The following is a 72089-nucleotide window of genomic DNA, read 5'->3' as shown; positions in this document are numbered from 1 at the left end:
TATTGATATTTCTCCCTCCAATTTTCACACCTCCTTCATCTTGGTCCAATCCCACTTTCCATATGATATGTTCTACGTATAGATTAAACAAATAGGGTGGCCTACAAATTCTATCAATAAATACTGCTTCCGCACCACCATTAGATAACCTTTAGCTAATAATTTTTTAAAAAATACCAACAAAATTCCTAGTCATCTTTCTATAGTAATGATAGTAACACTTGCTAGGCACCCCAGGTGGGAAGAATGCTCTTGCGCTCAAGTTCTACTTGCAGGCTCCTCATGGGCATCTGCCTGAGCACAATGAGAACAGGCTACTGGACTAGATACACCTTTGGCCTGATTCAGCAGGGCTCTTCTTGTGTTCTTAACATAGCACAGATTCCTAACTGAGTTTGGAATCCTCCTGGGTAATAATCAGAGTTTGGAAAAGTTACTTTTTTGAACTACAACTCCCATCAGCCCAATCCACTGGCCATGCTGGCTGGGGCTGATGGGAGCTGTAGTTCGAAAAAGTAACTTTTCCAAGCTCTGGTAATAATAATTGGTAGCGTTAAGAACTAGGGGGTAGCATAAGAACTCTGAGCCACTCAGAGTGTGTCTCCCATATGGGTGTAGTAATGAGGTGCTAAAATAGGTGCACCAATGAAGTAGCTAATGCACAGTTATGCTGCCAAGAGATCCTGAAAGTCCCCTTAACTAGGTATTTTAAGGTGGTGTCAATGGGTTAACACTCAAGCTGCCACAGAGATCCAGTTCATGTGGCCTTTGGGACAAACTGTGCTTCTGAGAATCTGGCCTCATCTGCACTATACATTTAAAGCAGTATTATGCCGCTTTAAACAGTCATGGCTTCCCCCAAAGAATGCTGGGCACTGTTGTTTGTTAAGGGTGCTGAGAACTGTCAGGAGGCTCCATTTCCCCTCACAGAGGTGCAGTTCTCAGAATGGTTTGACAATCAGTCTTTCTTCCCAGGGGACTCTGGCAACTGTAGTTCTGTGAGGGGAACAGGAGTCTCCCAACAACTCTCAGCACCCTTATCAAACTACAATTTCCAGGATTCTTTGTGGGAAGCCATGGCTGTTTAAAGTGCTATAATGCTGCTTTCAATATATTGTGCAGATGGGGCCTCGAAATGGAATCGCTATATGGCCTAACAGCAGTTTGCATAGTGGGAACTTCACAATATTCTGTGGTTGAGAGACAGAGGTTGAGAGAGAGTTGCCCTTGTTGTGGTCTGGGGTTAGCAGAGGGAAATTACTGTTTGAAAATGGAAATGGACTGCCTTCAAGTTGATCCTGACTTATGGTGACACTACGAATAGGGACTTCATGGTAAGTGGTATTCAGAGGGGGTTTACCTTTGCCTTCCTCAGGGGCTAGTCCTCCCCAGCTGGCTAGGGCCTGCTCAGCTTGCCACAGCTGCACAAGCCAGCCCCTTCCTTGGAATAGACATGAAATTCCAGAAAACATTTTACAAAGACATGATTTCTTGAAAGCTGCTGCCTTTCATAGTTGTGAGGCAAGCTACAAATTACTGCACCCAGACAAAAATATAGAGGAAAGGAGTCGTTCTGAGTCACACGCTTGTCAGAGATGGGATTTTCCCTAAAGAGCATTTGCATTACTATGGCTGTTGCTCAGGTTCTTCAGGCTTTGCATATAGATATATAGTTATCTGTTTCAGTCAACTGGATATTTTTCATTGAATCGTATGGGAAGCACCACCCAACATAGACCTGAAGTCTCCCACCTCACCTCAGTAGGGTTTTTCCTTACCTTTATGGGGTTAATTGTTTTAGTTCAGATCAAGACAAGGTCAGCGACAGAGCATCTGATAGGAGAACCTAAAAGGCAAAAGAAATAGGGTGGCCACTTACGCATCACCAAAAAAAAGGAAAAACTAGAGAGAGAGGATAAATAAAGGGTAGAGATCGTTTTGCATATGCTAATTCAGTCATTCCCAAACATATTTCCCCATGGACCATTTGAAAATTACTGAGGGTCTTGGCGGACCACTTAATGATATTTCTGCTTGTTGTAGCCATTGTAATGTGCTGTGCTAGGTGCTGCATGAATTTTAATTGTACTTTTATTGCTTCTTTCTGTTTCATATCTTGTATTTTATTCAGAGCTTGTAAAAGTTACTTTTTTGAACTACAACTCCCATCAGCCCTAGCCAGCATGGCCACTGGATTGGGCTGATGGGAGTTGTAGTTCAAAAAAAGTAACTTTTACAAGCTCTGACTTTATTGTATTATGGTTTGAATTCCATAGCATGTGACATCCCCTGCCTTCAACCACAAATCCACGGACCACCTGAATGAAGCAGACCACAGTTTGGAAACCTGTGTGCTAATTGATACCTATAAGGTATCCAACTAATGTGTTCTGTCTGCACAAGGATTTATCATCCAATTGGGCCTTTGGCCTGATCCAGAAGTGCTTTCCTTTTGTTCTTATGTTATCTAGTAATAGCCTTGACAACAGCCCTTTAATTATACCTGATTCTGCGGGGGGGGGACTGAGGTTGAGATAAAGTGGCCACCCAAGTGAGTTCATGGCAGAAGTGAGATTCAAACCTGGGACTTCCTGATTCATAGTCTCTTAAGGATTGCTGTTTCTATCCAAAGCCATATTTGAATGGGAAGCTTCCTGCCAGACCTGTCTTGCCTTTTGCATATCCTCACCTGTCTTGTGCAATATCCACATCTCCTCAAGCCCGCTGCCAGGCCAGGCAACCATTGCAGCCGCTTCCTAATAAAGTGAGATGCCAGTGATAATCACCCTCGCCACAAAGTAATTCTCCCTTTACCACAAGGAAGGAATCATGTCCAAGCCCAAGATCTAGGGAAGAGAGTGAACAGCAGCCTGTCGCTTCTGCTGTAGGGACAGCAACAGCAAAAAACCTGAAAGCAAATCCCCATATCCACCTTTATTTTTACTTGTAGTCTGCCCTTCAAATGGCCCCAGGGTGGCTTACATAAAGCAACCGCGTGGGCTGGCTGCACAGAACATGCCCCCTGGACTTGTCAGGTTATAATTCAGTCCAGTCTGCATTGTTCTTTTGGTTTGGATGAATTACAGCTTTGGCTTTTATTGCCTGCCACCTGGTTTTTTCTCTCCTTTTTCTGCAGGATAGAAAGGATTTTTATCACTCTTTCAAAGGCCTGAAAGTATTAGAAGCATCTGACCTTTGTGAAGACAAGATGTTTCGATGAAATGCCAGCTCTTGGGAAACCCCTTCCTCATGGCCTTAGAGTAACAAGAAAATAAATATGTTTCTTTTTGAGCAAAAGGTAGGATGGATACTGGCCTGCACATGTGTATGCACACACACACACACGTCTGAGAGCTGCTTTTGCTTTCCTATGTGGTGTGTGAATATCACAACCACATACCAACCGCGTGGGGAAAGCAGTATCCTGGGAGAGAAAGGCCAATGTAATCCATCCTGCTGTTGCCAAAACAGGCATAAATATGTGGTTCAGAGGTAGGGGTGTGGGAGAAATTCGGTTCACTTTGCATTTTAATGTGAACCTACCTAATTTGCACTTCCTGAAACATTACAGGAACTGATAGGAAGCTATCCTTAGAAATTCACACTTCTCTGAATTTCACGACACAGTTGTCTAATAAAAAAGTGTACAAATGTTGTCCCTGTCTTCAAAAAGGGCAAAAAGGAGGAACCTGGGAACTGTAGACCAGTCAGCCTGACATTAATCCCTGGGAAAATTCTGGAGCAGATAATGAAGCCGTCAATCTGTAAGCACCTTGAAAACAATGCAGTGATTACTAGAAGCCAACATGGATTTATCAAGAACAAATCCTGCCAAACTAATCTTATCTCATTTTTTGATCGGGTAACCTCCCGTAGACTGTGGGCATGCTGCGGACATAATATATCTCGACTTCAGCGAAGCTTTTCACAAAGTGCCCCATTATATTCTGATTAGCAAGCTAGCTAAATGTGGACTGGATGGAACAACTATCAAGTGGATCCAAGTTGGCTACAGAATTGTACTCAAAGAGTGCTTATCAATGTTTCCTTCTCAAACTGGGGGGAGGTAATGAGCGGGGTACCACAGAGCTTGGTCCTGGGCCCAGTGCTCTTTAACATTTTTATTGGATGAGGAGGAGCAGGGAATGCTTATCAAATTTGCAGATGATACAAAATTGGGAAGGATAGCTAATATCCTGGAGAACAGAAATAAAATTCAAAGTGATCTTGATAGGATGGAACATTGGGCAGAAGACGGAATGAAATTTAATAGGGATAAATGCAAAGTTCTCGACCTAGGAAAAAGAAGCCAAAGGCACAGTTATAAGAAGGGGGATACTTAGCTCAGCAATACTATATGCAAGAAGGATCTTGGGATTGTTGTTGATCACAAGCTGCATATGAGCCAATAGTGCAATGTGCCTGCAAAAAAGGCAAATGCTATTTTAGGCTCCATTAACAGAAGTATAGTTTCCAAATCAGGTGAAATAGTAGTTCCCCTCTATTCAGAACTGGCTAGGTCTCATCCTGAGTATTGTGTCCAGTTCTGGATATTGTACATTAAGAAAGATGCAGACAAACTGGAACAGATTCAGAGAAAGGCAATGAGGATGTTCAGGGGACTGGAAACAAGGCCAATGAGGAGAGACTGGAAGAACTGGGCATGTTTAGCCTTCAGAAGAGAAGACTGAGGGGAGATATGGTCGCACTCTTCGAGTACTTGAAAGGTTGCCACACGGAGGAGGGCCAGGATCACTTCTCAATCATCCCAGAGTGCAGGATACGGAATAATGGGCCAAGTTACAGGAAGACAGATTTTGACTGAACATCAGGAAAGACTTTCTGTTAGAGCAGTACGACAGTGGAACCCATTACCTAGGGAGGCATTCAGGTGGACAGTCACCTGTCTGGTATGCTTTAAGTTGGATTCCTGCATTGAGCAGGGGATTGGACTCAATGGCCATATAGACGAGAGTGAAGGAACTGTCTTAGAGCAAGCACTCTGAAGATTACTCCAGTAATCTTTAAGGGGGGGGAGAAACTGCTTCAAAGAGTGCTACAAAAAACTTTAAGACAGTCTCCACACTCCCATCTGAGCATGAGTACATGGAGACAGTCTTAAAGCAAGTGCTCTTTGAAGCAATCTCCCCTCCCCCCCGTTGAAAGGTCGCTCCAGGGAAAATAGCCTTGGGGGCCAAATTGGACCATGGGCTGGAAGTTCCCTACCATTGCTCTAGAGCTTCCGAACTTTGTGTATTCCAGACTCTAGTGAACTGGAATGCATAAAATGTAGACTGGATTCCCTTAACATTACAATAGGCAACTGCTGAGTCAGGCCATATACCTCAATATTCCCTACACTGTCTGGCAGCAGCTCCACAGAGTTTCAGTCAGGAATTTGTCCCAGCCCTACCTGGAGATGCCAGAGACTGAACCTACCACTGAGCTACAGACCTTCCCTTACCATAGGAGAGGTGCTATTATGAAAACTCCTTTTTGTGTATGTGTTGAATGTCAACATGGACAAGCTCTGAGTGTAAGAAGCATGTGTTGTTATGAGAAACGTAGCGTAGCCCAGTGTCTAAAGCTTACAGGACTAGTTCAGTTTCCCGGATAAGAAACAGTCTCAGGCAGTCGAAAGTTTAAGAGTCTTTACTGACATAAAGTATTCCTTTCCAGCTTCTCCAGACTTCTACAACAACCCCCACACTTTGCTTTCGGTTTGCCAGCATTATATACATAACAGTGCTCTTGCCTGGCACATCTGCTGCCTCTGACCTTGGCACGTCTCAGTTGCTGGCTTAACCCAATAATAGCTGGATCATCACTGCCTTTATGGAATAACACAACTTGAGTGGTCAACAGCCCCCACCTTCCATAAAGACAGTCACATGTTATTTTACAAACTCAACAACATTTCATCCATTGCTAATACAGTGCATTTTTCCTTTACACTTCCAGCATTTACATTTACATTTCCAGGTTTTCAGGTTTCTTTTATTTACAGCACTTGAGGTTTCAAACATGTCATGTACAAAGTATCAGCATCCATTTCTTTGTCTGTGTATGAGTTCTGGCCTTTGACTTGGCCAACTCTAAACCAGTCAGGAGGCTTCCCTATATTAGCCCTTTCAGAGCGTCTTAAGGGTACGTGAGGCTCAGCTTCCCCTGTGCCACTACCATCCGAACTAGAACCTGGCAGTTCGTCTTCTTCTTTCACCTCCTGTGTTAGTGCATTTTGTGAACCATGTAATTCAACACTTTTGTTTTGTTCCCACTCTTGTTTCGAAACCTTTATGCTTCTGCTAAGCACAACTTGCCTTTGATCAGGAACCCACACTCTGTAATATGTGTTCTGAAAACAAAGCACATTTCCTCTCTGTGTCCTTGGGGCTAGCTTCCCTTGCCTTTTCCTTTAGGTACGTGCACCCAGCACCTTGCCCCAAACCTTGCAATGTGAGTCAACTTTGGCTTCTTTCCTGTAAGCTTCTCATAAGGTGACATACCGAGGGCTCTATGCAACAACCTGTTTTGAATATATGCAGCATACAGGATGCATTTTCTCCAAAACGCGTTTGTCAGTTCTGAATCACTCAGCATGGCTCTCGTAGCCTCTTGAAGTGACCTATTTTTCCTCTCTGCGGTCCCATTTTGAAACGGGGAAAATGGGGCAGTAAAGTTTTGCTCTATGCCTTTACTCTCCAGGTATTCTTGCAATGCTTTGCCTGTGAATTCACCCCCCTGATCAGAATGTATTCGCTTTACAGTGACACCATGTTGCACTTTCACTTTCTCAATAAACATACGCAGTTTCTTCTCTGCCTCGTCTTTTCTCTTAAGCAAATAAACAGTGCAATACCGTGTGTAATCATCCACTACAACCATAAAGTACTTCGCACCCCCTTTCGAACTCTGCAATGGTCCTGACAAGTCAATGTGTATCAACTGATATGGTGCGTCTGTAGTGCATTTTGCTTCTTTGTTTATAGATGCTACCGTGGCTTTGGCTTTGTTACATGCATCACAATCATAATGTTGCCCACACTCCTTCAGCTTCATATCCTCACAATGCTTTGGAGTTTTCATAATAGTGTCATAGTTTGCATGTCCTAGATTTCTGTGCCATTCATGTACACAGCTTTCATGTGTCTGTCTGTTTTCATTTAGTGTAGCACACCCTGCTAGTTTGCTTTGAATGACAAATAGAGCGTCTTTCAGGCATGCCTGCATACAGACCTCATTACTCTTTTGTACAGTACACTTCCCATTTGCAAATGTAACAGTGTAACCCATGTCATTCAATTTCTTAACAGACAATATGTTACATTCTAATTGTGGCACATATAATACATCAGTTATGATTGTGTTCAGCTTACATAACTTCATGGTTCCTCGACCCAAGACGTCCCGTCTTGATCCATCCACCAAAACAACAACTTCTTGCACGGATTTTAAAGTGTTAAATAAGTTTCTTTCTCTCACCAAACAATGGGTTGCTCCCGAATCCAGCACCCACTGAGTAATTTCAGATTTATGAGTCTCAGCACTCACTAAGTTCACGCTTGACTGCTTCCAGCCTCTTTCTCTCTGCTTGGCTGCACAGTCTCTCTGCAAATGTGTTGTCGCACCACAGGAATAACAGGCTTTAAGTCCATTAACTGTGTCTTTGAAGTTTGTCTTCTTACTTCCCTTTGGCTCCGTCCTTTCGGCCTCTCTTCTTCGTTCCCATTCCTGAAGAAGTTTGCCTGCCACATATTCCTCACTTAATCCAGCATCAGGCATCGCTTCCATAGACTTGACGAGAGAATTCCAGGTGTCATCCAGGGAAGACAGGATGATATACACTCTTTGAAGCTGAGAGTGTTCCACCCCTCTCTTCTGCAGTTCAGCAAACAGCCATCTAAATTCCATCAAATGTTCGGACATAGTGCTTTCCTCAGCCAGTCGCATTTGATAAAGTTTTCTCGCCAGAAATATTTTACTTCCCGCTGTCTGTCTTACATGAACCCCGTTCAAAACTGTCCACATGCACTTCGCTGTTGGCTCATTTTGAACATACAACAACTGAGAGTCAGATAATGCCAAAATGATATATGCCCTTGCCTTCTCATCTCTGCGTGTCCACGCAGGCTGCGGAGCTGCTGCTGGGGCTGCATCAATCACCTCCCAAAGCTCTTCTTTCGTTAAGAATGCTTGCATACGAAATCTCCAGCTGGCATAATTCTTTTCCATGAGCCGTTCCAGAGGCATACCGGGTGATAACGATACAGCCATTTTCAGCAACACGCTTCTGCACACCTCTCCAACACACGGCCACGTTCCCAAGCTTCCGTCTTGCTTGCTTCTGGACCACCTTGGCTAGAACTGGACCAGCACTGAGCCTTAGACTGGGCCGTAGGCTGGGCCCATAACCCCTGTTGTGATGAGAAACGTAGCGTAGCCCAGTGGCTAAAGCTTACAGGACTAGTTCAGTTTCCCAGATAAGAAACAGTCTCAGGCAGTCGAAAGTTTAAGAGTCTTTACTGACATAAAGTATTCCTTTGCAGCTTCTCCAGACTTCTACAACAACCCCCACACTTTGCTTTCGGTTTGCCAGCATTATATACATAACAGTGCTCTTGCCTGGCACATCTGCTGCCTCTGACCTTGGCACGTCTCAGTTGCTGGCTTAACCCAATAATAGCTGGATCATTACTGCCTTTATGGAATAACACAACTTGAGTGGTCAACAGCATGTTGGTTCAACAAGCCCCATCTCTGGGCTTGTGTCAGGCTATAATTAAATCCTGTTTCAAGGGAATCAAACAGGAGCAGTCTTTTTCTGTCTTAAGTTTGAAACCTCTCCTCCCGCGATGAATGACATCTTCAGCTTTCATTGTACACCATCTGCTTCTCTCTTTTTCTAATTAGACACTTTTTTCACTTGTTCAAAGTCCTGAATGCTTTAGCTGCACCAGATCTTTTTGAAGACAAATGCTTGATTGTAAAATCTGTACAGGAAGCCCTTCCACCCAATGCACACCTTCAGAGTAGCAAGATAAGGGCTGGTTAGGAAAAAAAGGAACATAGGAAGCAGGTGTCATTCGTCCATCTAGCTCAGTAGAGTCTACACTGACTGGCAGCAACTCTCCAGGCTTTTCCAAAGGGGACCTTCTGAGCCCTACCTAGAGATGCCGAGGATTGGACCTGGGACTTTGTTCACGTAAAGCAGATGCTCCACCACTGATGAGTCCCACTAGTTACTGTGTTGCCTTCTGCTGTTTAAGTAGAAAATCACCACAAGCAGAGTGAATGGTCAAACAATCTTTATTTCTGAAGAGGTCTAGAAGCCTGCACAGAACAGCAACCCACTTCTCAAGCTGGGCCACACCTCTGAGTCAGCTCTCCAGGAGCTGGCCTCCTGGGTCATAGCTGTTTCTCTTAAAGCGGCCACATGCCAGATATTTTGGCAATAATGCATACATTACAGTCACATAGAATGTTATTTTTATTTATTTATAAAGGTATTTGTAAACTACCAGCAGAAGATAAAAATATTTTGGAGGCGTACACCAAATCAAACCCAAAACCTGTCTTGTTAAAAACTCATAAAATCATGAAGGAGATAATCAAACAACTGACAATGGATGAAATAAATGCTCTCAAAAAGTCTTGAGGGAACAAAAACGTTATCAGGAGATGACAAAACAATGGAATTGTAGATGCCCATCAAATTTCAATAGAAAGTGTGTACCAAAGTGCTGGTGCCTCTGCATGAAAAGCCTTGGCTTATGTAGAAGCTAAGCACATGTAAGAGACTAGGGCTGCCAGGTCAGAAGCATCCCAAATCCTGAGATTTCAGGTGTGGGCCCTATTGATGTCATAGGGGGCATGGCCTAGTGGTGTCATGGGGTGTGTCCAAGTGATGTCATTAAGTATGATACATTAAGCATCAACCACAGTTGCTTGCAACATACCACACACAAAATTTCTCTGATTGGAAATTAAGACAGAAATCTTAGCTAAATGAGGGTGTTCCCAGGTCCAGCTGAAGTGACAGGATCATTCATTCTCACCTGCTTAGGCAGCCTGGGTAAGGAATATTTTATCTAGCCCACTTGCTTCTGGCAAGAAGGATTTAAGTGCCTTCAGGCCAGGCCAGTCACCAGAAGGCTATTGTAGGAAGAAGGGAGCCTAGTGTTGAGATGTTAGATGGGTACACTCAGGAGTAAAGATGGATGCCCCTGAAAGCTGCAGTTCTAAACACACATACTAAGGAGCTAAGCCCCATAGAACTCAACAGGATTTACTTCTGAGTAGATATGGTTAGGATTGTGCTATTGGTAAGGCTTGACTAGGGATTCTCTGCAAAGATATTGATATCCAAGCAGGGTTGGCAAACTCCCTGCCTGGAATGCCCTGCCTGCCTTTTAACATGGCTGCTTCAAACTTCTTTACAGACTTGACCCTTCACTTCAGAGAGAGGTTTGAGAAATGAGTAAGAGTGAAGAACATTCTCTACTCTTTCCTGCCTACCCTGTGGGCAGCTATAAACTCACTTTGACAGCCAACCCAATTCCATTGAGTTATAATTTACAGAGCGAAAACACACTTGAGTGGTCTATCTTCTCAGGGAGTAGCTTGGGAAGAACAGGAATTGAAGCCACACTTCTCAATATGTGAATTTTCTTTTACTACTATTGGGCAAAAAACAAACCATCATGCAAACACTGCTGTGATTTTTTGTTCTACATCTCGCGTATACAGAGAAAAAGGGTCTTTCACTATAGCTGACAGCTATAAACTTACTCAGTTTATTAGATTTTCAGACAAGCAGGAAAAGACAACAGTTTTCTGGCCTTGCAATGGGTTCTAGCTAATGCCTGGAGGTCAATTACAACCCTGACTTTACTTATTGGCTACAAACCTGAAAGGGCAGGGTTAGAGCAGCCAGCAAAGAGCTCATTTAACAGAAGTTGTGGGAGGGTGGCTGACATTTTGGTGTATATCTCTTGAACCAGACCATCTAAAATTTAATTTTTTTTAATGAAAGCTGAGAGTTCAGAGATTAGGATGACTCGCCCAGAGACCTGGAGAGGATCCCAAAAATCCAAAGTCTCCGGGCAAAAGCCAGAGACCTGGCAACCTTAAAGGGACCTGTGGGACAGTCAGGAGGGCTTCTCCAGAGGATCACAGCAATGTGGCAGGCGTAAAAGGGGCAGGCATAGAAGGGGCAAGGCAGTCCATTCAGATAACTGGGTTCTATGTGATTTGGGGCTTTGTATGCTAACAGTAATGTCTAGAACTTAGCTTGTTAATGTACTGCCAGCCCGTGATTACTCCAGCTGAAGGCCAGGCCTCAACATTCTGCACTAGCTGCAATTTCTGAACTAACCTCAAGGGTAGCCCCATGTAGAATGTATGGCAGTAGTCCAGTCTAGAGGTTACCAAATGCATTACAGCAGTCCAGCCTAGCGGTCACTGTGGCCTGCATCACTGGGCCAAGCTATCCCTGTCTGCCTGACTGGCATACAAAGCTGGAAGAAAGCACGTCTGGCCACTGTGCCCGCAGTCAGGAGGCTTGAACTAGGAGTCATCCCAAACGACATGCTTGCTTCTTTATGGAGCAAGTCAGTCAAGAAGAGCAACGGTTGAGAGTGCATGTGGACAGACACATACTAGGAAGCACCTTGTCCGTGTCCACAGGCTGCATTGACTGAAACTGATCTCAGGAAACTCTAGAAGGAATACTCGTCACCTCATCTGGAGGTGCTGTAATTTGCGATTGATGGATTTGGGGCCATGCCTGAACACCTTCTGGGAGCAGTGTAAGAGTCCTTAAGAAAGAAAGAAAGAAAGAAAGAAAGAAAGAAAGAAAGAAAGAAAGAAAGAAAGAAAGAAAGAAAGAAAGAAAAAGGTCTGTTAATATGACACTGGGGAAGTTTACACTCTATCTTCTCCAGCCATCCTGTGGGGGAAAACCCCAGTTCCCAGATGACATTGGATTAGGGTTGCCAGGTCCATGGCCTGAGACTGATCCTGTATCTTTAGGAGAAGAGAAAGTCAGCCAAGTGCAGGTGTTCTTACAACTCTGTAATGGGAAAAACCACAAAGTGAAATTCTCCCCTCCCCCTGCACAACTTTTAAAGATACAGAAGACCTCTTGGTTGCCAGGCCCAGCCTCCAAGAGGTCTTCTGTATCTTTAAAAGTTGTGGAGAGGGCAGGGAGAATTCCACCTTGTGGTTTTTCCCATTACAGAGTTGCAAGAACACCTGCACTGTGCTGAATTTCTCTTCTCCTAAAGATACAGGATCAGTCTCAGGCCAAGAACCTGGCAACCCTACATTGGATGAGTCAAATGGATACATAGCAGGGTTCAAAATTCTTACTGCATAAACAAAACAAGCTGACTCTGTCCAAGAGTGAGCAAAGATGCTTGGCTTCTTCAGAATGTTTTACTCCTAATTAGTATCTTTTTTTCATAGAGTTTGGAATTTCCACAGCTCTCCAAGTTTGTTGTTTTGGCTTTGCTTATAAAAAGAATGTGTCATTGTAGATCAAGCCTTTTGGCTTGTAAAAGCTTCCTTATTTGCACAATGCAGTTTCTGGGTGCTTCATGATACGCAACCTAAAAAAAGTCTTACAAACTCAGTTTTTGACAACTTTAATACCTCTTTAAATACTTACCCCCTATGGCTTCCTTTGCAGGGTTCAGTTAGTCAGTTAATTAGTTTAGTTGTTTAATTTCTTGTTAATATATCTGAAAAATAGAAAGGGACTCAGATTATCGACAGCAGTAAGTATAAAAGGATTTAGTATACTCCATTAGCTGTAAGCAATATATCCTGTTAAATTTCTTCTTTTGTTATTGTAATTGCTGTATCTTTAAAAGTTGTGCAGGGGAAAGGGAGAATTCCACCTTGTGGATTTTCCCATTACACTGTTGCAAGAACACCTGCACTTGGCTGACTTTCTCTTCTCCTAAAGATACAGGATCAGTCTCAGGCCCTGAACCTGGCAACCCTAGTGGTAGAACATCTGCTTTGTATGCAGAAGATCCCTGGTTCAATTCCCATAATCTCCAGGCCAAGCTGTGAATGCTTCTTGTCTGAAATCCTGGACAACTACTGCGAGTCAATGTAGACAATACTGAGATAGATGGACTCATAGTCTGACTCAGTATAAGGCGGCTTCCCATGTTTCAGTTTCCATTCCATAGTTTAACTGTGCACTGTATACGGAAGAACTTCCTTTTATGAACCTCCCCGCCCCTTGAGGTCATCTGATGACTTCCTTCTTGGGATTCCCTCTGCTACAGAAGTTCGTTTATCTAGGACCAGAGATAGGGCGTTTTCTGTCATCACCCCTAGACTCTGGAACGCTTTATCTTTGGAGATACGATCTGCCTCTTCGCTTTTTGCATTTCGCCGCCTGGTTAAGACGTTTTTATTTCGGGTTGCGTTTAAACTGAATACGGAATAAGATTTTTTAACTTGTTTTTGATAGTAAGTATAACTTTATTGACTGTAACTTACAGTATACTAATTATTTGTAGAGATTGTAAATTGCATTGTGTTTTGTTTTTCTATGTTTTTATTGTCAGATTGTTCGCCGCTCTGAGTTTCCAGGAAAATAGAGCGGGCTAGAAATGTTTTAAATAAATAAATAAATAAATTTTGTCTGTCCTGAATCTTCCAACATTCAGCTTCATTGGATAGCCTCAGTTTCTAGTATTATGAGAGAGGGCAAAAAAGTCGTCCCTCTCCTCTTTCTGCACACTATGCATGATTCCATACACCTCTGTATTGTCCCATTTACTCACCTTTTTTTTCCTATAAAAGCTTTGGAGATCTCTTTTAGGAACAAAGATTTCAGAGTCCAAGGAGGGAGAAATGATTTTACATTCCTGTTGCATACACAAAAGATTGCATGTTATGCCCTCTGTGACTTTCCTCTTTTAAAAATAGCTTAGGCTGCAATCCTAACCACATTTATACAGGATAAGCCTCACTGGATTCACTACCACTTACTTCTGAGAAGACATGGTGGGGATTGCACTGTTTTCTCTATGGCTAAGTCAGGGGTCACCAGTGTTTTTGACCAATGGGCACATCTGGAATTTTGAGACAGGATGGGTGCCAGTCACAAAATGGCCTCAGTGGCGATATGGTAGAACACAAAATGGCTGCTGCAGGGACATAGCATAATGGCTTCAATGTAGGAAAGGCTGAGCCAGTGCAAACAGAAACTGAACATGAAGAGCAAACAGTCTTTTATGCATTGTGGATTTTGAGGGAATATTTACTGAGACCTTTCATGGGCACCATACATAGGTAGTTCTGGTGGGCACACTGGTGCTCACAGATGCCATGTTGGTGATCCATGGGCTAGTGTATTTATATGGATTTCTTTTCAACCTGGCCGTCATCATGACTTCATATATGTTGGTTATTACTTAATTCTGAAGTGATAACCATCATAAGTTAATTAATCATGAAATATTTATTTGGGAGCATCGATGGCAAATTGAACTGGCCTAATGATGCAAGGGGACTTCTTTGGCTTTCTTCTTTAAGGGCATCATGATAGAATGGAAGTAATTTGTGCTTCTTCAGTTTAGGGCTGGTCAAGTCATCTGTTGATAAGTGTGTACACAATACACACTTGCCTGGGAGTAAGTCCCATTAAACCCAATGGGACTTACTTCTGAGTAGACAAGTACTGGATTGCAGGTTAGTCCTTGTATTACATGCATCAAATTTTACTTGCCTTAACCAGATTGATGCATCTTTGTACTATAAAGGCTCATATTTTTCTCTGTCTCCCCCCTGCTGCAAATTGGTACAGCTTCAGTCAGTCCTTATCTTGCCTATATCCTATACCCAATTTGATTTACCTGGGAGTAAGCGCCATTAAACATAAAGAGACTTACTTATGAGTAGACTTGTACTGTAAGTCAACTATACAATCATTTTTAACAAATGCCTGTTTGAAACTCTTTGCATTTGCCATGGGGAGGAGGATTTGCACAAAAGAGCTTCCAGGGAATATCTTCCTCACAGGAAAGGAAGGGGAGGAAAGAAATCTGGAAGCAACAGCTCTTTAGGTCCCTGGCTGCTTGCTGCTGCAACTTCTGCCTGCCCCTTGCTCACCCTGAAGCCATGGCTTTTGGCTCCCCTGGTAAGAGAGGAGAGGTGGGGAGGGAGGGAGGCAGAAGCCACCTCGAGCTTTGCACGACACACACACACACACACACACACACACACACACACACACACACACACACACACACACACACACACGTCGTCATCTCTCACCTCCGCAGCCAGTTCTTCATGTCCATTTTTCTGCTGTCTGCTTGCCCTCCGGCTCTTTTCTCCCTCCACTCCCGTCCAGTTTTAAACAATTGTTTTCTCCATTCTACCCCATCTCGCTCTCCACCTCCTCCCTCGTTGCCTCCTAAGCACCCATAGAGCACGAGGGAAGAGCGAGAGAGAATTTGCAAGGGTGGTGGAGGGGGTAAAATCTAAGATCAGCCTCTGAAGGGGGAAAATGGGACATGATTCTCCTATATTAATTTGCTCCTTTTGGTATTTTAATTTAAGTGGATGAATAAATGATCCTCCGTCAGGCAGCTGAATTAAATTCTGCAATAAACACAAGAGGCACCCTTCAAAGGCAGCTTTTCCTGTGATACGGTATCTCCTAACTTTGCACTGTTTCTATAGGGTAACTCTTATGTTTTTTCATGCTGGCTTAGACTTCACACACCAAGCAGTGCTTTGTGCTTATTGCCAGATCTACCATCCAGTGTTTTGCTACCATCAGGTTTGATATGGTTCCTGTTGAAGTCAAGGGCACTGTGATGGAATGGAATTAGTTTGTGCTTCTTCATTTGAGGGCTGGTCAAGTCTTCTTTTGGTTGTAGGCACACAACTTTCCTCTTCGTCAAATGTCTGTCTGTCAACATCCACATGATCTTCTTGCAGTTCTCATTTTTTTTAGCTCAGTGGTTTACACATGGTGTGTCTGTGTCATGACCATGAGGTCCAATTCCTTGTTTTCAGGCCATGGACTTAGAGGAAGAACCACAGAGTGAGAAGGAATTGCCTGCAGAGCTAGCTAAACTGGTCCCCCACTGCCCTGTGAACTCCAACTCGGGACAGGGGAAATTCATCTCAGTTTATATTCCAAGGCAAACCTACCTAAATGGACACTTCCTGAAACAATACATGAACTGAAATGCACCCATCCTTTGAAATCTGTGCTCCTCTGAATTTTACAACATAGTTCTCCAGTCCAGCAATATGTGCAAAAATGCATATGCTGGAGTCGTGCATAAAAATGTATGTATTTGTGAAGTTAAACTAACATTTAAAAATGCACTGTATTAAGAAAATGGCTTTTTCCTAATACATTTTCCTAGGGAAAATTGCATACAAAAGATTGTGTATTAGGAGTTATTCACACAAAAAGGCTGATAGATTTTCATGGGGACTTCTTTTTGTTGCAAATTGATGGGGAAATATGGAGAACTGAAGATTGGAAAAATGGGAAACAGAGATAAACCAAAATGGGCAGATGCATCCATCCCTACATGGAGTACATTAACCATGCATGGTGGCCTATAAGATACATTGTAATACACACAACACACACATTCATTTTATATCCTTACACTGGATGTAGCTATTCACTACTACTGCTTCCACAGGGATGTGATGGGAGAAGATAGTGCTGGCGGAATGTCCTTTTCTGTGGAACCCTCAAAGGTACAACAGCCCTCATAAGACCTGGACCTGATAACCCTGACTCTGACCACATTCACACCATACATTTATTCCACTATCATTCCACTCTAAACAGGCATGGCTTCCCCCAAAGAACCCTGGGACGTGTAGTTTGTGAAGGGTGCTGAGAGTTGTCAGGACACCCCTATTTGCCTTACAGAGCTACAATTTCCCGAGTGGTTTAACAGTCAGTCCCTCTTCCCAGAGAACTTTAGGAACTGTAGCTTTATGTGTCAAACAAGGGGTTTCATTCGATCGCAACAATGGCAGCAACATAAAAAAAACCCACCAGAAAACAGAAGACCTCTATGTCTACAGAGATATAGTTCCCAGAGTGGTTTCACAGTCAATCCCTCTTCCCAGCAAACTGTAGGAATCGTAGCTCTGTGAGGGGAACAGGGGTCTCTTAACTCTCAGCACCCTTCACAAACTACACTTCCCAGGATTCTTTGGGGGTAGGTAAGGGTGAGGAATCTTTTTCAGCTTGAGGTCTGCCTTTCCTGGTAGGCACCCTTTCAGGTGCTACATGCCAGGGGTGGGTGGGATCAGAGGCAAACGTGGATGTGGCCACAGAAAAGTGGGTGGATCAAACAGATGCAACTTTTACCTCCGTACAGTAGGCAACATTCCAGGCACACACAAGCCATTGGTTTCCAAACACACAGATACATCGTTCCATCCAGGGAAGCAATAGGCATTATCATAGTTTCAAGGACATCTTCTGGGCAAGTAAAAGCACCCAAGGATGGCATGGAGCAGGGCCAGTGCAGGATGTCCTGGGGGAGACACCTGGGGTGAATTTTGAGGGCCAGATAGAGAGGTCTCGAGGGCCACATTCAGCCCTGGAGCCATAGGTTCCCCACCCCTGCTGTATACAATAATGAGTGAAACAGACCAATGATGGTGCAGTGGTTTCCTACTTGTACAAAATGGGCAATCCAATAATGTGACACTCAAGGTGGAAAAATTTAAATGATAACTTTGCTGGCATCCCAAAATTTGCTGCCACAATCTACCCAACAGTAGGGCTGGCCCTGTGTTCATATTCTAGCTCCCTAGCTTTTTGTCTTCTGCACTGTTTCCTGAATCTAGAGCAGTGGTTCCCAACCTGGGGGCCATGACCCCCAAGGGGGGCGCAAAGTAATCTGGAGGGGGCCGCAGACAGTGAAGAAATGAATTAATTGTTTTTAAAAAGAGTCTTCACTCCTTGGGCACTGTCTGCTTCCCACTGCTGCTGCAAACAACACTTCCCTCCTGCTCCAAACGAGAGGGGAGCACCAGAGCATCTTTCAGGCATGCCGAAGGCAGGCATGTGCCTATAAAACATGTGGCAGACGCCAAAGGAGGCTGAAGGTGGAGCTACCAGGAAGAAGAGGGGATTGCTATCACTGACTCCCGCTTCCTTGCACTGCCACTGCTGCTGATGCCGTTACTCAGAAGGAGAGGTCTTTTCGTGAAGCAAAGCTGCAAGGAAAGGTTGCTTTCCTCTTTCCTTCCTGCCTTTCATGACTCCTGATTCACTGCCATCACCTTTTAAAAATTATTTTTATTTCCAAGGCCACCCAGATCTCACCTTTGGCCCAGACAAAGCCAAGGAGCAGTGAGGAAGCTGAGGACTTGCTCGCCCCCCATCTCTGAGACTAAGTGTGTGTGGTAGTGTCCCCCCCTTTCTTGCACCTACACTCCGCAGTTGAGGGCTTCTCCCCTCCCACATGCCCCAATACATGCATGCCTGCAGATGCTTGCAGGAGGGGCAGGTGTGTTTGTGTGTGTGCGTGCACAGATCTGTCTGCTGCTCCACTCTCGTTCCCCAAGTGCACTCTAATCAAGTCATCAGTTCTGATGATCATCCCAAGGCCTAAAAGCACTAGCCCCCCTCCTCAATCTATCTAGCCTTTTGTTTTCACAATCTAGCATCTCCACCACTACTACATGTATTATTATTTTATTTAAAGGTCATCAGGTTGGCTGAGGCTGGGGTCCACATACTGCAGCTGAAATGTATTTATTATTGCATTTATATCCCACCTTTCCTCCCAAGTTGCTCAAGGTGGTGCATATAGTCTCCCCCTTTGCATTTTGTCCTTACAACAAGCCAGTGGGCTTCATGGCTGGGTGAAGATTTGAACCTGGATCTTAGTCCAACGCTGTAACCCACTGGTGTTGGGAGACAGGACTGTACATCTTCAGACTATGGGGAGGGAGGGGTATACCAATTGGTTGGACCTTTGCATTAAGAAAAGAAAGCAACACCTCCCTGTCTGCAGAGAGCTTTTTATGGAAAGGGATACTTGGAGATGTGATTTTGCCACACACCATTTTTGTTGGAATATATGGGGTTCAACTCCAACTTGTGGGTTGAGGCTGCATGGGGCTAAAGGCATAGCTAGAGAGGAGACCTCTTCGTTGCTAGGCTATACCTGTCCTTTGATCTCCTACTGTCTCTTCCTTCCTGCTAGACTGATATGCAGTTCCTTCCCTCCTTCCAGTTTTCTTTTCTCGAGAGGGGAGCAGACATCTTTCCTTTGTCTCTCCTCTCAACCAGCATGAGGGCTAGCACTGGGCTCAGTGTTTGCAGCTCCAACTTAGCTATTAGCTAGATCTAGAACTCGTTCCTATCAAGTATGTACTTCCAGAATAAAGTAGTTATTTCTTATTTTAAAGCTTAAAGTCTCTGTCTGACTAATTTGCAGGGAAGGTAGAATCTTAGCAAAGGTTCAAACACACACACATAAGCTCGCTCAAAACTCTCCGTTCCGCTACGCAACTCTGCAGGGTCCTACAGGACATTGGGCCCAGCCTCCTATAATTGTTTCAATTAACAGAGGCTAAAATTGCAATTAGCATGGGGGGTGTCAAAAAATTTGTGCTTACAAAGGGGGTCCCGTACTCATAAAGGTTGGGAATCACTGATCTAGAACACCCATGTCAATGGGGGCAGAATCACTAACAATGTATCTGTTCTCTGCTCCTACTGGAAGGAAGGGCAGGGTATAAATTTAACGAATGAATGAATGAATAAAATAAATAAAATGTGTATGCCACTTATTTGTCAAGACCTTGAAGTGCTTTGCATACAACATAAAATATACTTTAAAATTATCTAAAACAAGTTGACCTAAAAACAATTCTGAATATGTATAAAATCAGTAGTTAAAATATATAAAATATATCACAAAAGAAAATTACCTATTAAAATCCATGTCAGCTTTACATATCTGAGTAGGCTTGCCTAAACAAAAATGTTTTTAGCAGGCACCTGAAACAATACAATGAAAGCACCTGCCTAATATCAATGGGTAGGGAGTTCCAGTGGCTACTGCTTTCTATTTGTTCTAGTGGACAAACAAAATCCAACCCTTGCATCCACTTGTATTTTAATCTGTTTTATTATGCTGTTCACCGCCCTGGGAGCTTATTGCTATAGGGCGGTCTAGAAATGTAATAAAATAAATAAATAAATAAATAAATTCAAAACAAGCTCCTTAAAGCTGGGGGGAGGTGAGGAGAGGAAAGAGTTACCTGGTGACAGCAGATCAATTACACTTTTCCCAGATATTATAACACATTTATTTTATAGAACTATGTCTTAACAGTTCATGACAGATGCTCTTGGAGGTCACCGATTCATAAGGTCGCCATAAGTCGTAATCAACTTGAAGGCACATATCAAATGTCTTAACAAAACACTGTTACATCACCATGGATCAGATAATTGAGAAGCAAACACTGTAGCATAGTGTGTCCAGCGGCATATTCACATTTACAGTTGTTTTATAGAAATATTAACAATATTATTATTATTATCAACATTTGTATTCTGCTCTTGCTCCAAGCAGCTGAAGGGAACATACATGAGATTATCCCATTTATCTCTTCACAACAATCCTGTGAGGTTGGTTATTTTACAAATTTATGAACTGCTTCACAGCCTGAAGCCATCGAAGTGGTGTACAAAAAGATAAAAGCAGACAGAGTGACTTTGTGGCAGGAAAATCACCCTTTGTGGTGGGAATTTGAACCCAGATCCAAGCCTAGCACTATAACCACTACACCACACCAGCTCTTGTGATATTACATGGGCTATTGCCACGTTGCTGAATAAAATACCGTTTCTCTGTTCATACATATAACTGAGCAAAAATAATTTCACACTTCCTTCCATCCAGAGTCCAGAAGGACTTTTCATTAGAAGAAGCAGCTCCTGAGAATTTCTGCTTGAATTTTTTTTTTTTTTTATCAAGACCACATTCAGAGTGCTATTTACATATGGAGTACGTTTCCTGTTTCCTCCATCAATTTAACAAAGGATTCTTTCTTTTCCCCTTTCAGGAGAAACCATATCCAAAGCACTACTATACTTTTCTCTTCAGTGCTTTTACCAACAACAGGAAATGAAGGAGTCTTTTGGAATCACTCCATTACCACCAAAAGGAGGTAGCTTGAAGGTGATTCCCCCATTTTCTAGATCAGGAAAACCAAGGCACCAAAGGAAATACTGGAGACCTCACAGGATCTTTTCCGTAGTGGGACTTTTCAGGCAGTGAGCCACCCCAATTTCCATTCCACCCTGACGCTCTTATAGTGGCATAAAGAACAAATCACTTTTCCAAAACTAGGACCAGTTGAAAATCAGCAAAACAACCCCAGGTTTGGTTTTTGGGGGAAGGCTGGTGCTGAATTCAGGTTCCCCGTGAATGGCAACTATTTGAGCGAAGCAAGCACCAACAGGCATCCTTACGACACCCGGATTGTTGAAAACAGTGACATGGGGGGCAACGTGGCATTTACTCCAATGTCCAGCACACTCAGGATGCTTCTTGTTTCGCTACTGGACAAGTTTCCCTTGATGTACAAGATAGCAGATAGATGTTTCTTGCTGTAAATGAGGAAACAGTGAGCATCAGAATTTGAAACAACACAGTAACATAGAGAGAGGAGAAGGATGAGATGACAGAAAGCAAATCTGGGAACCACAGCCCTGAACTCTGCTACTGTCTCCAATTTATAGATGGGAGTAATATTAGAAATATGTATTGAATGGTGTTTCTACATGGCTTTCCTAGCAGCAAAAGTGGCAGTAAAGGGCAGCACAGAGACAGGATATGACTGAATCATGAAGAACTTCATTCAGCAGGTACTTCCTGTTTGGGGAGTTTAGAACTAACACTGCAGTATTTATGACGGTAACTCTGTCTTCTCTGTCATTCCTGGTAGTACTCATGAGGATAGTAGCAATCAGTATGGGAATCATTCTATTAATGTACGGGTTGTGGACAGTTATTTACCAATCTACCTGCAAAATGCCAGATGTTGAAGTGCTCCTTCCTTGAAGTGGAACTAGATGCAGCTGTTAATCCTTGCTAGGCTACATCTTCCTGTTTTGCTCCTCCAGTGCAGGAAGATGGGGGATTGTGAAACAGGAAGTGTTGGGTGGGGGAGGAGCCTCATGATGTTGCTGCTCTAGACAGATGACAGGTACGTGATTATAACAGCCTGCTGCCTCGCGTTCCTGGCTGAGTTGTACTATCAGAGTTCACACAAGTTGTGGTGTGTATCACCATGGGATTGGTAGTGATGCATTGGCTCAAGTCCAGTGAGCAACTAACCCATATAAACATTTCACTGCTGACACATTGGCTTAAAGCTTAAAAGCAACCCAGGGGCTGCCAACCTTTTCAGGTTCATGGGCACATTTTTGCACCACCACAAAATGGCAGCCACAGAAAGCATGGCTGTTCACAAAGAACAAGAAACTGACTACAAGGCAGAAGCATTTGGGGCCCAGGCCCCATCAAGCCACATATCTGACTTTGCAGATCACAAGGAAACATCTATCTCACAGAAGGCAAACTGGCCAGGCTCGGAGATGAGTAACTTGCCCAAGCAACTGAAAGTAAGGCTGGAATTTTATGTACATTTACACTGGAGTAAGCCCCATTATCTCTGAGTCATAGGCTTGCTCTGTGTTGGCAACCCAGAAGTTACATTATGAATTCTTTCCCCCTTACCTGACATCAGGATATTTACTGGCAAGCACGCCAACTTCAACCATGATGGCGGCTGTATCTTGGAGCTTGATGATTTCGGCCAGGCTTGGGAGAGCAAAATCCAGCCATTTGGCATTGGATCCCTGTCAAGTCAAAAAGACCACATTGAATCAACCATCACGCAGATTCCCAGTTAAAAATGATCCCTTCCATATATTCAAAAGATGCTTGAAATACAGAATCACAAGGCTGGAAAGGGCTAGAATGCTACTTTCTGACCCTCAAGGCAGACTTCCCTCCATATTAGACGGAGAGATCATGCTATAATACCCAAGGCCACCCAATTTAGCTTCATTGCTGGGTAGAGTAATTTGTGCCCAGATTTCCCTAGACCATCTGTTATTCTTTAGGAAAAAGACCATAGTTCAGTGGCAGAACACTTGCTTTGCATGCAGCCAGTACAGACAATACAATAGAGCAGGTATGGGGAACCTTTGGCTCTCCACATGTTGCTGACCTACAACTCCCATCATCTTTGACCATTGGCCAGGCTTCCTGGGGCTGATGGGAGTTGTAGTTCAGCAAAGGTTCCCTGCCCCTGCATTAGACGAACCAAGTGGTCTGATTCAGTACAGGGTAGCTGCACATGGCTATTCTCCTCAGATAACGTTCATCTATTAAAAATAACAGCATTTTTCTGAATTGCAAATGATCTTTAAATCTGTGGTTTTCAAAGCTGTGTTACAGGGCATACTGGGAATTCATGGAAGCTTTTCAGAGGGCCCTCAGTAGTGATGGGGAATCTGTGGTTGTCCACAGGTTGTTGGAGCCCCATTAACCCTGGCCATTGGCCATGCTGGCTGGCGCTGATGGAAGTTTGAGTCCAACAACGTCTGGATGGCCACAGGTTTCCCACAGAACTAGGGAAGATAATCATGGCAGTTAAACATAGCTTGCCAATTACTCTGCAGGAAAGAGTTGGATGTTTCAGGGTGTGCTTCATTCACATTGGGGGAAGGGCTGTGGCTCAACGGTGGAGCAGCTGCTCTGCATGCAGGAGGTCACAGGTTCAATCCCCAACATCTCTATGTAAGGCTGGGAGAGGCCCCTGTCTGAAACCTGGCAGAGCCAGTGAGTGTAGACAATACTAAGCTAGAGGAACCAATGGTTTGACTCTGCGTAAAGCAGGTTCCTGTGTCCCTATGCTGTAGGACATTTGGGCAACCTTGTTGACCCAAAATTGGATGAAGCTGTTTATTTATTGTTTATTTATTTATAGTATCTATATACCGCCCCATAGCCGAAGCTTTCTGGGCGGTTTACAGTAACTAAAAACATTAAAAACAAATATACAAATTTAAAACACATCTTTTAAAAACAATGTAAAACACAATTTAGAAAATTTAAAACAATTTAAAAACCCATGTTCCTGGGCATGGCCTGGGCACACACTCATTCATGAAAATAAATGCAATCCTGGCTTTCAAAGGCACTTTGAAAGTGGATGTGGTGCCAGTGACAGCCAGCGTGATCCTGTTTTTCAAAGGCTTTCCCTGCTGGGCTGCAGAAGGGCCGACTGCCAAGCAACTCTAGCACAGAGAGAAAAGCGCTTTAGAAGTAGGGCAACGGTGAACCGCCAAAAGTTTTGTACTGTGTCCTCTTTGCACTGTGCCTGAACCTAGCACATGCTTCACAAATATTTGCAAAGCTCAGGGGATTCTTGGCAGAGAAACCACTGAGGGAAAGTCTGAAGGTAAAACAGTTGAAAATGACTTTGTTAGCAATATTTATTCTGATAAGGAACATTTAAGAACGTTTCAATTTCCCCCTGTCTCTAATGCCCTCACCCCTTAAGTGTGCAGACAGATTTTTGTCTCCTGCTCTATGAAAGCACACAGAAATTTGAGATGGTGGCATTATAAACTTGTTTATAGTTCACAATAAAAATATGTGGATGTGAAGAAGGACATCTGGATCTGTTATAACAATGTTACTTCTTCCAGTTTTTTTAATAGCACAATACACATTTTGCCAAAGATATGTTTGGCTGGAATTTGTTAACTAGAAACAAAGGGAACATTTCCAGGGAAAACAAGAGTTGGTGTGTTCACAACACATAGGCATCATCCACTGAGAGTGTATCCTTACAAATGTCCCAGGAACTGAGAAGGGGAATATGTTATCCAACACAACAGAAGAGTGTAAAATACTTCAATGCTATTCTCTTGGAGCATCTTTCTGCATCCTAAATAACTTGCTTTGGGAAAATGCTATGCATCAAATTTTGAAAGTCAGCACTCCTTAAATCAGGAGTTTGGAACATATGGCCCTCCAGATGTTTTTTGGACTACATCTGTCATCATCCATGGCCACTGAATCCAACAACTGGAGGAGCACAGGTGCCCCATTTATTTATTTATTATTTTATTTATGTCCCGCCCTTCCTCCCGGCAGGTGACGGGATGTATGCATGCAGTCAATCATGTGTATGATGCAATCATGTGTATAGTGCTATGGTCACAATCCCCTGTCCCCCACCCACTGCCCCAAACATATTATGTAGAATAAGCTAGCCTGTCTGTCTTATAGAAACAGCTGGCTTTCTGATGTTGCTTGTACATGCTCTGGATCTTGGATCAGGATGCAGATAAGCAGATACATCTATGGTGGCTATGTGTAAAAATAAACTGGGTTGGGTCTTTGCTGTGGAGTGGAGGACAGGTCCATCAGTGATTATTAGCTAAACTGAATTTCTGTGTCTGGGGCAGTAGACTTCTGGGGACAAACAGGAAGGGTTGTTGCATTCATGACCTGCTTGTAAACTTTTTCATGAGTCATCTAGGTGGCTACAGTTGGAGACAGAAGAGAGGACTAGAGGGACCTTTGATCTGATCTAGCAAGAAAAAGTCAGAATAAGGGGTTGCAAAAGTGGTCTTTCCCAGACCCGTTTAGTTAATGCTAGGGGTTGAACCTAGAGATCTTCTGCGTGCAAATCAAGTGCTCTACTATAGTCTCTCCCTAAATCCATGTCCACTAGTGATGGAAGGATCTGTCAATTTCGATTCTCACCATTTCTCATTTGTTCCAGTTTTAAATTTGGTTCTCCACATTTCTGCAGCAATTTGCGATTTTTTAAAAAAAAATCTCATTAAAATTCTCCAACATTTTAGTGAGAATTTCTCATACTAAACACATTTCTGTAGGCAGTTTTAACTAATGCACACATTTTTGCAAGCAATTTCTCTTAATGTAGTCATTTTTGAATGTTATTTTCACTAATAGATTCATTTTTATACACACTTTCCCCTAATATATGCATTTTTATAAACATTGTTAGGCTGGCGAGCTGTATCTCAAAATCTGAATAAGTGCGAATTTTGCAGGATGGCTGTGGTTCGGTTCTCATATTGTTTTGGAAAGTGCAGATTTGATAAATTTGGCTTTAAATGCCAGCTGAACAGAATTTCTTGCCCATTCCTTATGCCCACTGAAATCAATTGAGCTTATAAATGCTTAGCTTTGGCACACCCTTAGGAGTCAGTTTGTAAATACAGCTATATTTTGACTTTCCTTTTGCTGCAGCCTGATTTTATGCATATTTATTTAAAAGTAATGATGTCAAATGAGAGTTCCCAACCAAATGTGCAAAGGGCTGCAGCATTACATACAAAAATGCTTCATAGCACCTAGAGACGGGGGAATCTGTTGATTTCATTTCCCCCCCAATATTAAGTTCCATTCTCCAAATTTCCACATTGGTTTGCAATTTTTTTTAAGTCCTCATGAAAATTAATCAGCATTTTAGTGCTAATTTCTCCTAATGTACACTTGTTTGTATGCAATTTTGCCTAACATACACATTTTTGCAAAGCAATTTTCCCTAATACAATTTAATTTTGTATGTTATTTTCATGTTATAATATAATTCACATTGTCAATAATATGGTCATTGTTTATACACACTTTACTCAAGTGTATGCATTTTTGTTCATGTTACTTGGCTGAAGAACTGCATTGCAAAATTCAGAAAGTGCAAATTTTGAAGGATGACTGTGTTTCAGTTTGTGCATTGCTTTGGAAAGTGCTAATTACTTTTAACTGCAAACTGAATCAAAGTTCTCACCCATCCCTAATGTTACATGCAGATGTGCTTTGCAGAGGGTCGAGGGCCCAGCTGTGAGAAAGCCCATGGCAAGCAATGCAACTTACATTCTCTGTGCAAAAGGTGCACAGAATGGAGGCGTTTTTTCGGATGAGCTCAGACAAGTTATTTTGCAGTTCTGGGGTCCTCAGGCTAACCTTCTTCCTCATAACCCTAGCAATATGTTCTTGGACCAGATAGAGGTGAATTTTCCCCATAATCGCCTGTAGCAAAAGAAGCCAACAGTTAATCCTCTGCAATTAGACCAAGGGAAAAAAAGAACAAATATATAGCTTGTGTTTAAAAATACAGAGGCAAACACTTTCCTAACTTGCTGAACTGGACATTTTTAAAGCCAAATGGTTTCTATGGCCTGTAGCGAGATTATCTAGAGCAGGAATGGGCAGAAGGCAGACTGGGGTTTACTGGAAGATCTCTCGAGTGATTTGCAGTAATTGCAAAGAATTCTAGTTCCCAATTGTATCACAATAGCAGGGGTGGGGAACAACTAGCCTTCCAGATGTTGCTGAACTACAAATCCCATCAGCCCCAGCAAGCACAACCAATGGGCAGGGATGATGGGAGTTGTAGTTCAGCAAGTATCTGGAGGAGGGAGATTTCCCACATCTCAACAACAGCAAAAACTAAATGATTCCTCCCTAAATTATACAGCTGAAGAAGAGAGAGCTTGTGGAGGGAAGTATAACCAGGAGTGGATTTGTGTATGGAAGGGCTGTGCCCTTAGTTTAGTTCTGCTACTCAGAACAAATTTCTGGGCTCAGAATTCTTTAATTCTCTGTTTGTGGAAGGCAAGGTGTGCCTGGTCCCCCTCGTTACTGACGTTCAGGGGGAAATTAAAAACCTTCCTGTTTATTCATACATTTGATGGCTGAAAGATAGTGTTCCTGACAAGCTTGATATTAATAGGTGCCAGGATATATGACTGTGTTTAAATGTCTTTTAGATGTTCTTAATGGTTTTAAATGCTTTTATTTATTTTATTTTTAACTGTATTTTTATGTACTTTGTCATTTGCCACTCTGGGCTCCTGTGGGTGGGATTTACATTTTAAAAAATAATAGTTCTAAATGTTTGGTTATATCCAAGTAGACCCATTGAAATCACTGGATTTCAGTCAGTCATGACTGACTTAAGTCCATAGAGTTGTATCCAATGTAGTGCTAAATAAGCATCCTGTCAGTGCAAGCATTTCCACTTGTGCCACAGAACTCTTCCTGTGCCCCCTAAATCTGTTCTAGGGGTCTCCCCAACCCTCCAGAGCAAATTTGGGGAGGGTGTGGGGCACGCATAAGGGGAAAGTCCTGTTGCACAAACGGAAATCCTTGCACTGATGTGATACTTACATAGCAATATGCTGGATACAACCCAATTATTTCAGTGGGTCTAGTCTAGGTCTAACTTAGTCAGATACTACTGTCTTTTGCACCTGGCTCCACTCTGTGAATCTTGGGGTACTAGTAAAAACATAGTAGGTCCCGTGAGCATGAAGTCTGTCCATCCCAGAAAGGAGTGGTTTTCAAACACTGGTCCTAGGAATTCTGAGGTTCCTCGAAAGCTTATCAGGGATTCCTTAAGGAGCATTTCAGTTAAGGAATATGAGATTTACTTAAGGGCAGCTTCTCCACCACTGTTTAGCCTCTACTTTTGTATCTGTTATCAGTGGCAGCTCTCTGTCATTTCCAGTGTTTTTTGGTTCAAGTTCATCGAGGATGGGAAGAAACTTTGAACCTCTCATCTCTCCTGGCCCAGCATGACCTGTGCAATTTGTTGCAATTTCAGAATTAAGAAGAAGAAGTTGGTTTAGCAACATTGGAAGCTTGCTTTATATTGAATCATCAACCCATCTAGCTCAGTCTTGTCAACGCTGACTGGCAGCAGCTCTGCAAGGTCTCAGGCAAGGGTCTTTCCCACCTCTACCTGCAGGTTGAACCCAAGACCCTTCTGCATGCAAAGTACATGTTCTACAAGTAGAGAAATTAGAAATCTTTAGATCCTTTGTGTATCCTTTGTGTATAGTTCCTTATGTGGTCCCAGGCTATGGTCTGAAGGCACATGAGGCCAGCACCCTGCTGAAGCTAAGCAGGGTCGGGTCTGGTCAGTGCCTGGATGGGAGACCGCCTGGGAACCATATGTTGGGTTTCTATCATGAAAAGAAAGGTGGGGTATAAATGTAATAAATAAATAAATGTAGAATATAGGAACATAAGAAGAGCAACATCCTGTTCTCACAGTGGCCAACCAGATGCCTGTGGGAACACCCCAAGCAGGACTTGAGCACAAGAGCACTCTCCCTACATGCAAGTCCCAGCAGCTGGTATTCAGAGGCGTACTGTCTGTGACAGTGGAAGTAGAACATAGCCATCATGGCTAGCAGTTATTCATAGCCTTATCTTCCACTGCCCTTTTTGTAAACTGAAGTGTCACTTCTGTAAAATGAGTTCTGCCCTAGCAAAGACACCTCTCATCAGGGAAACGTGGGAAAGTTCCACAAGTTGTTAGATTATGAGCCCGCTTATTGGGTAGTGCCTTGTTCCAAAAGCACTTCAGAAATAATAAACATCAAGAGGATGATGATTGTGAGCAATGTATGAAGCAGGAGAAATATTAGATGGAAACAATAAACTTACTCCATGAGGAGTTCCTGCGGACCACCTGTTGGTTCACACAAGTAACTCAATCAACTCAATAGAGTATTTTAAGAATACAAAAGTCGGACGTTTAAACAAATGACCCTTCTCCTGAGTTTACATTGGCTTTTTTGGAACGAACACCAAGCTTTCAAAGGGGAAAAAAAAAGACTCTTGTGATTTAATTGGAAGGGTGACTCACGGAGACTCAGTCCAGCTCTTGGACTTCTGAAATGCAAAAGTACAAGAACAACAGATGAAAGAGAAAGATAACTGTGCTCAGCTGATCTGGTACGCCAAGGAAGCAAAGTGAGAAGGTTGGTTCTTTCAGCCAAACTTAGACGTCCAGCAGAAGACCTAGAACTGGGAATCATGGATCCCTGCTGAACGTCAAAAAAGCGGTGGCAGGACGAGTGATTTAAATGAGAGGCACAGGGAGGGGAGTGCTTAACCCTTTGCCAGATGGCCACTTTTCCCCTGCTAGAGTTTCCCAAATCATGTTTGGGGCAGCTGCGAGGGAATGCTGCACAGAAGCAGCGGACAGGTTAAGCAATCCACTCCCACCTTCCACTCACCTCACCCCCCAACAAACACCATCATCTCCCCAACTTTTTAGAACTTTGATGAATACCCATGTTCTCAGACGTGGGTCTCTGCTAAACATCTAGCCTGGCCCTGGAAAACCCAGTGGGCTATAGTCAAGTAAGTCCTCCTCAGAGTAGACCCAATGAAATTAATGAACCTCACTTCAATGGGTCTACTTCAAGTAGGCCTAACATTGAACGCTACCAATGCTCCCTCGTTAGGTTATCCTGGTGCTTCGTACGACTTGAGAGAGGGCTAATACACCAAAACACAGCGCAGACAAACAGAAGCGCTGATGCTGGCAAGTCTTTGGATCTTGAGGGCTTTACCTCTTCTGCATGACGTCGCCATTGTGGCAATAGAAAGGGTGGGCTGACTTCAGCCTTGTTATGATCTACTTCTCCCCACTTCGCCAACTATAATCCCATGCCCCACCAATGGATTTTACATTTCTATATATCAGGAGTGTCTTATCTACACAGGAGCTCTTTTAAGCCTTCTGATAGACCACTAGTTGCCTCCTGGTTACTGGGATTCTTGCAAAGGAAGCCAGAACTAGATGAACTTTGGCAACGTACTCATAGCTCAATGAAAGAGCACACGCTTTGCATGCAGAAAGTCCCATTCAATTCCCAGCATCCCGTGGTAAGGCTGTGGAAGATTCCCCATCTGAAACCCTAGAGACCTGCTGCCTCAGTATAGACAACACTGAACCAGATAGACAAAAGGTCTGACTTGATAAAAGGCAGTGACAGACAACAGTAATTTCATGGAACTGTAGGCGTGCACACTGTGAGTACACTCATACACAAAGAAAACGTGTGTCAACACCATGACAAGCAAAGGCTCTCTCAAACCATTTTATGAACAACTATCCTTGGCCAGCCTTAGGTTACAGAGACTGATCAATCCTACCGCCAGGCTTCACAAAGCATAAACTTCCTCCTTTTCATCAGCTTACCTGGTGAAGAGGGTCTTTGAGAGTCTTGAACGTAGACACATAGTGGCTGGTGGTTGCTATGATTTCATCCATGACATTAGTGCAGGAGACCCATTTCTTCTGGGTAAACTTTTTAAAAAGAGTCTGGGGAAAGAAACACAGCAGGAACTGTTCAATCTCCTGGAAAGCAAATTTGCTCCTTTCTGGTGAACATTATTGCTTTTGTATATTAATAAGAATGGAGCTGAAAGTCTTTTAAAGTATGATCTAATGCATTACTAACATTAGCCGGGGGGGGGGAAGAGGGTGAGAGCGAAAGTGAGAGCGTGTAGACTAGCAACCTCAGACCATTCCCACCAATCCTTCTTCCAGGCTGGGTCCATCATAGCTAGGGTGAGCCCAGATGCAAAAGAGGACAGGGCTCCTGCACCTTTAATAGTTGTGTAGAAGGTGCTATTAAAGGTGCAGGAGTCCCATCCTATTTTTCACCTGGCAGTGCCGGCTCCAGATTTGGGTGGAGAGCCTTGGACAACAGCCCCCTCCCTCAGCGAGTCTACCTCCTCACTGCCAGTGTTGCCAGCTGCTGCCTCTCTTCCTTTGCCTCATCTTGCAACCACCCGCTTGCTTGCCATACAGAGACATTGAGTAAGCAGGCAGTGGCAGCCACTCCTCGCTTCCCACTGCCGTAGTTATTTGCTTGCTCATTCCCTCTGGGCCAGAGAAAGCAGCAGCAGAACAAGCAGGTTGCAATGGTGAAAAGGAAGAGCAAGTTCAGGAGGCTGAGCTGTGGGCCCTTGGTAGGTACCCGACCATGCCACCTCTTGATGCCAGTCCTGTCACCTGGATGACAGAGGGGAGGAGAAAAAAACCAAGTTCCTGTTGCACCTTTTGTATGCATCATTATTTTATAATCAAATATATTTTTATACTGCTCTTCACATCTGTTCCCAAGGTGGCTAGAATGAATGAATTTATTTAATTCTGCCCAAGGCCAGCAATAAGGTGGCTAGATATTTCTTTTAATCCTCTATTTTATCCAAGTCTTTTAAATGTTTGGGCACAGCATTGTCCTGGGAGCTACAGTTTTGCCGCCTCTGATATTCACTGAACACAGAGGTATATAGCATTGCTGAAGGGGAGGGTTGAGGAACGTGCGACTCTTATCAACCCTGGCCAGCATGGCCAAACATCAGGGATGATGGGGGTTGTACTTCAGTGGCATCTAGAGGACCCCAGGTCCATCATCTCTGCTGTAGGTAGGGATGGGGGAGAGTATTTGCTTAGTTGGATTTATTGTTACCAGATTTTAACATAATCCGGCAATCTGCATTGTTTTCAGATCAGCATTGATTTCTTGCAACGGGGCGTGGCTGCCATTAGCATGGGTTTTTTTAAAATAAAAAAATCCGCTCCAAATTTTAATTATTATCTTTGTAATAAGCTTTCCTCTAAGCTGATGCGTTCTTAACTCAGTGGAACAAGTGCTTACAGCATAAGCATTATCATTAGCATTTTCGTTAGAGATTACGCTATTTTTTTGCTGAAAACCCCCCGCCAATCAGCAATTGTGCAAACAATTGGAAACAAAACAATGGTGGATCAGTACTAAAAGTCAGACCGTCGGAATTCAGAAGGATGTGAAGCTACCAAATCCCATTCCTATACCTGACCCTTTTAACTGCAGATACCAGGGGATGAGCCTATGACCTTCTTCCTATGAAGCTTGGGCTCTACTGCTGAGCTACTGTCCCTCTACATACTAGAGGAATATTAGTGACCAGCCTCATAGGGTGAGGATTAAAACTATAAAGACAGTAAAGAACTATGCAAAAACTCTGACTAATGGTAGCAATAAGAACTGTATTAGCTAGCTCAGAGCAGGGTCTTCTCAGTGGTGATTCCTACTGAAAACTCCCCGCCAATCAGCAATTGTGCAAACAATCGGAAACAAAAAAATGGCAGACTGGTACTAAAAGCCAGACTGTCGGAATTCAAACAGATAGGAACCAGCTACTGAACCATATCCATAGCTGAGGGTTACCTGTAGTTCCTGAAACAGGCTTTGAAGGAGCACATCGAATCCAGCATTCTGAATTTCATTAAGGGTGTTAAACATTTTCACTTTGAGATAATCCTGTCCCGGTATTGCACTTTCTTTCGTGTGGGTTCTGAAGGGACAAAAGGGAAAGGCTATGGTTTGTTCTACAACTGTTCACGAACATCAGCACCCCTCTTTTATCTTGATGCTGGCAGCAGCAGCTGACAAACTACAATGAACTCAGTGCCATAAAATTTCTAAGCAACGAAGCAGTAAATGGTAATAACCACAACAATAATAAATTATGTTTGCTCATTTCTCAAATGCTACAAGACTCCTTATTTTTGCTGCAGGCAGGCAGGCGACACCTGTGTTGTGGGACAGTGCAGAAAATGTACGTCTAGCAACCAATTAATGAATATATGGCAGAGGTGAAGCTTCCTGGCTGAGCCAGTATCTCACATCACTGATAAGCAGGTAAGGAAGCGTCACCTTCCTTTCCTTGGTGTAGTCAGTCTGCGTAGGGTCAGAGGCAAAAAGTGGGCAGAGCAAGGCATACAAATTTTATCTTTGTACAATAAATTAGTTTCTACAGACACTCACACAGACCCCGCCTTTATCTTCCATCCAAGGGAAAAAAAAGGTAAAGGTGTCCCCGCACTTATAGTGCGAGTCGTTTCCGACTCTTAGGGTGACGTCTTGTGACGTTTACTAGGCAGACCATTTATATGGGGTGGGATTGCCAGTTCCTTCCCCGGCCTTTCTTTACCCCCCAGCATATGCCGGGTACTCATTTTACTGACCACAGATGGATGGAAGGCCGAGTGGACCTCGACCCCTTTTACCGGAGATTCGACTTCCTCCTTCCATTGGAATCAAACTCCGGCTATGAGCAGAGCTTCGGCTGCGTTACTGCCGCTTACCACTCTGCGCCACGGAGGAAAGAATGTTAGTGGAAAGAAGTGGCTTTATTTGGAGCTCAAGGACACATTCTCGCCAGGCAAAACTATCACTCAAGGAAGACACAAAGCAGGGCCAATGAGGGATGTGGCAGTGTGGCATGGAGAGTGCTGAGGGCCAGATAGAGAAGCCTGGAGGGCTGCATTCACCCCCACCAGGCCTAAAGTTCCCCACTCCTGCTGGAGACTTTCAATAGCTGGGTCACTGCTGCCTGAGCAAGTGGTGTCGATAGAGTGGGGGGACTCTTCCATAATTGTGTGCATGGTGGTGCTGGGGTGTATCCCTGTAGTCATGAATTCATTGGCTGCCTCTGCGTACAGGTAGCATGTGGTCATAGTTGCCAGCATAGTCCCTGATTGGTGGGCATTGGTAGAGTTGCCCACATTGTTGGGGGCATGCCTGCCATTTCCCCCATCAGCTCCGTATTTTCTAATTGTGTGTTATCCCTATCCCAGGCTGAACATGCAATAGATATCAGGCTATGGTCTGAAGGCACATGAGGCCACCACCTTGCTAAAGCTAAGCAGGTCTGGGTCTGGCCAGTGCCTGGATGGGAGACCTCTTGGAAACCACAGGTATGCTGCCTTGGGTTACTATGATGAAAGGAAGGAGGGGTACAAATGTAATAAATCAATCAATAAGGTAGTTGTTCCACTGGTATAGCAAAAGCATATCTTTGGTCCCAGCGTAATGCGAGTATAGGATTGCTCTGTTAGTAACTGTAAGTGAACTAGCATGGTGTGTTTGAACAAGGCAGCAGAAGAAATAGATCTGAGCAAGAACAGGAATATTTCTGCAATTATTAGAATGCCAAACAATTTTTTACTTAATGGCAATCTGTTTCTTTTAATATAAATTTGAAAATAGACATGAGTTTATCAGACAAGGTGTGTAGGACCATTTTGAAAGTAAAATGGTAGTGGGTGTTCTTTTTTTAATCTTAGATGACAGATATATATGTTTCAAATGGGAGTGTTAGGATTTTATGTACAGCAACAGCCTTAGAATTTAAATACGAATACTTCTGTATATAAGTATGTTATGTAATATTTCTAGTATTTAGTAACAATGTTACTTACCTTAAAAAGATAATGCTCACATAATGTGTCATAGGAAGCATCACTGTAGGAAAGGAATCCCTACCTTTTTGGAAATAAGGGGGTGCCTTTTTTTTTTTGAGATGGTGCTTGCCAGCTGCAGTTTTGACTTGTATTCAACATAATATTTTTTTCAAAAAAAGAATCTGTTACCAAATTCACATTGCAGTCCTCCTTGAAGGGATGCACTCTGGCACTGTATCATTGGTGATTTAATTTTGATCTATTTGGCTATGGTTTTTTAAGGCTACTGTTTAAAAGACTGCATAAATTTAGGGTGGAATTGAAGGTTGCACAAAGTCTCTCGTCCATCAGTGCAAGGATTTCTGTTTGTGCAATGGAATGTTCTCCCCCTCTTCTCCCCCCATATTCTCAAAATCTGTTGTAGGGGTTCCCCCCCAACCTCTGGAGTAGATTTGGGGAGGATGTAGGGTACATGGGGGAGGGGAGAAATCCTTGCGCTGATGGGACACAGTCACTGAATACCACCCATGAGCTTCTACCTACTTGAACTGGGTTTGACCACCAAAATATGTACCATTCTCTACATTTTCAGTCATTTATATGTCTGCAAAGCATCCAGTATTGGCCACTGGAAGACACAGGTTTCTAGCCTAGATGAACACTGACTGACACACTTTGACAACCTTCACCAATCTAATGCCCTCCAGACATTTTGGATGACAACTCCCATCAGCCCCAATCAAAACAACTCTCATATACTTGATCCTCCCAGTACGTATTGCAAAATCATCGTATTGTCACTCATTTCTTACCGAAAACTCAAGCAATTGTTAATGTTTGCAATTATTGTTGCTTCAAAGTGTCGGTGCTGCTTGTTCTCTTTAATGAAAATGTCCAGTTCCTTCTTATAGCTAGAGTGTAGGAGAGAAACAAGGATTAGAAAATTGGCATCAGAATCAGAGCTCGTTATGACAAGAAAAACATTTCTTCATGATCTTGATATCCCACCTTTGTAAAAAGGCCAAGAGCTCTTCCAAAAGCAATGCTGATATTTGCTTGCCCAGGTCTGCCCTAATGCCTTCAGCACGTTTTTGTCCTCCGTAGATAGTCTAATAACAAAAAATCCAACCAAAGAATCATCACTGTAGCTCCAAATTTAGTATCTGACCATTATAATTCCCTCTAACAGCGAACTCAGGTGGCTGAGTGCCACTCAGTTGGGAAGTGAAAATGGGACCACCTTAACACAAAGTGTGGTGCCAGCGTGGTGTAGTGGTTAAGGTATTGGACTATGACCAAGGAGACCAGGGTTCGAATCCCCACATAGCCATGAAGCTCACTGGGTGACCTTGGGCCAGTCACTGCCTCTCAGCCTCATGAAAACCCTATTCATAGGGTCGCCATAAGTCGGAATCGACTTGAAAGCAGTACATTTACATTTAACACAAAGTAGTGGTTTCTATATACCAAGGATGCTCACCAGGTCCACAAAAGAAATTGCCAGCGTTCCCTGGGAAGAGGGATTGATTCTTAAACCACATTGGGAATTGTGGCTGTGTGAGGGGAAGGGGTCTCCTAACAACTCTCAGCACCCTCAAGAAACTACAGTTCCCTGGAATCTCTGGGGGAAGCCATGACTGTTAAAGTGGCACAATACTGCTTTAAATATATAGGGCAAAAGAGGACTCATTTTAATGGGACTTAGAATAATACAGTTTGAAAGTACTTCAAAAGTCATCTGGTCCAGGCCCCTGCAGATGCAGGAAACCCACAACTCCAGCACTCCTTAAGTGTATCTAGCTGTGCACTGAATTGGGGACTGGGCCTATGCAATATAATAAACATGTAGGAACATGCAGATAATTGTGATGGGGAGGAAGGTGGGGCAAAAAAGACAAGAAAGGAAACTCCCTTCCTCTGATGTATTGCTATTTCTCAGCAGAGGTGGGGCTTTTTTCACTTGGTACTAGATATGTCACCTCAGCTGCCTGACCACCCAACTTCTGTGCTCAACTAATCTCTTGCAAATACAACAGAGATTTATAAATTAAACTGGAGGTGCTGCATATGATAACAGTCACATAGCATTTATTCCATTTGCAGAGAACCTGCAGAATTTGGTCTTCCAAGATGAGACTTTTTTTTCCTTCCCTGTCTTGGGGAACATGTTTTCTTGACTTTAGACTTCTAGGATCTGTTTGAATTGATTAAAATAATCTTCAGCTTAAATCAAGATCTGAATTCAGGCCCTCCAGTTCCAAGAACCTGGCCTGTGACTACTACTTTCCTCTTCCTACAACCCTACCTGTGTTTGGACCGAGCACCAAGGGCAAGTATCAAAGTAGGATAAGTTCCCCATGCAGAAGGAAAACACTGATTGGGCTCCTTCTGGGAGGAAGGGCAGGATATAAATTTAATAATAAATAAATACATTTTAAACAGCTGACTGTACTTTTGTATTTGTTATTACTGTGGTTTGTATTTTCTTTTGTACTAATTTGTTCACTGCTTTGGTGGCCTTAGCCAAAAGCAGCACAGAAATAAACAAATGATGGTGGTGGTAGTGGTGGTGATGATAATAATATAAACTGTATATATACACATACAAGCATGCACATATTTGATTACCCGGATGGCATCTATTTGTAGTTCACTGTGAAAATGACCATCTAGTTTCTCTGGTTCCTTCCCTTGTGTCCACTTTGTGACTTCCATTTCCAGACACTTGGTCAGCCAGCGTTTAACAGAATCCTTTATAGGATAAGGAGAAAATACAAAAAAAATAGATTAGCAAATGGGTTTTACATTACAATTACTCTGTCACCAATCATTGGGGCAATCAAAGGTGTCTGAAGGGTCTTGCAGGCCCAGTGTTCAAGTCGAGGGTGGCCCCAGATGCAAAAGAGGGCAGGGCTCCTACACATTTAGTTGTACAGAAGAGGACATTTCAGCACAGGTAGCTTCTACACAATTATAACAGGGGCAGGAACCCTGTCAAGTTTTTCACCTGGCCACCCTATTCAGGTCCCCTGTTCAGCTATTCTTTTGGGAGGGAATGAGATTTGCTGCTAAGAGCGGTTTCATCTGTATTTTTATTTGCCTGTTCTCATGGAATGCTGTTGATGATTGTAAAATTATTGTTTAATATTCTGAGTGCTGATTATAGAGTGTTGTTATTTATTGTTTTAATGTGTATATATGCATATCCCTAACCTGGAACCATATTGTGAAGGGCAGATTATAAATCAAATGAATGAACGAATAAACAATTCTTCCCATAATAATAAGATTTTTTTGTCTTTGGCACTCTCAAATAGGAAGGTGGCATAGGAATGTTTAAGATCCCAGTCAAGAATACCCACTTTCCCTGCTACTAGCAGAAATAGAACATGGTTGGAAAGACACACAGAGAGAATGCTTCAAATTAAAATTATTCCAAGGTGCCCTTAGCTCCTGTGTGTTTGGGAGAATGCTTGCAATGCTTTTTCAGAAAGTAAATAGTATAATCATCTGCAAATCACGTCTCCCTCTTTCGCAGAAGAATTTAGAAATCTGCCTAGAGCTGGAGAAGTTGTGACCTTGCTCAACCGCAACTACTTCCCAGTCTCATCCCATATCCCTCCCTCCCTGCTCCCACAACACATACTTTTGTTTAGTATACAACACAAAAATGAAGCAATCACATTAAGTTTGGGGAGGGATGAGGAACCAACACACCACCAGATGATATTGGACTCCAGCTCCCATCAGCCCCAACCAACATGGCAAACCATCAGGGATGATGGGAGTTGTAGTCCAGCAATATCTGGAGGGCTAAATCCCTGTTTTAGAGGGACAAACATTGAACAAAAAACAGCAACTGAAGAAATGAGAAACGGTTATTCAGAAGCAAGGCCCCATATGCACTATACATTTAAAGCAGATAAACAGTTATGCCTTCCCCCAAAGAATCCTGGGAACTGTAGTTTGTTAAGGGTGCTGAGAGCTGTTAGGAGACCCCCAATTCCCTTCACAGAGCTACAGTTCTCAGAATAGTTTAATCGTCCATCCCTCTTTCCAAGGGAACTTGGGAACTGTAGCTCTGTGAGGGGAATAGGGGGTCTTCTTAGCACCCTTAATGAACTACAGTTCCCAGGATTCTTTGGGAGACGCCATGACTTTTTAAAGTGATATGATACTGCTTTAGATGTATAGTGCAGATGCGGTGAGAGAGAAAGGGTGCCACCCACTTTTGGCTCTGGCCCTGCCTACTTTGGGCTCTGTCCCCACCCACCACTATCATATGGCCCCCAGCAGATTACTCCCAAGGGAATTTGGTCCTTGACAGAAAAAAGGTTCTCCATCTTTACCCTATGAATGGAAACCAAGGGCGACAAGCAGCAAGAACACTGTTAAGTCTACATTCCACATTGCAAACTGGCTTGAAATTTGACTTTGTGCAAAAACCGTGAAAGTTGTGCCTGCCTTGGGAGGTGCCTGGTTGAGCCCCGTCGTGCATGACACATCCTTTAACTCGTGGATCTCCTATTTTTAGTGATAGTGGTGGGGCTATGGCAAACACAGTGGTGGAAAGGTGCTCTCATTTGCTCAGACGTAAATTTGATGGACTATATAATCTCTTTGGCAACAGCACCTGAACAAATTGTGAATAAAGAAAAAACAGGCCTCTTACCGCTTCATTAGCCAGGTATGTCGCTTCAAGCTCTCTGATCTCTTTGAGTGGCAAAAGGCTCCCAAGACTGGCTTTGTCCAACTCTTTCACTAAGACCGGGTGATTTCTGATTTCACTGAAATGACCCCAAAAGAGAAGATCACATTCAGATCGCTTGCAGTCAATTCGGCTCAAAGTGACTGCTTATTACCCCAAATTCTTATTCTGGTTTCCAAATATTTCCAGTGAAAAGCAGATGTGAAAGCAAGTTTAGCTTGTAAAGCCACAGGATTCTTGGATCCATTGTGAAAACCACCCATCTTATATAGCCAATGCTTTTACATATCTGACTTGTTCACAGCTTTGACTAAATAGCTGATGCCGGCAAATTCTTCAGTGGGAAGCCAAGAGGAGTATTTTGCCTTAACCGCTGAAACAGCAGTAGGAAAAGGTGTTAAAAGGAGTTTTTAAGACAGCCAGATGAAACTGCTTTTCAAAAGGCAAGAAATCTGATAGGGTGCTGGAGTTCAACTAAAGTGGGCACTGAGGATAATCTTTCTTTTAAAGTCAATGAAAAAAATGTTTGCTTTTGAATACCCATATCCTGCTATTGTTCTGCTTGCTAAATCACACTCACTGAAGTATGGCAAGTTTGGTTCCAATGGAGGGTGGGGAACCTGTGCTGTTCCAGATGCTGCTGGATGTCAACTTCCATCATCCCTGACCACAGGCCATGCTAGCAGTGCTGATGGGAGTCGGGGTACAACATTTGGAGGGTGAAAGGTTGCCCTCACCTGGTTGAGACATTTTCAAACTTGCCATACCTTCATGTTGCCTGCCAATCTCTGCTTAGCAATTCCCATTAGAATCAAAATGGGTGCAACTTTTTTTTTCAAAATCAAAAGGATTCAAATGTGCCGCAGCATACACACAGCAATCACTGGGGTGCATCCTCCCCATTCTGATCAATGGAACAAAGGACGCTGCCTTATATACAAGATCAGACTATTTGCCCATCAAATACCCTGCCCCGGGCACCAGCATGCCCACCTCCTATGGTACCTTTGAAAGGTCTCACTAATTTGTTGTTATATGTCTTCAGACAGCAGGTATAGCACAGTGGGGGAGCCTGGCTGGGAGTCCAGAGTCTGGGAGTTCAAATCCCTGCTCGTGTCTCCTGGGTGTCAAGAGCCAGCTAAAGATCACCCCCACAGAAAGTGGCTCAGGGGTTATGTGCCCTGCCACCTGTGCAGCCGTGGGCAAGCTGCACAGTCCCAAGGAGCCCAGTTGCTCCCCAGTGGGCAGTTGCGGACAAGGAAGGGACTGGCTTGTGCAGCTGTGGCAAGCTGAGCAAGCTCTAGCCAGCTGGGGAGGACTAGCCTCAGAGGGAGGCAATGGTAAACCCCCTCTGAATACCACTTAGCATGAAAACCCTATTCAAAGGTTTGTTCTTCCTGCTCAGTTCCTGTTTGCACTGCCTCAGCCTCTCTTGCACTGAACAAACACCCTTGCACAAGTCTACATTTCACTGCATGCCGTTGGAAAATGGAGCCAACTGATCCTTCAAAACAGTCATATTGCTGGTTGTTCTTTAGCTTGTTGTTTATTGCTGTTTTTGTGTGTTTGTTCACTGATGTACATTACAAGAAAATGTTTGTACATTTGTGGGTCTTATCGTTGGTTGTACGTGTTATACTGAGCCAGACCATGGGTCCATCTAGCCCAGCTTTGTCTATACTGACTGGCAGCAGTTTTCCAGGATTTCAGACAAAGGACATTCACAGACCTACCCGGAGATGCGGGAATTGAACCAGGGACCTTTGTAGGCAAAGCAGATTGCTCTTCCACTGAGCTATAGCCCTCACAACTTATTTTGAGTGCAGTTTGTGTAAAGGGGAAGGGGTCATAGCAGCTCAGTAGTACAGCACACTCTTTGCATGCAAAAGGTTCACTCTCTGGCATCTCAAAGTAGAACTGAGAAAGATGCCCCTCTATAACCCTAAAAGCAATTGTCAGTTTGATGCACCAATAGCCTGACCCTTTATAAAGCAGCTTCCTATGTGTTTGTTTGATGTAGAATTTGAGGGGTAGCTGTTGAGATGGGGGAAACAGTCCAGAGAGAGAACAGAGAGGCATAGGAGGGCATTTAATGCTAGTCCTACTCGCAGCAGACTCATCAAAGTTAATAGAATGACTAATTTCTGTTTGTTAATTTCAGTGGGTCTGCTCTAAGTAGAACTTAACTGAATATAATTCATACTGACTGGACAGTGGACATCCACACTCTTTGCAATACACAGAAGTAAGTCATTGTTGTAAACCGCCCAGAGAGCTTCGGCTATGGGGCAGAATACAAATGTAATAAATAAATAAATGACTTACTTTGGATAAATATTCCACACCCAAGTGAGGAGAAGATAAGTGTCCTTGATGCCCAGTTCAAACTGAACAATTGTCTCTAGTTGAGAAGAGAAGCAATGGTGGTAAACCTCTGCATAGGTGCTGCACACTTGAAAATGCTCAGGGTAATGAGGTTTAACATACTGCACCACTGTGATCAGGTCCTGTTTCATAGTCTTCCCCAGGTGTCGGAAGCTGTAAGCGGTTGTTGAGAGACCCTCGTTAACATCAAATGGAGGCTCTTTCATTCGCTCGGTTACAGACGCCTGGACTGTATTCCTCCAATCCTCCTTCCATTTTCTGGGCCGGGAACGCACAGGTTTCCCAGATGCCTTTTCTTCCAACGCACATCTGTCATCCTCCTCCACCTGTTCTGCTACAGTTCTCACTGCATCCTGTAGCAGTTCTGGCTCAGCCTGTCCTATGTTAACAGATGAACGTATGATCCTGAGGACCTCTTGCTTCAAAAGTCCAAACAGATCTTCAATTTCATTCTGATTGTCCATATTTTCCTCTTTGCTGTTGCTGTCAGAGTCACCGTTGCATTCCTTCTCCATGACCAGGAGATGCTGGCTGGCATCAAAGAATTTTTGATCCTTAATCAGCTCTCTGATTTGATCAACTGGCAAAACAAAACAAGAACATCTTGGTACCCAATAATCATGAGATTAGGGATGGAGGAGAAATTTGATTTTGTTTGCATTTTAATGAGTGACGACCTAATTTGCACATTTCAAACCAATATGTAAACTGAAACAATTATCCTCTGAAATGCACACCACTGAATTTTGCGATGTATGCAAAAATGCATCTGTTAGTGGAAGGCTTGCATAACAATGCATACATTCATGAAATTAACATACAAAAATGCATTTTATTAGGTAAAATTGCAAAAATGTGTATATTAGTCAAAACTCAGCTGATGTAGGGATTAAATCCTGCTCTCTTGGTAGCATAATCCTGTTTTCTACTGAGAACAGGATCACACAGCCAAAGCAGGATTCAAACCTGTATTCCAGCCCATAAGCTGACATCACTAGTGATGTCAGCAAGTTGTGGTTTGTAGAAAATGGCCTCGGGGGCCAAATGGGACCCCCTGAAGGGCCATGACTGGCCTGGAGGCTGGAGATTCCCCACCTGATTTGCCTCTTCCAACTTGTCACTCCCCACCTGATGTCCAAGAGAGGCAGTTATGGGGGGGGCTCAGAGGCTTTGTGGGAACCAGGGGAAGACCTGAAGGGTACCATTGTGCCTACGGGCACCATGGTGGTGACCCTTGCTCTAATGGACCAATGGCTTTAATCAGGACAAAAATCTCAATTGATGGACAAGTTCACATGGGAACAGATGGCCCCTCTGTATGGTCTTACCGTACCTGTAATTGGCTGGCTTTCTTCCTTTGGAGGGTCCTTTTCTATTCTTAAGGGCCTTACTTTGCTTTTCCCAACAGTAATGTCGTACAGGGCACCAATAATTTTCCCCCGTATTCCTTTCTTTTTCTTCTTCTTCTTCTTCTGCTCTGGAGTACAAGGGCATGTCCCATTGGTTTCTGAAGGCGATCCAGGAGGGTACCCAAGGGCCGAATCCTGCCTGTGGTTTTCAGTTTTCATGTTGTCCTTTGGATGAGCTTCTTCTGTTGATGATTCAAGCGACATGGAGTCAAGTTCCGACTCAGATGATGTTGAAGGATTGGCTGCCTTGCTTTTAGCCTCACATTCTTTATCAGGTTTTGGAGAACTGGTATAGAAAAAGGTCAGAGGTTTCATCATCTTCTAAGCCTGCAAATCACAATTACAATGTTGTCAGATTGCAGGACTCGCATTTTGTAATCAATAAGACAAACAGTCCAATGGCAAAAGGGTTAGACAGAAGAAAAGTTAATTTCTGAAGAAGACAATGTGAACAGGTGCCATGATCAGCTGTGAAAGCAAGGAAGTTTTCATTTAAGACTCAAATCATAATACTGTTATTCGCCTCCCCAAGCAGTTGTGCACGCCACTTTTCTGAGCGGAGGGAGTTTCCAGGGATACAACACAAACCTGAATTTTTTTTTTGGAAGGTAGTCTCTGGAGGCTTATTGGCATTTATTTACAAGTATACAGGTTGAACGTGGGTGGAAACACACAACTGAAACATTCCAACAGACCTACAGCAAGCCCACTGCTCCTACAAAATGCTGGTATCTCAGAACACATCCGTAACATACTGTAGTTTGCTAAGGGTGCTAGGTATTGTAGCTCTGGGAGGGATAAATTACTGTCCCCAGGATTCTTTGGGGAAGTCATGTGCTTTAAATGTGTGTTCAATGAATAGTAGTTTCAGGACAACTGGAAGGGACAGTGTTTTTTTCTCTTTTTTTTACAAAATAAATGTATTTTTATAAAACTTTTTCCAGGTTGTATGGCTTGGGGAAAATATTCCTCCAGCTGTCTGGGAACAAATGCCATATATGCACATTTATAAGACACTAAGGTCAGAAAGGCCTATAGTCTTACATTAAAAGCACATGGCTTCTACCAAAGAATCCTGGGAACTGTTAAAAATGCTGGGAGTTGTAGCCCTGTGAAGGGCAAACTACACTTCCTAGGATTCTTTAGGGGAAACCATGTGCCTTATTAAGTGTATCATATGGAAGTAAACTTAATTTCACCTTGCTCTCCAAAAGAGTGGTGGCACTGGTCTGTTGTACTAAACAGAATCCTCTGTATACTTATTTGAGAGTAACCCCTATCAAAGCAGTAATGCTTACTTCTGAGTAGACTGTGTAAAACTGGTAACTCAATCTAAGGTAGCCATGGTGAAAATTGAAAATTAGTTAATCCAGAACACTTTTTGTCTCTAAGTGCCCCCATCAGTGGCTACGGCTCTGCCCATTGCCTGGATCTGCCCCCAACAGATTACCCCACAGGAATGAAAGCCTCAGCAGAAAAAAAAGATTGATGTATAGAATACCTTTTCCAGCACAGCTGCAACATTAACACTGCAGTTCCCAAGCATGTTTACTCAGAAGTAAGTCCCACTGAGTTCAATAGGTCTTATTCCCCAGTAAGGCCCAATCTGCACTATGCATTTAAAGCAGTATCATAACCCTTTAAACAGTCATGCCTTCTCCTAAAGAATTCTAGGAACTGTGGTTTGTTAAGGGTGCTGGGAGATGTTAGAAGACTCCTATTCCCCTCACAGAGCTCCAATTCCCAGAGGTCCCAGGGAAGAGGGATTGATTGTTAATGCATTCTGAGAAACTACAGTTCCCAGGATTCTTTGGGGGAAGCTATGACTGTTTAAAGTGGTATGATACTGCTTTAAAAGCATAGTGCAGATGGGGCCTAAGTGAGCATAGGACTGCAGCCTAAATGGATTAATTAGCTAGACCAGCCTTTCCCAACCAGCGTGCCTCCAGATGTTGTTGGACCACAACTCTCATCAGCCTCAGCCAGCATTGCGAATGGTCAGGAAGATGGGAGTTGTGGTCCAACAACATCTGGAGGCATACTGGTTGGGAAAGGCTGAGCTAGACGATTCAAAGGAAAAACATTTTGTTTGCTCTAAAAGGTGCCCCAATTATTGATGATTTATATTAAAATGCCAGTTCTTGAACCCAAGCACTTACACAAACTGCAAGTGTAAACAACTATTTTACAGGAGGTATTTCCTCCTGTATGAGAGAACAAGAGTCTCTTCTAGAATGATGGCTGTCACAACACAAGTGTGCATCACCTAAAACTATGGGTGCAAGGATGCAGTGATTTGTCACAATTTGTTTCCCTTCCACTACAGTTCAGTTTCTACTAAAACCTACACTATTTGCCTTGCTATCCGCTATGGCCAAAGCATACGTAATTAATTAATTCAGTGGAAGGGAAATGTCAAAGCAGATGATTTAGAACCAACCCAAGGACTATTGCAAAGACAGCTGGAGAAGGCAGGTAAAAAGGGTTGTCTTTTGCAGACTAAAAACTGTTACCAGTTCTTAAACATTTTTGCTCCGTTTCGATGCAAGCTATTTTTACTGATGTTGACATTGCTTAGTTGCTTTTTGTTACTATTGAACTGAAATGTCTACCATGAACTGATTTGCCATGAAGCAGTATAAAAAATAAATGAAGTATTTATACCTATAGCATGTACTGGCTTGTTAGCTTTCCAGCCAATTCCTGTGTTTAACAAAACACCTAACACAGCTGACGAAGCGTCAAGGCCCCAGCTGACAAAGCGTCAAGGCGAGTTAAGCAGCAGAGCGAAAAGAGGGTAAGTAGCTCCCATTTATTCCATCATTTAATTGAAGTAAAACAGCTCAGAGCAATAAGTAATAAGGGCAGCCCAAGGTCACCCTGAGCTAGGAGCCAAATCCTGAAAGAACCTATATCTTAGGAGACAGATCCTAGTAGAAGGAAGCCTATAGAAAGCTAGTTTTCAACACCACTCTAGCAGGAAAGCTTCGGGGGACACTGTAAACAAGGCTAAATTCCAGTCGGAGAGAAGGGGGAAAAGGAAACTCCACCGATACATACAGGGAGAGAGTCAGCTCAGTCCTTGCTAAAAAGGGCAGCTTCAGCCTTCCTGAAACACAACCACAAGCTCTGTTTCCCTAGGTTAAAGAAAGGTCAGGCTGTTCTAGGTGGGAAAACAACAAACAAAAAAGACTTGCCTGGAAGTCGCAGCCCCTTGCTTAGATTAAAAGCAGCCAAAAGCTTAAACAGCCCCGCTGTGTCAGGTGTCGGGTGGAAGGGTTTGGATTTGTTAGGCACTGGGGAACATTTTGGGACAAGCCGGGCCTGTACAAAAGGGACGGGCTCCACTTGAACCAGAATGGAACCAGACTGCTGGCACTTAAAATTAAAAAGGTAGCAGAGCAGCTTTTAAACTGACTGAGGGGGGGAAACCCGACAGGAGCTGAGAAAGGTCCGGTTCGGAATAAACCTCCCCCCTGGGATAAAAACCAAAGAAATGATGAAACTTTAAAAGGGGTAGGCCTAGAAGTAGGCATTGTGAGAGCAGGGGCACAGGATATAAATTCAGAAGAGCAAAATTACCACAGGCCAAACCACAAGTGCCAAAGACACTTGAAGAGAGACACTGCTTACAAGTGCCTGTACGCCAATGCTAGGAGCCTCCGAACCAAGATGGGAGAACTGGAGTGCTTGGTCTTAGAGGAGAGCATTGATATAGTGAGCATAATGGAGACCTGGTGGAATGGAGAAAACCAGTGGGATACAGTTATCCCTGGATATAAACTATATCGGAAGGACAGGGAAGGACGTATTGGTGGCGGAGTCGCTCTATACGTGAAAGAAGGCATTGAATCCAGCAAGCTCGAAACCCCAAAAGAGGCAGACTCCTCCACAGAATCGTTGTGGGTGGTGATACCGTGCCCCAGGAGGGACTTAATACTGGGAACGATCTATCGTCCCCCTGATCAAAATGCTCAGGGAGACCTTGAGATGAGATATGAAATTGAGGAAGCATCCAAACTAGGAAATGTGGTAGTAATGGGTGACTTCAACTACCCGGACATAGACTGGCTGCATATGTGTTCCAATCATGACAAAGAAGCAAAGTTTCTAGATATTCTAAATGACTATGCCCTAGACCAGTTGGTCATGGAACCGACCAGAGGGACGGCAACCCTGGACTTAATCCTCAGTGGGGACCGGGACCTGGTGCGAGATGTAAGTGTTGTTGAACCGATTGGGAGCAGTGACCACAGTGCTATTAAATTAAACATACATGTAAATGGCCAATTGCCAAGAAAATCCAACACGGTCACATTTGACTTCAAAAGAGGAAACTTCACAAAAATGAGGGGATTGGTAAAAAGAAAGCTGAAAAACAAAGTCCAGAGGGTCACATCACTCCAAAATGCTTGGAAGTTGTTTAAAAACACTATATTAGAAGCTCAACTGGAGTGCATACCGCAGATCAGAAAAGGTACCGCCGGGGCCAAGAAGATGCCAGCATGGTTAACCAGCAAAGTCAAGGAAGCTCTTAGAGGCAAAAAGTCTTCCTTCAAAAAATGGAAGTCTTGTCCGAATGAAGAAAATAAAAAAGAACACAAACTCTGGCAAAAGAAATGCATGAAGACAATAAGGGATGCTAAAAAAGAATTTGAGGAGCACATTGCTAAGAACATAAAAACCAACAACAAAAAATTCTATAAATACATTCAAAGCAGGAGACCATCTAGGGAGACAATTGGACCCTTGGTTGATAAGGGAGTCCAAGGTGTACTAAAGAACGATAAGGAGGTTGCAGAGAAGCTAAATGAATTCTTTGCATCTGTCTTCACAGTGGAAGATATAGGGCAGATCCCTGAACCTTAACTAACATTTGCAGGAAGGGATTCTGAGGAACTGAGACAAATAACAAGTAACGAGAGAGGAAGTTCTAAGCTTAATGGACAATATAAAAACTGACAAATCACCGGGCCCGGATGGCATCCACCCGAGAGTTCTCAAAGAACTCAAAGGTGAAATTGCTGATCTGCTAACTAAAATATGTAACTTGTCCCTTGGGTCCTCCTCCATGCCTGAGGACTGGAAAGTGGCAAATGTAACGCCAATATTCAAAAAAGGATCCAGAGGGGATCCCGGAAATTACAGGCCAGTTAGCTTAACTTCTGTCCCTGGAAAACTGGTAGAAAGTATTATTAAAGCTAGATTAACTAAGCACATAGAAGAACAAGCCTTGCTGAAGCAGAGCCAGCATGGCTTCTGCAAGGGAAAGTCCTGTCTCAGTAACCTATTAGAATTCTTTGAGATTGTCAGCAAGCATATAGATAGAGGTGATCCAGTGGACATAGTGTACTTAGACTTTCAAAAAGCGTTTGACAAGGTACCTCACCAAAGGCTTCTGGGGAAGCTTAGCAGTCATGGAATAAGAGGAGAGGTCCTCTTGTGGATAAGGAATTGGTTAAGAAGCAGAAAGCAGAGAGTAGGAATAAACGGACAGTTCTCCGAATGGACGGCTGTAGAAAGTGGAGTCCCTCAAGGATCGGTACTGGGACCTGTACTTTTCAACTTGTTCATTAATGACCTAGAATTAGGAGTGAGCAGTGAAGTGGCCAAGTTTGCTGATGACACTAAATTGTTCAGGGTTGTTAAAACAAAAAGGGATTGCGAAGAGCTCCAAAAAGACCTCTCCAAACTGAGTGAATGGGCGGAAAAATGGCAAATGCAATTCAATATAAACAAGTGTAAAATTATGCATATTGGAGCAAAAAATCTGAATTTCACATATACGCTCATGGGGTCTGAACTGGCGGTGACCGACCAGGAGAGAGACCTCGGGGTTGTAGTGGACAGCACGATGAAAATGTCGACCCAGTGTGCGGCAGCTGTGAAAAAGGCAAATTCCATGCTAGCAATAATTAGGAAAGGTATTGAAAATAAAACAGCCGATATCATAATGCCATTGTATAAATCTATGGTGCGGCCGCATTTGGAATACTGTGTACAGTTCTGGTCGCCTCATCTCAAAAAGGATATTATAGAGTTGGAAAAGGTTCAGAAGAGGGCAACCAGAATGATCAAGGGGATGGAGCGACTCTCTTACGAGGAAAGGTTGCAGCATTTGGGGCTTTTTAGTTTAGAGAAAAGGCGGGTCAGAGGAGACATGATACAAGTGTATAAAATTATGCATGGCATTGAGAAAGTGGATAGACAAAAGTTCTTCTCCCTCTCTCATAATACTAGAACTCGTGGACATTCAAAGAAGCTGAATGTTGGAAGATTCAGGACAGACAAAAGGAAGTACTTCTTTACTCAGCGCATAGTTAAACTATGGAATTTGCTCCCACAAGATGCAGTAATGGCCACCAGCTTGGATGGCTTTAAAAGAAGATTAGACAAATTCATGGAGGACAGGGCTATCAATGGCTACTAGCCATGATGGCTGTGCTCTGCCACCCTAGTCAGAGGCAGCATGCTTCTGAAAACCAGTTGCCGGAAGCCTCAGGAGGGGAGAGTGTTCTTGCACTCGGGTCCTGCTTGCGGGCTTCCCCCAGGCACCTGGTTGGCCACTGTGAGAACAGGATGCTGGACTAGATGGGCCACTGGCCTGATCCAGCAGGCTCTTCTTATGTTCTTATGTTCTTAATTGACATTAGAGCTGTCAGCACACTAGCCGCCTACAGCAAAGTGTTTCCTTTGGCCACATCTGGAGGGGGAATGGGTTGATCTGCCCGTCTGCTGCAAAATCTCTGTGAAGCTGAATTTTTTTTAAAAAAAACAACACACACCTGAGCTGATCCCACCAGGTTTTACAGTAAAAAGGAGCGACGTTTGACTAGTGTCATGTGCCCCTATTTTCCAAAAAGAGAGGTGGAGACACACTGGAACCGGCAGAACAGTGAGTGCATCTCTACCCTAGTTTAAACAATTTGTAGCACAGTAAAGGGATGAGTGGACACAGTGTCATTTACAAAGTCTGTGCACTTCATTTATCTGAGCAACGGTGTGAGAAGGCATTCAACAGGCTGATTTGGTTGACCATTGCTCGTGTTTCTTCAAACGAAGGGATTGAACCTGGGATCTTCTGCATGCAAGATCCACCACTGAGCTATGGTCCTTTCCCATGGACATGGATGGTGCTTCTCAAACAATAACAGTGTAAATAAATTCGTGGAAAGCATAACCTTTAAAGCCCTACACGGTTTCGGTCCACTTTATCTACTGGAACGCCTCCAGCATCACCAAATAGGCCGCCTGACGAGATCAGCCTCACAAGACCTTCTCTCGGTCCCACCAGTTAGAACAGCTAGGCTGGTGCAGACCAGAGAGAGGGCATTCTCGATTGTGGCTCCCACCCTCTGGAACTCTCTGCCATATGATCTTCGGCATACCCCCTCCCTGGTAGGTTTCTGCCAAAGATTGAAAACTTGGCTGTTTCAGCGGGCATATAGAACTCCTGGGTAATTTTAGTTTTATAGTGTACAGATGTGGGTGGGTGGATAATTAAAGATTGATGTTATAACTGTATTTATATGTGTATTTAATTTTATGTACGCTGCCTAGAGTGGCCGTTCATTCGGCCAGATAGGTGGCCTAAAAATAAAATTTTGTTATTATTATTATTAAGGTAACCTTCACAGAAAATGTGTTGTGTTGCTAGAGGCTGTCACCGGGATCCCTACGGTGAATATAAATTTAACTGCTTGCCTCTAGCCCACAACAGATACACAGTAGAAAGTGTATGTTTGTGGTTTTTTCTCTCTCCTCACCTAGGATGGCCACTTACTCCTAGGAAACACATCGCCAAGGAAGAGTACAAAAAAGGACTGAGATCTGCAAAAATAAATAAATGCATGTGCTAATTTATATGTGCCAGTGTAGATTTAGAAATAATTGGTATAATGTAAATAGAAATTCATCTCCCCGTTGAGGGGAACAAGGTGACCAGGTGACCTGGGTGCCTGTTCAATTTGCTGCCCAGGTACGGATGAGTAACTTCAAGGCTCTCCCTGTTTAAGATTCTTTATCTTTAAACTGGACTTGGACCACACAGCCCTTCAGGCAGAGGACTCTTTCAAACTGAGGATGGTAGAGTAATTCCTAACGCTGCCCTCTCCTCTCTTCTGAGTTTTCTGTGCAAAATATTATTGGGTGAAATGCAACGGCATCAGTCTGCCAGTTGAATGGACATGGATTTCACCCAATAATGGGTGAAATGGAGTGAATTTCTCCTTCCCTGTGTCCCATGCCATCCAAAAATCTACTCTGGGGTTTGGGGGACCAACTGGAGCAAACAGAGGGGTGTGGGAAGCTGCCGGGGGGGGGAGGAGAAGAAGGGAAAGTCCCATTGCACAAGGAGAAGTCTACTTGTGCAATATTGGATGTTGCCCATAATTTTTCTGCCCATTCCACAGAAAAATCACAGTGAGCACAAGCTGATTTCACCAGTCCCAATTGGTCATTGACCAGAGATAATGTTTACTCTTTTGAGCTTTTCCAGTAAGGTGGAGAAAGTGTTCAGCTGCATGAAGCGAAAGAATGATTCAGGGACATGTGAGTGACATCGGAACTGTCATATGGTACAGTTTATGTAATAACACTTTAAAAAAACACTTTTGTTTATTTTAGTGGTGACAGGGAAGCTTGACAGGCTCTCAAGGGAGGGATACATTTTTAATGTGGCACTAATCACATCTCAAGAACAATGGCTCTATAATTTTCCAAGTTTATGTTGCCAAAGAAGGATGGGGAAAAGGATGTAGTGATTTCTTTGTCAAACTGCTTTCCAGAATTCCCATTTTAAAAAAGGTTAATGTGCTATTTAGTTTAACTTGATGTTTATATGAAAGGATTATGCACAGGTCCTTTTAAAGCAGGCTGACTTGGTTTCAAAACTTTAGATCAAGGAAACTTAAACCAGCAATTTAGTTTAAAAAAAAAGGGGGGGGGAAGCTGATTTGAATCATGATTAAAATCAAGTTTCCCAAAGGCACATCTTCTGTGTCCTAAATAATTATGCATGCTAGCCATGTTTATGTGCAACTAAAGACAGCATCTGAGGATTGTGCACAGATCCTTTTAAACCAGGGTGAGTCAGTTTAAAAACTTTAAATCAAGGCAATCATTCCCCTATGAGGAAAGGCTACAGCATTTGGGGCTTTTTAATTGAGATAAAGGGCAAGTAAGAGGTGACATGATAGAAGCGTATAAATTTATGCATGGTGTGGAGAAAGTGGATACAGAAATTTTTTCCTCCCTCTCTAATAACATTAGAACTTCTGGACATCCAGTGAAGATGAACATTGGAAGATTCACAACAGACAAAAGAAAGTACTTATGAAATTTGCTCCCACAGGAGGTAGTGATGACCACCATATTGGATAGCTTTAAAAGAGGCTTAGACAAATATATGGAGGATAAGGTTATCAGTGGCTTCTAGCTATGATGGCTATGCTCTGCTTCTGTGGCTGGAGGTAGCATGCTTCTGAATATCAGTTGCTGGAAACCATAGGAGGGGAGTGCGCTCTTGCGCTCAGGTCCTGCTTGTGGGCTCCCCATAGGCATCTGGTTGGGCACTGTGAGAACTGAATAGGTGGGCCATTGGCCTGATCCAACAAGCTCTTCCTATGTTCGTAATTCAAATCATTTTTTTAAAAAAAATAAATTTTGAAAAAGGGGAGGGGGAAGCGGATTAAAATAAAGTTTCCCAATGAGATTTCATATATTTCCTAACTAATGGTATATGCTAAGCATGTTCATATACAACTCAATATAGTGTATCTTTCATACTCTTTCCAATGCTGCTCCTTTCCGATTCATTTCTTTTTCCTTTTCCTGCAGCTTACCTACTTCAATCCTACCATCACTCCCATTCCAAAAATGATGCTCTTGCAATCCAATCTGGATAAGAGACAACGTACCTGATTATATTGAACTTTTCAAAAGCAAAGGCTTACAGTTAGCTGGTGCCATTTATTTTCATAAGTTGGAAAGGAAATGCCTTCAGTTTTATTTACAGATTGCAGATGTAAGATAATGAAGGCTGCAATCCTGTCCACAGGATCTTGACAATAAGATCTGTTGAACTCAACGAGTCTTGCTTCTGAGTATGTAATATGTCTACAACTGCACTGTACAGAGCATAAAAACAGCAATATACAAATCACCCAGTTGGATACCATGAATCACAGGAGGGCATGTACTCTAACTTCCTGCTCAATAAAGGAATCTTGCAACTACAGAATGGTCATCCAGCCTCTGCTTTACCTCAAAAATATTTTTCCATTTGATTATGTAGAAAAGCAGCCTTTAACTCAATGTGTTTGATAGAAGGCAAATGATTCAGTGTTTAGAGATTTAATTTTAACCAGGCTATTTTGAAAAAAAGGGGGGAAATGATGATTTTAAGCCATTTCAACAAATTAAAATTTAAAGATCTAATTTAAAATTAAAAAGCCAACTTAAAATGTAAAAAATCTGAGATTTTTTAAAGATCCATTTTTATCTATTGAGTTTTGAAGTTTAAAAAGTTCACTGCTTCTATCATACACCATGCAAAAATGAAAAAAACACCTTCAAGAAAATTTAAAAACACACAACACCAAACCAAAAGTATTACAAGGGCACAATTAAGGCTAGCTCTGGAATGCTGCTGCCAGTTAGTGTAGCAGACAATACTGACTTAGATGGACCAATGATCTGACTTAGTCTAAGGCAAGTTTCTATGATCCTAACATCCTGGCCTTAACCTTAAGCACTTTTATATATCTCTCCAATTGCAATTAAATCGGACTGTGTTCCTGTGATGTTTTCAATAAAGCCAGATAAATGGGATTTGAAATATCCGTGGCTAAGGAAGATGGTGTCTAAAGCAGAGAAGCTGTGAAATGTACATCACACCTGTGATTATGATGTAACAGTGGACAGAAAGTAATGTTACATTGATCCCCCCCTTAAGGGAAATCATCCATTATACGTAAAACAAAATGTCCTTTTATGATTTACAAATAAAGCAAAAAGGTACTAATTATATTAAGAAGTCAGAAAAACAAAACAGCTGCTTCAAGGTTTTGTAAACACCTAAAAAGTTCACAATCCTCTCAAGAAGCCTTAAACTGTGTGTGTTCTGTGATTTATCATACTTGCTGAAGCACAGCGCACTTTTCTCCATCCTACTCTCATGTAGCTCTTGCTGCTCTGATTTTTGCAGGTTGTTACGGATGTAGAAGAATGCTTCTTGGGGATAGATAGGACTTGATGACATGTGGATCTTTTCCTAGTTTTATAATTCTATGAAAACTGCCCTTTTAGTGGATGTCGAATGTCTACAGCAGGGGTGGGCAGATCTTGAGGGATCTTCTTCATTTTTACTGGAACTCCAAGGTCTACCAATTGGACCCAGGTGCAAAATAGCGGCTCTGGTGGGGTGGGGGCATATGCTAAGAACTAAAGAACGAAGTGCCTCTGGGCACATGTTCAGCCCAGGAATTTGTGATCAGTACCAGAACCAAGTCTGCAAAGCCATCTACATGGAAATCCTTTTCTGTTCTTTTTCAGCAATCCAGTTTTTGGGGTGGGAGTGGGAGCTTTTTAGTTGTAGCAATGGTTAGACAACTGTGAGTCAGAAACCCTTGCTGATTTCCTGCAAATCACCCCGAGATCTAGCAGCAGAGCCTAATCTGCTTCGTGCCCACCTCTAATCTACAGGAATTGCTCCTAGATGCACATGTCACACAGATCTCTACCAGGCTGCACTCCTATGCACAATGGTTGTTACGTCTGAATAAACATTCATAGATTGTCCTGTTAAGAACATAAGAAGTGTCCTGCTGGATTAGACCAAAGACCTACATAGTCCAGTATTCTTTCTGTTCTCACAGTGGTCAACCGCAAGCAAGACCTGAGGGCAACAGCACTCTCTCCACTCATGATTCTCAGAGCAATTTAGTCTTGAAATAAATGCATAACAACTAGGTTTTGCCTTTTAGGACCAGACAAGGCACTCTGTTATGTCTGAATCTTGGATGATATTGTTAGACCAGTAAATCCTATGAACAGTCTCTTTTTTTGAATGCTTTGCATTTATTTTGACAATATATATCTACAAGGCATCAGAGGCTCCTGAGATCTGGGAGAAATTGGGCATTCCACTCTCTTCTCCTGAAGGCTAACTGGGCAAAAAGTGTCCATTTGTGCAACTTGTTCTTTCTAAGATGATTTTTTCCTTCTCAGCAATTGCATAACAACTGCTCCAAGGCTTTTAATCAATGGATGTTGCCTCCTGGGTTTGTTTGGGAGTGCAAAGACAGATTATAGTTTTAAAGCCCGTGGAACAGCAGAAACCCCCTAACTGTTGAGTCACTTTCCCGACAAGCTTCCTATTCACAGTTCCAGGATTTAGAACAGTTAAGTGGTTCCAAATACAAATGCTTCCAAGTACAAAGGCTAAGATCCAAAAACACAACCACTGGTTTTCATTTTCCACAACATTTGTTCAAAGGTCTCATTAAGATTTTGGTCCAGTAACAGCACTTGGCATTCTTACTAATAATTCCTACTCCACATATTGGCATACATGTTGCTTTGCAACAGACTGGCATGGGACTTGACGCAGCCCTCTCAACACAAATGCCAAATCTGCATTGGCCAGAATGCCCACTAGCATCGCTACATTGACCAACTCATGTGAGGCTTAAATAGCTTCTTGCTTACATTAAATAAACGCAAACACAGAACACTGCAGTCTTGGGAAGAAGCTACAATGAACTCAGTGAGACTTACTTGTGTGTCAACATGCATGGGATCATTGAGACTATTAAATTCACATTCAGTTTAAGAACCTAATAATTTCTCTTCTGCATTCAGCGTTGCAGTCATATCATCCACACATGGCACACACACACAAAAAACATACAAGAGCCGCAAATGTGCTTGTTAGCATCATGTGGGAAAAGGTGTCGGATATTAAAGGAAAACAGTGTTAAAAGTAAAGCACATTTAAAACACATTATTAAGAATCCTGGGAACTGTAGTTTACCCCTTACAGAGTTACAAGTCCCAGCATTACAACTGTTTACCCTTAGTAAACTACAGTTCCCAGGATTCTTTTTTGGGGGGGCGCCATGTGCTTTAAATGTATGGTGTGTATATATAGTCAACGACTCTAAGGGTGGTATTCAGTGTTATCCCTATTCTCGAGACCCACTGAAGTTAATAGGCGTGACTAACTCAGGTTCATTAATTTCAATGAATCTACTAAAAGCAGGCCTTAGTTGAATACAACCCTAAGTTTCACCCATGAAAACATCAATATGACCTTGCCTATACTATGCAATTTTGAGTTGAGCAGGAATTCCAATTTAGATCTCCCAGGTCTAACCCTGACACACGATTCACTGCGGGTTGCATTCAATTAACTTTTACTTAGAGGAGACCCACTGAAATCAAAGGGCCTATGTTGGTTATGGTTCTTAATTTCAATGGTTCTACTCTGAGTAGAAGTTAGTTGAACACAACCCTGGATGCCACACTGTATGTTTCATGAGATGCAACATCATTTGGGTTTTTCAGTGAAGTAATTAGATCAAGGATGAAATCTGTGCCCCCCACCCCCGTTGCTGGACTACATCTCCCATTATTCCTGACCATTGGCCATGCTGGTTGGAGCTAATCGGAGTTGGAATCCAAAAACACCTGGAGGACACAGGTTCTCTATCCCTGAATAAGACTGTTGGCTGATTCATGCATGCAAAACAGCATCAAGTGCACTGCTGACCTGCATGTATGAATGAGCCATCGCTGCCTAAGGCTGCAACCCTAACCACATTTACCTGGGATTAGTGGTTAGTGTTGGACTACGACCTGGGAAACCAGGGTTCGAATCTCCATACAGCCATGAAGCTCAATGGGTGACCTACTGCCTCTCAGCCCCAGAGGGAGGCAATGGTAAACCACCTCTGAATACCGCTTACCAAGAAACCCCTATTCACAAGGACGCCATAAGTCGGGATCGACTTGAAGGCAGCCCAAGTCCTACTGAATTTAATAGGACTTACTGCTGAGTAGACATGGTTAGGATTGTCCTGTAAAGCATCCCAGACAGAACTTCCCAAACCCAACGCTGCCCAGGTTAGTTATTTTGCACACTGTTCCAACTCTCAAGCAATACACACACAGACACAACATCTGAACACCAGCCATCCCACCTTTCCTCTTCCAAGAGCACCCGAGACACATTTTGGATGCGCCTGTAGAGGAAGAAGTCCCGGGACTAAACTGACACGCACAACCGACTGCTCTGGTTGCATCCTAAAGTTGATTCACGGAGGTTAAAGCCTCCCATTGGGAGTGTATGGATTCAGCCGGAGGGAACGCGCGAGTTCTGGGCGGCCACCCGAACTCGCTTCTCTCGCTCGGAGAGTTTTGCGGTTGCACAAGCCCACCTGGAGCGCTCTGTTGGCCGAAGGCTTCCGGGCTCCCAGCAGAAGGGGCTCCAAGCGGAGAGCAGAGGGGGCGGATCGGGCAGACGCGAGCTCAAGCAGATCAGGGACACGGATGGAGCGAAGGACGCGGCGCTGGGGTTGGTGAGCCTGAAAAGGCAGGCAGAAATTACAGGGGCTGGTTGCCTTTGGATCGGGGCTGACGGGCTGGCTCTTCCCCCGCTCACTCGCTCGCTTCTCGTCTCCTCCGAAGCGCGGTTTCTAATTTCTGGAGAAGACGCGCTCAGGACTATATAGCAAGGAGGAGGGGAAGAGACGCGCCCACCCTCCTGCCCCCACGTGACCACGTGTGGAATCGACGCCTCAGCAGGAGACAGTTGAGCGAAGAGACGCGCAGGGAAATTCCGGAAGGCGGAATTTCCCAGTGTCAAGGCAGAGGAAGAGCTCCGGGATGGGAGATAGCCGCGGGGGGCGGGTGATGCTACGAGGTGGGCCAGAGGAGCTCTAAGCGCCCCAGTCCCCCTCAGTGGCGGCAACGACCCGGGAAAGTCACCACTGGAGGTCCGTCCCAAATGATTGGTCTATGGGTGTGACGCCACGGAAGGTTTTTGAAAGCTGATTGGTTGGTAGAGCCCGGGTCATTCAGAATGACACAGCGGTAACAACCAAAATTTTAAAAAATTACATTTAAATGAAAAATAATTTACATTAATCCCCCCCCCGAAAAAGATGCAGTTCTACACAGCATAAAGGGTGGGGTTAAAAACCCTCCCTTCATCTATCCCCCCACACCATGGTACATAGTGGACAGTGAGACCTCACCTGCCAGCCCTGCCCTCAACCATCAACCACACCTGGCATCCAGGTGTTCACTGCGACATCTGAAAAGGGGAACCTATCACTGTGCAAGCTCTTCTGGGAAACCTGATCATGCAGGTTTCTGACTGGGTGGAGACAGCCTATACACATATAGCTGTTCACCAGGCATCTTCTTCTTTCCAGATGTTGTTGTGATGTATGGCCGTCAGCCCTGCGGATGTCATCATGGGTGAGGGTCAGCAGCAGGCAGATCCCCTTCTCCGTGGCCCTTCATGTGGAAGATGTTCATTTGAGCATCCCTCTAAGAGTGCGTCAGTTGAGTGACTAATTCCTGGATGTGTGGAGGACTATCCCTTAGCCCAGGGATAGGGAACCTGTGGGCCTTCCCATCAGCCCCAGCCAGCAAGGCCAGTGGTCAGAAATGATGGGAAGTAGAGTCCAACAATATCTGGGGGACACAGGTTAGCCACCCTTTGCGTTAGCCCTGAGTCAGATATTATGATGCACGCAGATAGGGTGGGTGGGAAGCAAGAGTGTGTATACAAGAGTGTGCAGTGTTGTGCCTGGCGCCAGTACTGTTATCTTTCTGGCACCAGGTCAAGACTTTCCTCCCAGGCATTTTAGCATGTGTTTTTAAATTGTTTTTAATTTTTTTAATTGTGTTTTTAAATTGTTTTGTGTTTTAAAATTTGTATATTTGTTTTTATTGTTTTTAATTGCTGTAAACCGCCCAGAGCGCTTTGGGTATGGGGCGGTATATAAATGTAACAAATAAATAAATAGATAATACAGTCCCAAACTCCACATATTCCGCTAAGTGTCTGTGCGTGAACATATGAAACTGTCTTGGGCCATGCAACCCAGTATTTATTTACTTCGGCTGGCAGCAGCTTTCCAGGGTGTCAAGCAGGAGTCTCTTTGCTGTCAACTGACTTGAAATTGCAAACTATCTTATGCCTTCAGTTGGATTCCTGGACTGAGCAGGCAGTTGGACTCTATGCCATATCATTGGTGATCACTTGTGACTGAGTAAGATTGTCTTCCAGGGTAAGGTCTTTAACAGTGGGTCCGTAAGTGACTGTGGAGGCCAATTCTGGATCCGCACAGCCTCCCACAGTGAGGACATAGGTTTCCAGATGGAAGATGGTCATGATGAGGATTTGCTTGACGTGCCTTCCGCTTAGCTCCTTTGTCCCTTTCGCCCTGTACTCGTGCTTCTTCAAAGTCCATAGCACCTTTGATAATAGCCAACCTCCAATTGGGACGCTCATGGGCCAAGGCTTCCCAGGTCTCGATGCTCATGTTACATTTTTTTAGATTAGCTTTGAGAACATCTTTAAAACTCTTTTGCTGTCCACCGATATTCTGTTTTCCATCCTTAAGTTGGGAGTAAAGTAGCTGCTTTGGAAGATCAGGCATTCGAACAACATGGCTGCTCCAGCGAAGTTGATGTTGGAGGATCATTGTTTCAACACTGGTGTCCTTTGCTTCTTCCAATATGCTAACATTAGTCCGCCTATCTTCCCAAGTAATCTGCAGAATTTTCCGGAGGCAGCATTGGTGGAATCTTTCAAGAAGTTGGGAGTGGCGTTTATAGATGGTCCATGTTTCACAGGCGTACAGTAAGGTCGGTAGTACAATGGTGTTGTAAATAAGCATTTTGGTCTCCCTGCGAATATCCCAATCCTCAAACACTCTATACTTCATTTGGGAGAATGTGGCACTTGCAGAGCTCAGACAATGTTGAATTTCAGCGTTGACATCAGCTTTTACAGAGAGATGGCTGCCAAGATAAGAAAAGTGATCGACATTCTCCAGCGTCACACCATTAAGCTGGATTGATGGCGCTACAGAGGGATTGGTTCACACTTGCTGATAAAGCACTTTGGTTTTTTTGATGTTAAGCGAGAGGTCAAGCTTTTCATATGCTTCTGCAAAGACATTTAGGATTGTTTGAAGATCTTCCTCTGAATGTGTGGAGACTACATTATCATAGGCATACTGAAGTTCTACGACAGAGGTTGTAATTGCCCTACTTTTTGCTTTCAGCCTACTGAGATTAAAAAGCTTTCCATCTGTTCGATATGTGATTTCCACGCCAATGGGAAGTTTCCCCTCAACAAGGTGTAGAATTATGGTGATGAAAATAGCAAATAAGGTCGGAGCAATGACGCATCCCTGTTTGATGCCTGATCCCACTTTGAATGGATCACTTTGAGAGCCATTGTTATCCAAAATTGTCGCCGTCATGTTATCATGGAGGAGTCGCAAAATATTCACAAATGTATCAGGACATCCAATTTTCAGAAGGATGGTCCAGAGAGCAGTTCGATTTACACTATCAAAGGCCTTAGTCAGATCAATAAATGCCATATACAGAGGTTGGTTTTGCTCCCAGCATTTTTCTTGAAGCTGTTGTGCAGTGAGGATCATGTCCACTGTCTCCCTGGAAGGTCAGAGACCATTTTGGGATTCAGGGAGGATGTCTTCTGAGATAGGTAGGATTTGCGAGGACCCTTGCAAAGATTTTACCTGCGGTAGCTAGAAGAGGGATGCCTCGGTAGTTCCCACAATCTGTTCTATCACCCTTCTTGAAAAGAGTGATAATTATGGCATCCCTAAAGTCTTCTGGGATCTCCTCCCTCATCCAGATTTTTTCGATGAGCTTATGAAGTTGTTGTGTAAATCCAGGCCCGCCTTCTTTAAAGACTTCAGCAGGATCCCATCAGGTCCACTAGCTTTGTTATTCTTCATTTGATTAATGGCTTTACTGACTTCATCCAAACTAGGGGATACTGCAAGCTCGTCTCTAATTTGTTGTTGCGGGATTTGCGAGAAGACCTCATCAGCCACAATAGAGTTATGATTAAGGAGGTTGTGGTAATGCTCTTTCCAGCGCAGTGCAATAGACTCTTTGTCCTTTAGAAGTTTGGTACCATCTATTGAACGTAAGGGATTTGTACCATAATTTGTTGATCTGTAGATGGCCTTTGTGGCATTAAAAAAGCCCCGTGCATCATGAGCATCTGCAAAATGCTGGATTTCTTGAGCTTTCTTTATCCACCAGGTGTTCTTAAGTTCTCTAGTTCTTCTTTGGACCTCAGCCTATGCACTGGCATATATTTTTTTCTTAGCAGCACAGTTCATGCCTTTTATTCTATGATCCTGTGATTCCTGTGCTTGTATGCCCTGGCACCATCAGGGCAGGACTCTGTGGCAGATGTCTGGAGCCCCACTGAGCAGAAAGAGCAGAAGGGCACTCAAACATAGCAGTGCAGACTTGCCACATTTTGAAATAATAGAGATTACCATCTAAAGAGACCTCCTTGTCCCCCCATAAGAACATTGTGTCTAGAGTCTAAAATTACCTAATTGAACTACTGCGTGTACCTATACGAGCCTTTCCCAACTAGTGGGCCACCAGGTGTTGTAGGACCACAACTCCCATCAGCCTCAGCCAGCATTGCCAATGGTCAGGAAAGATGGGAATTGTAGTCCAACAACATCTGGTGGCCCACTAGTTGGGAAACGCTGACCTATACACACACACCTCTTCAACGTTATTGAAGACTATTCAACACTATTGAAGACTATTCAGACTTTTTAAAGATACTGAAAAATAGGTAAGATAAAGCAATCCCCATCTTTAATCTTTCCCTTTCTCTATTACTTTACTAGCATGTAACTGCTGCTTGCCTCTGTATATTTAGGATTGGGAGAAGGGCTTAGACTAAGGTTAGGAAGGGTGTGTTCCATGCTGATTTTGAGCCCTTCATTTCAGAAATTAACTGGGTAGAATTAAAGCAGAACCCTTACTATCTAATCGGAGTTACTGGTGATGAAAAATATGTAAGGTGATGCATGGCTAGGGAAAGTTTCTTAACTAATGAGGTGTTGTGTCTCTGACCTGAGCACTCTCACAGCTTATGTTCTGCAAGGCTTTGCTGTAAAAAAAATTGGAAAGGAATTAAGCTAGCTTGATAAGAAATTTGCTCTGAACTATGATGGCCGTGCAGGCAATGCCAAAAATGAAGGGAAATGCATTAATGAAAGAGAGGACACAGCATAAGCTAGATTATGTTATAAATACAAACTGAGAAATAACGACTGTAGTTTAAGTCGAAATGGAATGCATTTTGCCATAGTGGGAAAGGCTGTGACCAGGTGACTGGTACGCCTGTGCAGTCTGTTCTCTAGGCGCTAAGTATTGATGGACAACGTCAAGGCCCACTTGCTTTCCTTCCTTACGGTTCTTGATCTTTTAACTGGAGTTGAACCAGACAGCCCTTCAAATAGAGGACTGTTCTCTGTAAAGTAGGAGGCCAGGCCACCCTATTAGCAAGTCCATGTATTGGGGTAGCTGATTCTCCATTCCCTGTCAAATTCATAAGGAAATGCCAAAGAAGTCAAAAGTGAAGCTGACTGAAACAGCAGCAAAGCCAGGAGATTGGATTTTGAAGAGGGAGAGAAGGAGACAGGTCTTCAAATCAGGTGCCTCTTGAGAGCTACATGATGCTAGATGTCAACTGAAGATGCATCTAAGAACATAAGAACATAAGAAGAGCCTGCTGGATCAGGCCAGTGGCCCATCTAGTCCAGCATCCTGTTCTCACAGTGGCCTACCAGGTGCCTGGGGGAAGCCCACAAGCAGGACCCGAGTGCAAGAACACTCTCCCCTCCTGAGGCTTCCGGCAACTGGTTTTCAGAAGCATGCTGCCTCTGACTAGGGTGGCAGAGCACAGCCATCTTGGCTAGTAGCCATTGATAGCCCTGTCCTCCATGAAGTTGTCTAATCTTCTTTTAAAGCCATCCAAGCTGGTGGCCATTACTGCATCTTGTGGGAGCAAATTCCATAGTTTAACTATGCGCTGAGTAAAGAAGTACTTCCTTTTGTCTGTCCTGAATCTTCCAACATTCAGCTTCTTTGAATGTCCACAAGTTCTAGTATTATGAGAGAGGGAGAAGAACTTTTCTCTATCCACTTTCTCAATGCCATGCATAATTTTATACACTTCTATCATGTCTCCTCTGACCCGCCTTTTCTCTAAACTAAAAAGCCCCAAATGCTGCAACCTTTCCTCGTAAGGGAGTCGCTCCATCCCCTTGATCATTCTGGTTGCCCTCTTCTGAACCTTTTCCAACTCTATAATATCCTTTCTGAGATGAGGCGACCAGAACTGTACACAGTATTCCAAATGCAGCCGCACCATAGATTTATACAACGGCATTATGATATCGGCTGTTTTATTTTCAATACCTTTCCTAATTATTGCTAGCATGGAATTTGCCTTTTTCACAGCTGCCGCACACTGGGTCGACATATTCATCGTGCTGTCCACCACAACCCCGAGGTCTCTCTCCTGGTCGGTCACTGCCAGTTCAGACCCCATGAGCGTATATGTGAAATTCAGATTTTTTGCTCCAATATGCATAATTTTACACTTGTTTATATTGAATTGCATTTGCCATTTTTCCGCCCATTCACTCAGTTTGGAGAGATCTTTTTGGAGCTATTCGCAATCCCTTTTTGTTTTAACAACCCTGAACAATTTAGTGTCGTCAGCAAACTTGGCCACTTCACTGCTCACTCCTAATTCTAGGTCATTAATGAACAAGTTGAAAAGTACAGGTCCCAATACCGATCCTTGAGGGACTCCACTTTCTACAGCCCTCCATTGGGAGAACTGTCCGTTTATTCCTACTCTCTGCTTTCTGCTTCTTAAGCAATTCCTTATCCACAAGAGGACCTCTCCTCTTATTCCATGACTGCTAAGCTTCCTCAGAAGCCTTTGGTGAGGTACCTTGTCAAACGCTTTTTGAAAGTCTAAGTACACTATGTCCACTAGATCACCTCTATCTATATGCTTGTTGACACTCTCAAAGAATTCTAATAGGTTACTGAGACAGGACTTTCCCTTGCAGAAGCCATGCTGGCTCTGCTTCAGCAAGGCTTGTTCTTCTATGTGCTTAGTTAATCTAGCTTTAATAATACTTTCTACCAGTTTTCCAGGGACCGAAGTTAAGCTAACTGGCCTGTAATTTCCGGGTTCCCCTCTGGATCCCTTTTTGAAGATTGGCGTTACATTTGCCACTTTCCAGTCCTCAGGCACGGAGGAGGACCCGAGGGACAAGTTACATATTTTAGTTAGCAGATCAGCAATTTCACCTTTGAGTTCTTTGAGAACTCTCGGGTGGATGCCATCCGGGCCCGGTGATTTGTCAGTTTTTATATTGTCCATTAAGCTTAGAACTTCCTCTCTCGTTACCATTATTTGTCTTAGTTCCTCAGAATGCAAATGTTAGTTCAGGTTCAGGGATCTGCCCTATATCTTCCACTGTGAAGACAGATGCAAAGAATTCATTTAGCTTCTCTGCAATCTCCTTATCGTTCTTTAGTACACCTTTGACTCCCTTATCATCCAAGGGTCCAATTGTCTCCCTAGATGGTCTCCTGCTTTGAATGTATTTATAGAATTTTTTGTTGTTGGTTTTTATGTTCTTAGCAATGTGCTCCTCAAATTCTTTTTTAGCATCCCTTATTGTCTTCTTGCATTTCTTTTGCCAGAGTTTGTGTTCTTTTTTATTTTCTTCATTTGGACAAGACTTCCATTTTCTGAAGGAAGACTTTTTGCCTCTAAGAGCTTCCTTGACTTTGCTCGTTAACCATGCTGGCATCTTCTTGGCCCTGGCGGTACCTTTTCTGATCTGCGGTATGCACTCCAGTTGAGCTTCTAATATAGTGTTTTTAAACAACTTCCAAGCATTTTGGAGTGATGTGACCCTCTGGACTTTGTTTTTCAGCTTTCTTTTTACCAATCCCCTCATTTTTGTGAAGTTTCCTCTTTTGAAGTCAAATGTGACCGTGTTGGATTTTCTTGGCAATTGGCCAGTTACATGTATGTTTAATTTAATAGCACTGTGGTCACTGCTCCCAATCGGTTCAACAACACTTACATCTTGCACCAGGTCCCGGTCCCCACTGAGGATTAAGTCCAGGGTTGCCGTCCCTCTGGTCGGTTCCATGACCAACTGATCTAGGGAATAGTCATTTAGAATATCTAGAAACTTTGCTTCTTTGTCATGACTGGAACACATATGCAGCCAGTCTATGTCTGGGTAGTACCCACATTTCCTAGTTTGGATGCTTCCTCAATTTCATATCTCATCTCAAGGTCTCCCTGAGCATTTTGATCAGGGGGACGATAGATCGTTCCCAGTATTAAGTCCCTCCTGGGGCACGGTATCACCACCCACAACGATTCTGTGGAGGAGTCTGCCTCTTTTGGGGTTTCGAGCTTGCTGGATTCAATGCCTTCTTTCACGTATAGAGCGACTCCGCCACCAATACGTCCTTCCCTGTCCTTCCGATATAGTTTATATCCAGGAATAACCATATCCCACTGGTTTTCTCCATTCCACCAGGTCTCGGTTATGCTCACTATATCAATGCTCTTCTCTAAGACCAAGCACTCCAGTTCTCCCATCTTGGTTCGGAGGCTCCTAGCATTAGCGTACAGGCACTTGTAAGCAGTGTCTCTCTTCAAGTGTCTTTGGCACTTGTGGTTAGGCCTGTGGTAATTTTGCTCTTCTGAATTTATATCCTGTGCCCCTGCTCTCACAATGGCTACTTCTAGGCCTACCCCTTTTAAAATTTCATCATTTCTTTGGTTTTTATCCCAGGGGGGAGGTTTATTCCGAACCGGACCTTTCTCAGCTCCTGTCGGGTTTCCCCCCTCAGACAGTTTAAAAGCTGCTCTGCTACCTTTTTAATTTTAAGTGCCAGCAGTCTGGTTCCATTCTGGTTCAAGTGGAGCCCGTCCCTTTTGTACAGGCCCGGCTTGTCCCAAAATGTTCCCCAGTGCCTAACAAATCCGAACCCTTCCACCCGACACCATCATCTCATCCACGCATTGAGACTGCGAAGCTGGGCCTGTCTGGCTGGTCCTGCGCGTGGAACCGGTAGCATTTCAGAGAAAGCCACCTTGGAGGTCCTGGCTTTCAGCATCCTACCTAGCAACCTAAATTTTGCTTCCAGGACCTCACGGCTGCATTTCCCCATGTCGTTAGTGCCAACGTGCACCACGACCACTGACTCCTTCCCAGCACTGTCTACCAAACTATCTAAACGACGGGCGATATCCGCAACCTTCGCACCAGGCAGGCAAAACACCTTGCGGTCTACACGCCCATCACACACCCCACTGTCTATGTTCCTAATGATCGAATCACCCACTACAAGGATCCCTCCACCCCCTGGAGATATATCCTCGGCACGAGAGGATAGCTGCTCATCCCCCAAGGAATGGGTCCCTTCTAAGGGATCGTTTCCCTCTTCCTCAGCTGGATGCTCTCCTTCCCCGAGACCATCGTTCTCCATGATAGCAGGAGAGCTATCATCGTTGGAGTGGGACACAGCTATAACGTCCCTGAAGGCCTCCTCCACACACCTCTCTGCCTCTCTCAGCTTTTCCAGGTCCGCCACCTTGGCCTCAAGGAAATGAAGTCGTTCCCGGAGAGCCAGGAGCTCATTGCACCGAGAGCACACCCATGACTTCTGTCCAACAGGCAGATAGTCGTACATGCTGCAGGCGGTGCAAAACACTGGAAAGCCCCCACACCCCTGCTGTTTGAGCTTTTGGCTTCAGGGACATAAATCGAATCTGGAACCCAACAGTTTTAGTATCATTGTCTGCTGCAGTATAGTTTTTAAAAATGTAGCCTTAGATGTTTTCATTATTGTTTTGTGATGGTTACATTTTACTGTGCTGTGAAATATCCCGGATGCATATGGGAGAAAGGTTGGTATAGAAATTCAATTTATTAGTCACTTGACACATACTGAGTGTCCAAGGGACTCACCAAATTTTAAATACATAAACCATAACATAAAATCAGAAGAAAGAACAATACACTGCAATAAAAACCATACAATAAGTTATAAACAGACCCAATAAAACAGATTCCCCCACCTGTACTAGGTCCAGGCAAATTAATAGAGGGCAGGTCTGTAGAGGTTGGATGGTCACATATTAAGAATGTTGTAATGGTGTCAACCATCTTGAAACCTACAGTCGGCAGCTGAGGCCTTGTTGGTAGTGCTGCCACTGGGGGCTGCCTAGTTGGTGTTGACCTGCAACATGGCCTTTTCAGTGGTGGCTCACCGTTTGTGGAATGCCCCAGTGACATATGGCTGTCTCCATCACTATTGACTTTAGGAGGAATTTGAAAAAGTCTTGTTTACCCAGGCATTTGATGGCTGAAGGAGACAGCTCCTGGTAACCCAGGGATCACTGGATGAAAGAATGTTTTCCACTGTTTTTAGAATGATTTTCTTCTTGTTGTTAAACTGTTTTGTTGATGTGTTTGCCACCCTGGGCCCCTTCAAGAGGAAGGACGGGATATAAATTCTAATTCTAATAATAATTCTAATTCTAATTCTAATAATTCTAGTTCTAATTCTAAATAATGATAATGATGATGATGATGATGATGAATTCTTGCATTGGCAGGGGGCGTTGACTGGATGACCTTAGAGGTCACTTCCAACTCTATCATTCTCTAGCTATATGCACCCCTCAGCTTTAGAAGCAGTATTTCAACAATTGTTTGTTTGTTTGTGTGTGAGAAATAGCAGGGTAGGAGGGGTGGGTCCCAGTTGCCTTCCTGTCTTGCTTGTGGGATGCCCAGAGGCCTTTGGTTGGCTTCTGTGGAGATCAGGATGCTATACTAGATGGACAATGATGGAGGAAATAGAAACCCATTTTAATATTCCAGAACTGCAGTTAGTTCTACTTTGTAAATAGAAGACAAAATCGCCATTGAAACAAGCATACTTTCTCTAGCATTTTTACTATTGTCCTTTAAAAAATTCCAGTTACAGGTTTGGCAAAAGCACATTTTCAGTAATACAGGATTGATTATTACAGGGCATGGTAAGTAGTTCCACTTACTAAGAAGTTAAACTTCTCTTTTTTAAAAAAAACAACAAAAAACAAAGGGCACTTCATCAGATTACTTATAAAATTCCGAAGGGCTTTCTTTTAAGTTATTCATTCATAGTGCTTGTTCATTCACTGGATTTAATGTGTTGTGTTCTTAAGGCTAGCTTAGCTGACAACATTCCAAAGAAAGTTCACTCTTTTCCATCTGGGGTTTTCCATAAGTATGAGGAAAAAGTTTCAATTTTGCTTAAACCATAGATGCATTTTTAGAACTGTTGATTCCTGTGAATATGGAGAAGTGAAGGAACAATATTTGAAAGAGGACGTGGGAAATACCATTTATGCAGGGAGGCAAAAGCTCAAAACAGGTTGGAAGGCTATTGTCCTCATGTCCTGCTTTTGGGATTCCGGTTGTCATGTGGATCTACAATCACTGTGGGAACAGAATGCTGGACTAGATGATCCTTTCTTGTGATCCACCAACACTTTCCTTCTTAGGGCTGAATTACACATTTGTCAAGCGTACTTCCAGATGGGGCCTTGTTTATAACAAGGTCATCCTTTTTTTTTCTTTTCTGTGTGCTTATTTGTCTCCCGACCATTCCCATTTTTTTCTAGCCAGCTGAGGCGGATGTCAGTGGGGTAGTGAATCCGCTCTGGGTTTTCTTCCAAACTTTCAAAGAGCTATCCAAGGTGACAAAACCTTGGACAGCTCCCTGAAAGTTTGGACTACAACCCAGAGCAGATTCACTGCCCCATTGACATTGGAGCCACCAGCCTCCACTGGTCCAGTGTCTTGAAGTGTTCAGGAGCAAATGTTACCACCTTAGGGTGTAATCCAGACTCCAGCTGGGGCTTAACAGAGCAATGAAACCACTGCTATATCTGCAGCCCTGCTGTTCATGGCATTTGGGATGGAAATGGGGACAGGTAGATTGTTGCACAAGCCTGAAGCTGGTGCAGCAATCTAGCCCAGATCAGGCTGATGTCATCATGTGGACAGCAGTGGAGCTGTCTCAGGTTCCAGTTGATACCAGGCCAGTTCAGACCCTTCCCCTTCTTACCCCAAGAATGGTCTGTTTCAGAACTTCCCACAGGCTGCCGCTACTGGGGATCTTGCAGGCATCATTTCTGCGCACCCGCTTGGGGTTGGATTGCAGTGTTAGTTATGCTTCACAATGGGCAAAATGGAGGATTGTACTTTTTGGGGGGCGAATAGCCATTTTCATTTGGCCTTTTAATTTTTGTTAAAGCTGAGGTTTTGTGCAAGAGTGATTTTTACCTGATTAAGGCCTGCACAAGAGTTTGAGAGAGGTCTTGTTCAAGACCTCTTTCTTTTTTTTTTAAATCCATGTGTATGTACTGCCATTACAGTCTCCAAATTAATTTGCCATGAGTACCATGTGGAGATCTTGAGAGAAGACCTCCTCCTAACTGGGTTGCTGAAATTTGAACATGCTTTTAGTGTAAACAGCCATGCTTATGTGACTTCGGTCCCAGGAAACAAAATGTTGTGCTCAAGTGAGTAGCCGGTGAAAATAGGAGTGTGACATGTATTTATATAGTTATATAAATAAATATATTTATATTTATAGAGGCTTGTATCCAAAGTTGCACTAAGTCACTTGTTCCATTAGCAGAAAGATTTATACCTGTGCCCCCTCCTCCCCTGTGTGCCGTCTGAATCTATTCTGGCATTTTCCTCAACCCTCCATAGCAAATCTTGGGAGCATGCAGGGTAGAAAGGGGAGAATTCCATTGTGCAACTGTAAATTCTTGTACTCATGGAATGCTGGCCTTGGACGTTGCCTAGAATTTATACCCTGCTTTTCACGTGTGTCAAAGTGGCTTATAATCAAAACATCAGAAAAGAAGAACATGAGAGGCCACCCATGGAGTGCAGATGTATACTGGGTTATTTTACCTATTAGATTTTCCACAGCAACTGAAAAACTGGATTAAATGTAAAAAGAGAAAAAATGTTTGGGCTGGCAGGCTGATGACATGGCATTTGTTGTAGATGCTACATAAAGACTAGCCCGCATGAGCTGCTCCAATTTCACAGTAAACTCCCATCTGGAATAGAAATGGGTGGGAATTTTGATTCAGGTCATTTTTCAAGCCCAATTTATCCAATTTGCACTTTCTGAAACAATACGAGAACCGAAACAGTCATCCTTTGAAATTCACACTTATTCGAATTTTGCAATGCTGTTCACCAGCCAAACAATGTTCACAAAAATGCATATGTTAGGGGGAAGTGTGCATGAAAATGAATATATATGTGAAAATAACATATGAAATTGCATTATATAACAAGAAATTGCTTGCAAAAATGTATATATTACTTGAAACTATACAAAAGTGTGTTTGTTAGGTGAAATTTGCCCTAAAATGCTGGAGAATTTTCATTTTTTTTAATCACAAATCACTGCAGAAATGTGGAGAACTGAATTTATGATTAGAAGCATGAGAAACAGTTGTTGTTGTTATATGCCTTCAAATCAATAATGACATGGCGACCCTATGAATCAGCAACCTCCAAGAGCATCTGTTTTAAACTACCCTGTTCAGATCTTGTAAGTTCAGGTCTGTGGCTTCCTTTATGGAATCAATCCATCTCTTGTTTGGTCTTCCTCTTTTTCTACTCCATTCTGTTTTCCCCAGCATTATTGTCTTTTTTAGTGAATCATGTCTTCTCATTATGTGTCCAAGTATGATAACCTCAGTTTCATCATCTTAGCTTCTAATGATAGTTCTGGTTTAATTTGTTCTAACACCCAATTATTTGTCTTTTTCGCAGTCCTTGGTATGCGCAAAGCTCTCCTCCAACACCATATTTTGTTTCTTACCCGCTTTTTTCACTGTCCAACTTTCACATCCATACATAGAGATCGGGAATACCATGGTCTGAATGATCCTGTCTTTGTTCAGTGATACATCTTTGCATTTGAGGACCTTTTCTAGTTCTCTCACAGCTGTCCTCCCCAATCCTAGCCTTCTTCTAATTTCTTGACGATTGTCTCCATTTTGGTTACTGACTGTGCCATGGTATTGATATAATCCTTGACAAGTTCAATGTCCTCATTGTCATCTTTCAAGTTACATAAATCTTCTGTTGTCATTAGACCCGAAATTGATAGATCTTTCCATCCCTAATCTGGAAGCACCCCGTGTATCTAGGTGCTGGTCTCTAATTTCTCATTGGAGAGTGGGGGGAAGGCAATTCGTAGTCAGATTTTCAGACAGATTCTGCCTG

The 72089-nt window shown here is 43.3% G+C and overlaps 1 protein-coding gene across 1 annotated transcript; it reads right to left on the bottom strand.

The window, feature by feature from the left end:
* Positions 1-20316: 20316 nt before the first annotated feature.
* Positions 20317-58347, bottom strand: TNFAIP2 (TNF alpha induced protein 2). The gene is made up of 12 exons (XM_061612235.1): positions 58074-58347; positions 43560-43962; positions 42167-42806; positions 39806-39920; positions 37762-37884; positions 36142-36242; positions 35946-36044; positions 33116-33242; positions 31096-31218; positions 26970-27125; positions 22782-22903; positions 20317-21649 (listed from the first exon to the last, which is right to left on the bottom strand). Exons 2-12 carry the CDS (start codon positions 43951-43953, stop codon positions 21508-21510), a joined length of 2142 nt encoding a protein of 713 aa, XP_061468219.1. The 5' UTR covers positions 43954-43962; positions 58074-58347; the 3' UTR covers positions 20317-21507.
* Positions 58348-72089: the final 13742 nt, after the last annotated feature.

This window comes from Rhineura floridana, chromosome 2 (genome assembly GCF_030035675.1).
Source record: "Rhineura floridana isolate rRhiFlo1 chromosome 2, rRhiFlo1.hap2, whole genome shotgun sequence".
NCBI lineage: Eukaryota > Metazoa > Chordata > Lepidosauria > Squamata > Rhineuridae > Rhineura > Rhineura floridana.
Note: the sequence above shows the minus strand (reverse complement) of the source record. Positions and strands in the feature narration are given on the sequence as shown.

Coding starts and splice junctions, on each gene's coding strand:
- TNFAIP2 (XM_061612235.1), bottom strand. CDS start 43,953: ATGATGAAACCTCTGACCTTTTTCTATACCAGTTCTCCAAAACCTGAT. Junction 36,045..36,141: donor CTCTTGGCCTTTTTACAAAG/GTGGGATATCAA, acceptor CCTACACTCTAG/CTATAAGAAGGAACTGGACA. Junction 27,126..31,095: donor TCAAAGACCCTCTTCACCAG/GTAAGCTGATGA, acceptor CTTTTGCTACAG/GCGATTATGGGGAAAATTCA.